The following is a 72,089-nucleotide window of genomic DNA, read 5'->3' as shown; positions in this document are numbered from 1 at the left end:
TATGGTCCTGGTCACAGGTGGGCACAGTTAAGCAAAAGTTAACTTCGTTAATCTTTAATTCGTTAAATAAAAATGTAACTTCGTTAATCGTTAAAGCCTTTATTAATAAAAATTTAACGCAAGTTAAAGTTAATTTTTGTTTATATTATAAGGGACAATCAGGCAAATGGCCATATGAATAATCTCCGAATCGCATGGACCGATTTTGTCGAGGCTATCAATAGAACCTAGGCTATATTTTTTCCGCGCTTACGAAATCACGGACGAACGCTAAACCTATCTATAGTTTAGTTATATTTTAAATTCAAATAAAACTTAGACGATTGGCCGATGTACTACTGCCTGTACAATACACATGACAGCGTGCACTAGTTACACACACTTGTATACTACACTGACAATGATGGACAAATGACCTTTTCAGTCATTTTTTTTATCGACATTCCGACGTCACGGAATTAGAGAGTTAACTAAATTTAGACAACACAAATTTTCTATTAAACTGTGAGACCTGGTAATATTCAAAAGAAAATAATCAAAACTTTTGTGCAGTATTTACATGTATCTGTTACTATTTGCACCCGTATATTCATTTGCTCATGCTCCCACAATTGAACATTTAATTTTACGTATAATTTGGTAATATATATATATTTTTTTTTGCTAAGGACCCACGAACAGACTTTAGTATTAACTACTTTTTTATTTATTAACATAGGTTTATCAATAAAACTTCTTAACATCAGAGGGAACTTATTGTAACATTGATAAATAAACAATATAACCAATCCAGTGATACATCTCAACGCATCAAACTATACAACTGAGATGCCATCGATAACTTCTAGCATCTAATGATATATCGTCGGATCTAATGTTATATGTTAAATAAAGTTAAATTGCTCTCAGTGTACAGAGTGTACGTCACATGACCACGACATAACGAAAACAACCGATTGCGGGTGATGTCTTCTATCTTTCTTATCACCTATAAAATCGTTATAGTCAATTAGTAAGAATATGTTTTGACTTATTTTCAACGACATTCGATTTATTTTAAAACAATCTTTCGATATACGCAAAAATCATAATTACACTAACACAATTATTCTATCTCTTTCTTCATTTTTTCTCGTTTTAGCGTATACTTTTTTTGTTGTAAACAAACAAATTATCTTCGCTATTGTAATAATGTACCTCTCTTTTTAGCAGTCGTTGCAATATCAGCTGCTTCCTACTGAAAATGTTCGATTTAAATCTAAAATACCTTCAATTTAATGAAAGTTCTTTTGTTTTTACTAATACTTCTTATTTAAAAGAAGTCCGAGACACATTAAATTTAATCTAATGAATTTCATTTTGTACAATGTAATAAAATAGTTTAGAATAACTCTAATTTAATAGAAACCCAAATTATAAATGTATACTTTTCAATACTCTGAAGGTACCTTATTAGGTTTACCTATTTACGCATTCATATATCCAATTTAATGGATATCCAAAATAGACGAAGATATATCTCCAATTTAATGAAAATCCAGAGCACTACATATCTGTATTATCTATATATATAAAAGAAAGTCGTATCAGTCACACTATTTATAACTCAAGAACGACTGAATCGATTTGACTGAAAATTGGTGGGCAGGCAGCTCAGAACCAGGAAACGGACATAGGATTATTCTTACCCCGTTTTCTATCTTTTTATTCCGCGCGGACAAAGTCGCGGGTAAAAGCTAGTTTTAGTTAAAATGATAGCCGATTTTCAAAATACGGCCTGTACCTGTCATTTTTACGTGTAATACTTAGTTGCAGTTAATAGATAATAGACCCATATTTCGTATGACACTGTCTAAGATCCTAGAACGGTTCGTTGAAGAAGATTCACAAATACCTTTGCCAGAAATATAATTATTTCTGAACAAAATAAATATGTCAGTTGATACTTATTGTAGCATTTGATGTGTCTCGTTACAGAGAATATTTCATGACCAAATAGTGAGTAGATTAATATAACAGATTTAAAACATCTTTACAAATAAATCAGGCCACCCGTTGACCCCGCCTTTTATTGACGTTCCTTACACTTATGAAGATTGATATTGTAAGTACTCGAAGGTATAATAATTTACAATAATTTCAATCGCTTTTTTTTACAATTAATTTTTTACAGGTAGCTGTAATAATTTGTAAATATTATTGACAATTAAAATTTTTGTGAACTAAACTTTAATAGACAAATATTCCTACTCATCATAATAAATAGATAACGACGGCGGAAGTGATATCGCATGCTTGCAATAAATCATCATTACTATTTTACACGTATACAACTTATAAAATCGTATAAGACTGTAAACTAATGTTCCCCGTATCATATTGTCATCTTTCTTCTATTATGAAATCTATAATAATTGTACCCTACTTTTAGGCATAAAATTAAATATCTTGATTGCAATGTTTTAATTTACACACAAGTATTTTATTACTTAGGGCGCAAAATACGGACATAGTTACCAATTTCCTATTTTGTGTGTTTTTTTATTTTTTTTCACCTCGTCGCCATTTGTAGGACCATAGGGTCCCTAAAGATGATTAAGGACAGACACTGGCTCACCACTACCACACTGGAGCGCAGGCGCACGTCCGCTTCGTACCGCGTTCGTCACTCAACTACCCAGAGACAGCCGTCCCTTCCAGTGTGGTACATGAGACAGTGAATTGTATCTATTCCATAGACACAAACACTACAGTGACAAAAACTTTTTCGGCGGTTACGTTTTGTGTTGTATTATTTGATTCTTTTCAAAAAAACGATTTGGCTTGTTTACGGACTCTGTGATTTCTTCTACAACGATTTTACCTGGCTTTGGAAATTGGATACTGTTTTCTGCAACGACATACCTGGCTTATCATCGGATTTGTTTTATGCTTTGGACAAAATGCCTAAGCAATCTAAATTGAAATGTTATTTTGGGTGCATTGTTGATGGTAAGACTTTTTTGTAATTTTTCAAACTGTAGAATAGAGATGGGCGTATGTAGAATGTTAAAAATTATACATTATTAAAGTTTATTTTTTTACTAAAATTTTTACATTTATTTATTTTTAGGTCTATTACATAGATTTCCAAAGTGGCAGTATTCTCATGAAGAGAGATTTAATTCTTGGAAAGCTGTTTTAAGTTCGGAGACTCAAGGAAATGGCAATGCATACATATATGAGCCGCTTATTTTGAAAGTGGCCTAACTCCATTTATCTTCAAATCGAGATATTGAAAGTTTTGCGTTTCAATGAATTTAAAAATATACGTATAAGATACTAAGGAGTCATACTGCTTAAGCGTATCTAAGGATGTTAAATTTAAAGTTCCTGTTAAAATAGTTGCAATTATTAAGTAAATAACGTACTGTTATAACGGAAACTATCTTCGGTTTTTTAAAAAAAAACTTTATTTGAATTCACTTAACATAACACAATGAAATTACAAACTTTAAGAAATAGGATTACGAAGAGGTGTTACACCTTTTGATTTTGGAATGAGACTGACTCGCGCGCCGCTTACAATTGTTAATATAAGGTTGAAAATGGCTTGCATAGCAACGCGAGTCAGCACTCCTTCTTACAGATAGGGGTATAACATCTCCCCCCATTAAAATAAAGTTTATTATTAAAAATATAATAAAGTTTATGTATCTTACTAATTATTGAGTTAAAACATAAAGTTATTGAGCTTAATGCTACAATAGAGACTGTTGAGTAATGTGACTCGTGATTCATAATATGAGGTTCGCGATGTTTAGGAAGAAAGCGGTAAGGTGTAAGTATTACAGATTTCTGCGAATACTTGGAGACGGGAGTTCTTCTGCATCGGGATGGCGTTTTAAGACCCTTAAAGGAACAGCTGGTTCGGGAGTTGGAGTTTGTTCTACGGGTAAATTTGCAGGGTCGCCGCGAGAGGATCTTGGCAAAAGGTAAGTCAGTCGGTTGCACGATTTAATATATAAAAACATTTTAAAAGTACAAAAGATTAAAGCTAAACATATGAAAATTATGAATGTAATCGAGTAATGAGTCTCGTATTTAATTAATGGATGTTGATTTAAAATTTTATCAGTTTTGTCAGTTATAGATCTTAATTTTGATTTGGTTTCTAAGGTATAAATATCTAAGTCAATATTTTGTAATTTCATGGGAGCCTCATTACTGATTACTTTGCTAAACTTATCTAGAGTACAACAAGATTGATTTATAATATTAAAATCGGGATGGACTACAGTAGCGTAAATTCTTACATTATTAAATTTCGGTATTAATTTTGTACTTTTACAGTGAGCGATACAATTATTTGGTACCGTAAGTATTCCTGTGCCAATAACACTTATTTCTAAGAGTTTTTGATTTGGACATTCAATATACAGTTTCATATTCCGTGATTGTACATAGATCCAATTATTACCATAAAGTGGTGTCCATAAGTCAATATTTCCGTGGACGAAATCGGTTTGACACTGCACTGGTATAGCTTTCATCACATTGGTCATTAACTCACTTTCACAACTCGGATTCGCACTAACGGGGAACACGGTCATGACGTCACAGATGTATTCGCGCGGGTTTATCACTATGCACTCCTTCAGTGAGTCAAGGTTACAGTATTCCGATCTGTCTTTGGTCATTGCTATATATCTATTGCTAGGTATAATATAACTAAAAGAATAAGGCTTTAGTTTATCATGAGGTGTAGGTAGCGCTATACTATGATACAAACTGAACTCTCTTGGAGAGACTAAAGGTATTCTTAATACAAAAACAATCTTATTGCTTGAACTATAACATACTATACTAGAGACATTTAACAATACATGAATATTATTTAGTGCTAAATCTACAGGTAATTTAAAATTTATAGGTAAGTATCGGTAGTTAGTGACAATTTCGTCATAAAGCTGTGTGGGAGATAATGCGGACGGGTGCAGAATGTTTTGATTACTAATCATGACAGCGTTTGTTATGTCTTCCAACCGGAACGATAATGTTAACAATGAAGCTTCTAAACTGTTCAGGATTGAATTAATATTTGCTTTAACAGTTAATTCATTAGAAATTAATGTAAGATTTTTGAGTTTTAAAGAGAAATTGTCGATAGCTTGGTTAAGGTTGGCCTCGTTAAGTTTTATGGTGTGTAATGTTTTATTAAATTGGGATAAAACTGAAGAGGTGACTAAAACATTTTCTTTAATTAACGATGCTAATCTTTTCTCGTTATTGTGTACATTCTGGATGGCGTTATCATACTTTATACTATCATCTTCGTCTAAGGTCCCGAATATAGTTTTGGCGAGAGAACCAATACCACCTATCCATGCCCCCCTCCTAAACCTTTTATCTACCAAGTGAGAAATAGCGGAGTATTCAGAAACTAAATCGTGATACCTAACTGTTAATGGTTCTAAAATATTATAACATTCCAGATTGTATTTGCTTTCTAATTGAATTTGAGTACATATGAGGCGTAGCGTACCTAAGATAGAATTTATATTTTTAATATGAGGTTCGATATATGATATATCGATAGGTGTTATCACGTCTAAATGGCTTACATGTATTTTGAGTTCACCGATTGGGTCAAAGTATATGCCGGAGCTGGTGTTGATTGTTTCGACATACTGTTGGTTACCCAGTGCTAGTACGCTGTAAGGAAAAGGAGACGACGGTGTTATTTAATATATCTATCTTATTACCTACTATAGGATTAATATTGATAAAAAGGGAAAATAGAAATAAAACTACTAAATGAAAAATAAAAATAAAATAAAAACAATATTCTAATTAACCTAATTTGTAGATTCTACAAGTTTAACTTCGTCATAATGATGTTTCACATGACGCCTGTTTATGAGTAATGATAGTGTATGATTACCATGTATTTTGACGACCTTGTATGGTCCTTTCCATGCAGGTGATAGAGCCTTTCGTAGCCTTAGATGGTTTTTCAGTAGGACATAATCACCTACTTTATACTCTACGGAACGAGTACGTGTATCATAATAATTTTTTGAATTTATTTTAGATCTCTGAATGTATTCTAAAGCTTTGTCCCGGGTGTATTTCATACGATGTTCCTCACTTCATACGATGTGCTCACTCAGCGAGCGACGGGCCGCGTCCGCGAAATAATACCAATCCCACTCACCCTGATGAAGAGCCCCCGAAGGGCTCGAAACTAGTCGGTGACGACACCGGATATATATACGTGAGTGTTTTAGCCGTTTCTATATAAGTTGGTGAGAAATGAGTTGTGGAGTGAATTGTAGTGTTATAGGCTAGCATTGCAGTGTAAACATATCGTGGCCAATTATCTTGATTCGTATTTACATACGGTCTTAAGTATTCTTTTAGGGTGGAATGTGACCTTTCTCCTTGGGTTTGTGGATGGTATGGACTGGACCATAAATTTTTGATTTTCAAAAATTCGCACGTCCTTTTGAATAATTCGGCTGTGAAATTAGTGCCTTGATCAGTGAGAATGTACTTTGGAATTCCAAATAATGAGATGAAGTGTAATAGACACTCACACGACTCTTCTGCTGTATTGCTTCGGATGGGATATGCTAGGGAGAACTTGGTAAGATCATCCTGCATAGTAAGGATAAATTTGAGTTTACCCGGTCCCGATTCGGGCAGGGGACCTACTATTTCAATGGATAATCTCTCAAATGGGGAAGTTGACGTGGAGGTGATTACCATCGGGGCTTTGTTAATTTTTCTCAACGCTTTATTTTCTTGACAGAGTTTACATGATTTTATGTAGTTTTCTATGTCGCTTTTCATCCCCTTCCAATAAAACTGTTCTTTTATTCTATTATACATCCTAGTGGATCCCAAATGCCCAGCAAGTGGAATGTTATGATTTTCAAAGAGTATCTTGGGTCTTTCATTTAAAGTTGGAAAAATTATTTTATTTAAATAGACGTGAATGTTTATATTTGTGTTATGAAATAGATATGTAAATATGTTATAGATTTTGGTGAATGAGTGTTGATCAAAAGGATTTCTGAAGTCGGAAGTAGCTATGTCTGTCGTATTTTCCATTATAAGGATTTCGTTTCTTACATTTTTTAAGGATTTAAAAATATCAGGATATGATGTTTCATCAAAGTGATGTACCTTGGTGAAGAGCAAATAGATTGTTTTATTCTCATATTTGATTTTCATAAAGGAATATAATTATTTCTCTGCGTTAATAATTTCTTCCTTATTTTCAACATTCATGAGGATTTCTGATATGTAAGGATTCGATTCGTCGAGATCTATGGAGGTGGGAATTAGTATAATTTGGTATTGAGATTTTAACAAATTTTCATTGTGTTCTTTTAATACCGCATTCGACATTGGGTTATTGTTTTTAATTGATTGTAAGAATTTGGGATAGTCGTCATTATTGGTTTGTGGAATGATAGGTGAAGGAGTGTTCATATTTTCAAGTTCAGGATTTAAATCGTTATCACGTGGACTGAGATCTAAGTCTGGACCTAAATCTATTAGATCAGGTAAATCAGTGACTGGATTTTGGATTGGTTCTAAGGCACTTGGATCCGTTAGATTTTCATTAAGAGAACCGCTTTCAGGTATAATGTCGTTGTTGTCATGTGTAAATGGAATAGGAGATGGTAGATTTGGTAAGACTTCCTCTATAGAATCGGGAGGTTCGTCGGACAATTGAGGGAACAGTGAGTCACCACTAAGCAACTCGTCATGTTCTACGGGGTGGACGGGATATCGGGATAGAGCGTCTGCATTGGTATTCATCTTTCCCTTTTTATATTTAATGTCATATTCGAATTCTTCTAGTTTTAAACGCCATCTTATTAGGCGTGAACCTGGGTCTTTGCATTTGAAGAGCCACTCCAATGGTTTGTGGTCGGTTATTACAGTGAAACGATGCCCATATAAGTACGGTCTAAATGTCTTAGTACCGAATATAACGGCTAAACATTCTTTTTCAGTTACGCTATAATTGCACTCAGCACTGTTGAGAGTACGTGAGGCAAATGCTATAGGACGATCCTTTCCTATCTGACCTTGTGACAAGATGGCAGATATGGCATAATTTGAAGCGTCACATGTTAGAAGGAAAGGTTGAGTGAAATCTGGGTATGCTAGGATAGGAGCAGAGGTGAGTTTTGATTTTAAATTTTCGAAAGCGAGTTGCTGTTCGTTTTGCCATGTGAATGGAATGTTCTTTTTGAGAAGCGTTGTTAAAGGTTTTGCTAGTTTTGAAAAGTAGGGAATAAACCGTCTGTAGTAACTAACCAACCCTAGGAATGATTTTATATCTTTAGGTGATTTTGGTACTGGGAATTCTTTTATAGCTTTTATTTTGTCTGGATTTGGTTTAACTCCATCATTACTAATTATATGTCCAAGGTATCCGACTTCCTTGCGTAGGAATTCACACTTTTCTGGTTGTAATTTAAGGTTATAGCTGCGCAGTCTGTTGAAGACAGTTGTTAAATTTTGCATGTGGCTTTTTAGATCATGGGAATAAACTACAATGTCATCAAGGTACACAAAACAACGTGTACCTTGTAGGCCTGATAAACAAGTATTCATTAATTTTTGGAATGTTGACGGAGCATTTTTTAGGCCAAAAGGCATTCTATTGAATTGGTAGTGCCCTTGAGGTACGGAAAATGCTGTTTTACTAGCGTCTTCAGGAGAAAGCGGAATTTGGTGAAACCCTGACGCTAAATCTAGTGTGGTGAAATATTGACTTTTGCCTAATTGGTCTAAGATTTCTGTTATTTGAGGGATAGGATAAACTTCTCCTATTGTAATGTCATTCAATTTACGGTAGTCAATTACAATTCGCCACTTCTTTTGTCCAGATGCATCTGGTTTTTTAGGAACTACCCATATTGGTGATGACCATGGGGAGGATGACGGTGTGATTATCTTTTGGTCTAGCATTTTGTTTATTTGAGTGGCTACCTCTTGTTTGTGGCATTCGGGGAAGCGATATGATTTAGTATGAATTGGAACATTCGTATTTGTTATTATTCTATGTGTCATGGCTGAAGTAGAAGTGAGTTGGTCGTCGGGCAGATGAAAGATATCAGAGTAGTCAGAGCAAACTGAGAAAAGAGCCTCGACTTCCTCTGAATTTAGGTGATCTGTTCTTAATTGATCTAATACTAATTGAGTTCGTTGACAAGTGTTTCTATTGGTTATGTTAGTAAAATGTATTAATTCGTTTTGTGAATTTATAAACTGATCAGCGGATTCAGAGGGGATTAGTGTTAAATTTAAGTCTGACTTGAGGGATATAGGAGATTCCGAAACATTAACTACAGTCAAGTTAATTCTGTTATTGTCTTTCACCCTGACGAGGCAATTTGCAATTAGTATGTCTTCAAATTTATTTTCATCAACGATTAGGCCTTCCTTGACCTCCGGATTTGTAACTGAACACTCTATAACAGTTTCTGCGCGAGGAGGGATATGGTAAACCGGTGTTGTGAATTTCATAGCGAATTCATTATTATCAATGGTTAGGACGTTTTGTGTATAATCAATTTTAGATTTTGATGTTGATAGTAAATCATTACCAATTATTCCGTCGTAATGGAAATTTATTTCGGGCATGACGTTGAACGGGTGACTGATGGATTTAAAAGCTACCAGAATTTGACCAAGTGAGTGTATGGGTTTGTCTGTAGATCCTATGCCATTAAAGGAAACAATGTGATTTGAGAGCTTAAGGGGATATTCTAAAGCATTTATTTTTAAGAGACTAATGGATGCTTCACTATCTACAAGTAATTTTAACGGTTTGTCAGAGACAGATGTTATTACTTCGATAAACGGTAAGTACTTTTTGTTCGGGTCTGTTGTAACATTGTACATGCCTAAGGTCGACTTATCTGTTTCGAATTTGTTAGAATTGGAGTGTTCGTTTTTTAATATGGTGGAATTGGTGGTAATTTTGTCAGGCTTGGTATTCTCATTCGAATATTCAATGTCTGGTGCATCGAGTTTAAAATCCGATTTAGTGTTTTTAGTATTTTCTTTAATTGATACAGGGGATTCAGCGACAGATACAGTGGATTTAGTATTCGATTTAGATTTAGTATTTTCTTTTATGGATACAGCGATAGATTTAGTAGGTTTGATATTGTTTTTAATTGATATAGTGGATTCAGCGACAGATACGGTGGGTTTAGTAACCTTAAGGGTCTTTGTACCGGCTTCGTGCAATATTTTCTCTGCGCGGTACTGTACAGGAAAATAATTTAGTTTAAATGATCGGGTTTGTCGATTTCATCGACCCCTTCTGAGTGTTCTGTATATTCCGCATAGTTACCAAGTTTGGAGCTTCTATATTGATTGTGGGAAGAATTTTTGTTTGGATAGGATGTCGGGTTATTGTAGGAATTGTTGAATCCTCGGGATCTGTTGTTATTAAATTCCCGTTTCCTACAGTTTTCAATGAGGTGTCCCGGGTTTTTACAATATCTGCATACTATAGGGGTCTTATTAAAATTCGTTTTTTGCTCAAAATGAGGCAGTTTATTATTAAAGGGGTGACGGTTTGGGTTTGATGGGTTAATATTTCTCCGATTGGTTATTGCGATAAATTTTTCTTCACTTATTGCGAAGTTTATAGCCTCGTTTAATGTTCTGGGGGACTTGCATCTAATTATTGTAGATATTTGGGGCAGAAGGCCCATTTGGAAATGGTGAAGGGCTAATTCTTCCATTGCGGCGGTTCTACCTACCATCTCTTTATTTTTGTGTCCGTGAATAATGGCGAGCTCTGTCAAAATCATTGACAGACATGTTTCTACGCGGAGAGCAAAGTGTCCTACAGTCTCGTTAACACCTTGTTTACATTCTTGAAGATCTATTAGTAGATGAGCGTAATGCTTCCTTTCACTGAATTGTGTCTTTAAAAATTCTTTTAATTGCTCCCAATTAGAGAATTCTTTTATGGAGCAGGCAATTTCGGCCTTACCACTTAATTGGCTTAAAATAAATTTGAATAAAATAGGTTTTTGTGTTTCAGACGCTAAGTCTAAAGCGTTGTCACAGTTAACTATAAAGGAGCTCAACAGTTCTCGACTTCCGTCGAAAGGTTTAATAAATTTGAATAGGGTATTTAAGTCAATTTCGGCCATTGTTAGGTTTGATGCGGCTTTGCGGGTTAAAGGTGGAGATAGGACGGGGAACTTGTCCATAAATTACACGAGGATTTCGGGAGGAATATAGTAACACAGAAAAATACAATTTAAAATACACGAACAGATACACAGAGAAATGTTAATAAATTAAATTAAATGTTCATTGACTCACTATACGAGTGCTAACATTAGCACGACGATTGGTTTCATTTCGTAGAACAGGGCCGACGCGTCGATGACGGTGACGTAGATAAGCGGGATTTGTAGTTAAACTCAAACAGGAACACGGCGAGACAATAACAGTGCACTGCACTTTGGACGAAGCACTCACTGTTTACTTTGTGTCACTTATAGAGTGATATATTTTGATAGACTGCCACTTTGTATTCGAGTTTGATATTTACTTATGTTCTTATTTTGCTTAAAACAGACAGTGGTTTTCCTTGTGTAATTGAGTTATGTCTATTACTCACAGTTATAAAAATGTGATAATTAGTAATGGAGAGTTTCCGTTATCAAAACGTATAGAACTCGTTGGAGCACTGTTCTGGGATTGAATTTGTTTCTTGATTCACAATTAACTTTTAGAATCACTGTAAACACAGATATTAAATGGTATGTGAGATCCGGTATGAAAAAATAAAGTCACTGGAAGTTTTCCGGATCCCACCGCTGCCACCAAAATGTTATAACGGAAACTATCTTCGGTTTTTTAAAAAAAAACTTTATTTGAATTCACTTAACATAACACAATGAAATTACAAACTTTAAGAAATAGGATTACGAAGAGGTGTTACACCTTTTGATTTTGGAATGAGACTGACTCGCGCGCCGCTTACAATTGTTAATATAAGGTTGAAAATGGCTTGCATAGCAACGCGAGTCAGCACTCCTTCTTACAGATAGGGGTACGTTTTCTTATCAAGAATGGAGTTGGGCCACTTTCAAAATTAACAGCCAGATTCATTATAAAATTTGAAGGTGCCCAAGTTCATTCAACATAATTTAAGATATTTCAAATTAAAAAAAAAGAAACACTTCGGAAACATAATTTATGCGATTCAAAACATTTTTTAATTACAGAACATAGAAAATTACAAACATAAATTTATTACAAAACAATTTACTAGACTACCCCGGCGTGGTAATAAATTCAGAACTTTAAAATTTTCATTTTCATTAATGGATGTCTCATAAAAAAGTTTATATGGTTCATTTCTGACAAAACGCATCCAACATATTCTTAACCAGTTTACTGATTCACCATCAGAATTTTTTACTCTTTTAAAAATTGCGTCTTCTAATAATTTTGTCGATACAAAATCTTCCTGTCTCATTTTATTTAGAATAAAATTATTACCCTTCCGAAACTTTTTAATAATCTTGTAATAATCGTGGGGAACGTACAGTAAATTATTTTTTAATGCTATTTCTACCACGGCAAAATCTCTATCAATTGGTAAAAACGAATGTCCTGATATTAAAAAATAGCCGACTTCAAAAAAAAAAAACAATCTCAAACAAAATGCACTCAAAAGTAACCTAAAAAAACGAATTTCAAACAAAATGCACTCAAAAGTAACATAAAAAAACAATTTCAAACAAAATGCAATCAAAAGTAACCTAAAAAAACCAATTTCAAACAAAATGCACTCAAAAGTAACATAAAAAAACAATTTCAAACAAAATGCACTAAAAATAAACAAAATGATGTCATGAAAACTCTCTAAACTCTAGTAGTTAGTAGTAGGGGCTCAGTTTTCCGCAACTCCACGACAAGCGCGTATTTTGCGTGTCTCTAAACTCTAAAGAAAGTTCTCTTCTTTCTTGTAACTTGTCTATATTGTATAATTATTGTTATTTCGCAGTCGGTGTCGGCCGAAGTAAATAGATGAAATTTTATATTTGAGATGTATTAGACATACTTACGTTTATGTCCCTACTTAGGCCACTTGGTCATGTTCACATAGGTCACTTGGTTTTGGGAACTTTAGCGCGCAATACGCTCGAGATGATCTTGACTAATAATTCTCTAAAAAAAATATATATATATGTATATTGTTTAATAGCAAAACTCAAAGTGATATAAAGTGTTCCTATGTGTTTAGACCTGTTTTGAAGGATGGCAGCGATGTACTTTCTCGTATGGACGACGGAAGAGAGTTCCACAGCGTGACAGCACGGACAGTAAAAAAGTTGGCAAAGCAAGAGGAAGTGTGTGAGGGATATTTTAAAAGAGAATTTTTTTTAGACCTGGATGGTTGGTTTTCAGGCACGAGAAAATTAAAACGATCACAAAGATAAGTAGGCGAGTAAGGGCAATACAGAATAGAGAATAAGGTAGAAAGGATGTGACAGTCTCTTCGTAACCTTATAGGTAGCCACTTAACTTGTTTGCGGTACTCCGAGACATGATCATACTTCCGCAGGCCATAAATAAAACGGATACACATATTTTGAAGTCTTTCTAACTTGTCCAGGAGTTCTTCATTTGCATCTAGAAAAACAACATCAGCATAGTCAAGCAGGGGGAGTAGAAGTGTCTGCGCTAAAATTATTTTGGTTTATATAATACTCTAGTTATATATATAGTTATAATACTCTAGTAAATAATAAAAAAAATCAGCTAGCTGTAAGTCAAGGGAAAAGTCGTCAGCTGATAAGTTTCAGTGGGTCATAGATGCTGTTGCGTTACACCTTTCAAGGTGCCAGCTGACAAACTTTCCACCAAGATACAGCAAGCTGACATTAATTTTCATTAATAGTAGCATATAAAAGATAACCAGGTAAATTTTTAGTTTAGAGGAAATCACTGAAAAAAAATTTTTTTTTTCATGTTAAGGAGCCAGCTGACGTATAATCCACCGTGTTACGGTCAGCTGACTATGTTTTTCTTTCAAAATACTACATAAACTATACTCTGATAAATTTTCAAATGAGAGGAAATGACTGAAAAGTTTTTTTTTCTCCATGTTTGGGAGGCTGCCACTGCCCACCCCACCCACGGAGTCGCAGCTGACGGTCGCGAGTATTCATAGTATAAGTCCTTTATGCATTTTACGAATTTTCGATTGGGAGGGAATTGGTCATGAAAATCTGTCGCTGGCTCCCGGAGCAAAAGAACCTTATCACTGACGATGTTAACCGACCTATTTTAAGAGCCCAATTTCAGCTTAACATTGGTAACAATGTACGACAACTAAAATTGTACACATATTCACGATGTTGACAAACGTCATTTAGGATTTTTTGTACCAAATATTTGAAAAAGTTTTGTAAAGTTTGTTCTTCAAGTGTTTCTAAGAGACTGTGGGAAGAATTGTGTAATTCACTCAATTCTATGGGTGGTTGTACAAAAACAATCCAGCAGTGGCAAAAAGTACCTTTATTTTTAATTAATTGTCAATAAAATCACTGTGTGCCAAATAAACAGTTACATAAAATATCTCATACTTTTCATGCATTCAAGTATCATAGACTTTCATCTGTCAATGTATAATAATTGGAAATTTGTTCTGCAGCCTCACAAGCTGCACGATCTAGAAGGAGACATTCGGCTACTGTCTCAGATGTCAGGAGGGGATTGTTTCAATTGGAAGAAGAGCGTGCAGGTCGAGAGACAGCTTTGAACACTGAGCTTGCTGGCATCAGGGTTGCCCTGGAAGAGCTGTGTGGACTGATGAGAAAATTTTTAGAAAAATAAAAGTGTATTGTAAATAATTTGGCAAATGAGTTTTATTCACTATTATATTTTATACACTATTTCACTTTTTTTTAATTCAGGAAATGCATTTACGCACCCCTACGCCGTGCTGTGCAATGGCGTAGGGAGTGTGGGACTCGCCGGCCGCAGAAGGCGACCGGAATACCCACTAAAACCTGACTGCCCTTTCGCACCATACACTATTTCACCTGTTCCTCTCCAACATTTGCACTAATACAGCCCTTGCCCTCTGACCTGCATGTAGTGCTTGAGCTGAAGAAGCAACTGGTGGAGCCCTGTCTATCTGTATATATAATATTGTATTTCTTTATGAATATCGGTGCCCACGATACAGGCTATGCCTAGTGTGGGCATCACAAGATTACCCTAAATACCATAAATGGTAACTTAATATCCAGATTAATTATGTGTAATTTTATGTTAGTACAAGGTTATTGTTTTTTGGTTTAATTTTTTTTGTGTTAATAAATAAACTTTCTTTTTTTTTATTTCTTCTTCTATCCTGTCTGCCCGCTGCCTAGTCATTTTTGTTTGGAGTTCAACTTCTGTCAACTCGGGAACATCAATACCATCCTTTATACATAAATTATGTAAAACACAGCAGGCTATTACAATACAATACAATACAAATATACTTTATTGTGCACTATCATGGAGTTACAAAAAAGAAAGTACAACAGGATTTTCACAAAAGGCGGTCTTATCGCTAAGCAGCGATCTCTGCCAGACAACCTTTGGGTAGATATTAAGCTAAGTAAACCAAATCGGTAGGGTGCACACGAACAGTGATAAGAAATAAAAATAAAAACAATAGAAATATTAATAAGAGAAAATAAAATAATACAATATTTCAGCAATATATATATAGCCAAATTAGAGCTGCAGATAGTGATCTTTGACATGTTTTTTAAACGATTCAATACTTTTACTGCATCTAATAGAGAGAGGTAAGGAGTTCCATAGTTTCCCAGCGTAAACCGTGAACGATTTTGAGTAGAAAGAAGAGGTGTGTGAAGGAGTAAGAAGAGAAAAGTTTGTACTAGAACGCAAGGTGTGGTCATGAGTGAGATATGTAAACTTAAAACGTTCTTTCAAATAATGTGGAGCAAGTGGATTGAACAGTATATTATATAAAGTAGAAAGAATGTGAGCATTCCGGCGAAGACGGATTGGGAGCCACTTGAGCTTTACACGATATTCGGATATGTGGTCATATTTGCGTACCCCAAATATAAACCGTATACCAACATTTTGAAGGCGGTCAAGTTTATTTAATTGCTCCTCTGTGAGATCAGGATAGCAAATGTCGGCATAGTCAAGTATAGGCAGAAGTAAGGACTGAACAAGCGCAACTTTGGTAGGAATCGGAAGAAAATTACACAAGCGTCGAAAAGAACCAAGGGCTCCGAACAATTTTCGACTCAATTCCCGTATCTGCGGTACCCAAGATAAATTACGGTCAATCAGCACGCCAAGATTTTTCACAGTGTCACTGTACGGGACTATTATGCCATCAAATATAATAGGTGGTAGTTGATGCCAGTCAATTTTACTAATAAGACGCGAGCTGCCAACAATGATAGCTTGCGTCTTAGCAGGATTGACTTGCAAACCATAAGATTTAGCCCAACGCGAAATACTGGCCAAATCCATGTTAGCTATATTTATAGCACTTGGTAAATCAGCTAAAGTAGACTGGTTATATATTTGGAGATCGTCTGCATATAGGTGGTAGAGAGGAGATATTTGAGAGCTTATAGAATTAATGAAAATTGCAAATAGAAGTGGGAACAACACGCCACCTTGCGGTACGCCGGCATTTATGCTACACCAAGAGGAATAATTATCTTGAACTCGCACACGTTGCCGACGCCCATACAAGTAACTATGAAACCAGTCAATAACAGCCGGAGATATGTTAAGAGAGCGCATAATTGCAAGTAAAATATCAAAATCCACAGTGCAGAAAGCATTGCTGAAATCCAATAATGTCAGCACCGTGAGCTTTTGATCATCCATTCCTAATCTTATGTCGTCAGTGATTTTCAAGAGTGCAGTAGCCGTACTATGGCCAGGACGGAAGCCAGATTGATATGGATTTAAAAGATTGTTGCAGGAGAGGAAGGAGTTAAGTTGTTGATGGACAAGGCGCTCTAGAACTTTGGACAAAAACGGAAGTATGGATATTGGTCGATAGTCCGACGGAGAGGATGGTTTGGACTTTTTGGGTAGAGGAATTATTTGTGCCTCTTTCCATAGATTGGGAAATGAACTGGAGGTAATTGAATAATTTAGGACGCGTTTAATGATGGGAATAAGAATATCAAGTAAAGGAATGACCATCTTACGGCTAATGCAGTCACCGCCAACAGAGTCAGAGGAAATGGATAGAATACTCTTCTCGACATCACGATCCGTAAATTGACTAAAATTGAAAGAGCAGTTACTGGAGTTGGGTATACTAGAAATATATTTTAAGGTGTTCGATTTATCTATGTTACTTATGAACGATGAAGAGGAAAAATGGAGATTGAGACCATTTAAGTCAGTATGATCTGTTGGAGAGTTCTGTTGCTTACCAACTCCAAGTTTTCTAAGAAATTTCCAGACCTTGACAGGATCTTCATCTTGAACAGATTTATGGATATGGCGTCGTTGTGAATCTCTACACGCCATATTGCAGCGATTTCGAGCTTGTCGAAGCTTTTCACGATTTACATCACTGGGATTGGCCTTGTATTTAGCCTTGGCTTTGTTTTTTTTGTTTATTAGATTTCTAATATCTTCAGTTAGCCAAGGTGCAGGTGCGTGGCGAATTCTCACGGGACGAATAGGAGCATGGATATCGAATAAGTTGACTAATATTGAATTAAATGTGTCCACCTGTTCATCAACTGTCTTGGCACTGAAAATTACGTTCCAGTCGGTGTTCAGGGCATCCTTTCTCAATTTATCAAGATTCATATTCGCAAAGTTGCGCTGAAGTAGAAATTTTGACTTTGCCTTAGGAGGTCGGATTTTATATGACATATAAATAAGGTCATGATATGAAAAAGCATCGGCAGCACATTGACCATGCTTAGCAACATGATCAGGAGAAGAGACAATTATTAGGTCTAGAAGTGATGGGACGCAATTCGGAAAGAAATGTGTGGCTGAAAGAGGAAGAATGTGCATATTGGCTGCCTCAATAATATTATTTAATCTTGCAGATCTTACGTCTTGTTTTAAAAGACACGTATTAAAGTCTCCCATAATAATGATATGATCGTATATGGATACGAATTCTTCCAGGAGGTGTTCAAATGCCGAAAAGTAGTCAACTGTTGAAGAAGGACTGTATAAGACTCCTAGAAGTAGTTTTGTATGGCAAAAGAGTATTTCGATAAATAAGTATTCTGCTGCGTTCACGTCTTGATTTTGATCTGAATTATTAATAATTGAAAACGGAATGTGAGAACGAAGATATATAGCAACGCCGCCACCTCCCCGTTGTGTGCGGTCGTTGCGAATGAGAGTAAACCCTGGTAGAGAGTAAGAAGTCGAGGCCAGGCAGGGTTTAAGCCAGGATTCTGATACAAGAATGGCATGTATGTTTTTGCTATCAAAGGTGGCTAAAAAGTCGGGGTAATGTGCCGGTATACTCTGCGCATTTATATGGACAATATTAAAGTTTTTCGAGACATCTGTAAAATGAGAGTTTAGGGCCACATCATTTGGAGGAATACTTTCATAACTACTATTCAATCCACTAGACGCTGATTTATATAATGAAGAAACAGTAACATTGTCACTATCACTATCGTTCATTTAATTTTGAAATATAATATAAAATATATATAAAAAACAATAAATAAGGGATAATTAAATAATAATATAAACAAAAATTATAAAATGTAAACCTAATTGCAAAAGTGCTTCGATGTGGTGCTGTTGCTACCCGCCAGCTTCTGTCAAGTTCGAACAATTTATAACAGAAAATTAAAAATAAAGATAATAATAAAAATGAAACATTAATTAAAACATTATTATAACATAGCACAGGTGTCAACTGTTGTAAAGTAAATCGTATAGTACTGTAATATGTACTGACACTCTTGTCGATATGTCACACAAACTATTCATATGAAAAAACTAAATGAAAAAAGAAAAAAAGAAAAATATAAAGTGTACTCGTATACTATTATAATTACTAAATGTACCTAAAAACCATAAAGTTCAAACAAGAACCTCTATAGAAACAAATTATTTCTAAATGACATCTATGGTAGTTTAATTATAATCTGTGGCGTTGCACGTCACAGTGCATTTGAAGTTTGACATGATTGACAAGTATGCGTCAATGAGTACAATCATAAAATGCAGCGTGACAGCTGTCATTCCTAGAAGTGTTTGTTTACCAACACGGATTTGTACAAACAATATCTATAAATTAGGACGACAGAAAGGTGTAAAATTACAGTTACATAAGTAAACCACAGTACACAATTCTAAAATCCCTTATCCAAGTGTGTGGCTAAACATTTAAGAAACTATGTACTAGAATACAGGAAATAATAAAATAGAAAGAGAAAAAAAAAAAAAGAGATGCACTATTTTCTTGTGGTTCGCTTTGTGCGAAACTGATTAGCAAACGATTTCACAGAGGGCTTGCCATCTGTGGCAGTTGACTGCGCAGATGAAGCAGGGCTGGCTTCAATCGGGACAGCATCAAGTTCTGACAAGCTCTCAACTTGGTGGATTGAGCCATCCGATGCCAGCACATGAATTATGCCGTCTTTTGTCCAACAGTTCGTAATGCCATGTCGCTTCCGAGCCTCCAAGAATATATTGTGGCGATTTCTAGTCAGAAACTCTGATTGCGTTATACCTGAGCCCTTTAGTTTGGTTTTGGAAAACCAAGTTTTATCACGCATGGAGACCTCACGGAATTTTACTATGATTGGCCTTGGTTTTTTACCTGCAGTACGTCCTAGCCTATGACAACGACTGATGCAAGAAGTTGAGTGTAATATATGGTGTAAATTAAACGGCGGTTTGCTGGGGACTGATTTATTATACGAAACCAGTAGGGTAGGTTAATATAACCTACCCACATTTACAATAATACATTACAACATCCCTCTCCAGATAAAATATAATGCAAAGCAATAACAATAGAACAAACTTAAGTAACTGGTCAACAAAAGAAAAACTTAATTAATATAAACGTAAATTGGTTGCCACAACAGTGTAAAAGTAACAAAGTTATTATCATACACACCGTTCTTAAAATGTTGTTCGTTCGAATTAGTGAAACAAATTATGTAGAATTTGGAATAATTACAAAAAAAAAAACTTACATTTAATCGTTGACGTTAACATCTACACACCAATTTTGTTATAGTAAAAAAAATCTTAATGCTAACGGTTAACACATATAAATGTTTATTTTATATTTATGAATTATAATGTAGTAGGAAAATTAAATACAAAAAAATAAACAATACAGTTCAGACAAGAGAAATAACATTAATGTATTAAAGGTAATGAGAATACTTGTACACAGTACTGTGTGCATTTTATTTAAAGTCTTATTATTTTATTTTTCGTGGCCTTAAATTATAACGCTTTTGCTCTGGTGTTGGAGTGGAGATTGAAAGCTCCGGCGAGAGATTAGTTTCGAACGAAGATGTACACGGAATTTCATGGGTTCTCGCGGCGATATTCGGATTTTCGATTTCGCGCGCCCCTGGTACTCCCGTTTCAGCAATGTCGTCCACTTGTACGTGCGAACACTCACTATCTTCATTCGTTTCATTTTGAATAGGAACATGCCCAGAGTGACGCGAATTTTTCTTAGGAATTATTTGATCAATATGGCGGGTATTTATCTTATCACCTGTATTAACTGCATAGGTAACCTTGCCCGTGCGTTCTGTCACTATGCCCTCCATCCATTTATCTCCTCTCCCGTAATTCCTAACGAGTACGGCGTCGCCGACAGCGAGGACGCGCGCGCTTCCCCCCGCGTGCTGCCTCTGCTTGCATCGCGCGCGCGCCACGGCCTCGCCGGTGGCGGCAGCAGGCCGCAGCAGATCCAGACGCGTGCGCAGCCTCCGTCCGATCATGGCCACAGCAGGTTCGCGTTGCGTGCTGCAATGTGTACTGTTGCGATACTGCATTAAAAATTTGCTTAACGCGCGGTCGATATTTTCGCCCTCTAATTGGGCTTTCTTGATGACCTTTTTCACGGTCTTCACTGCATTTTCTGCCGCCCCATTGCTTGACGGATGGTACGGTGCCGTCACGATATGGTCTACACAATTTTTCTTCAAAAACTCCTCAAATTCACGAGAAGTGAAAGGTGGCCCTCCATCCGTAACCATTTGTCTAGGAAGACCAAATCTAGCGAATAATTCTCTGAATTTATTTTCCACAATAGACGCAGATGTCCCGCCACTCATATGGAATATCTCGATCCACTTAGAATGAGCGTCGATGACGAGTAAGTAATGTCGACCACCATGTTGTAGGAAGTCCGCGTGCAAACGGGTCCACGGTTCCGAGGGCCATGCATAGGGCACGGGCGCGGCGCGTGGCGGCGCGTCTCTCTGATCGCGGCACACGGCGCACGTGCGTGCGCGTTCCTCCAGCTCCGCGTCGAGTCGCGGCCACCACACGTAGCCGCGAGCAATTTGCTTCATTCTCATCATGCCCACGTGGCCTGCGTGGACCTCCTCCACTATTTGTTTGCGCAAAGTACCCGGTATGACTACCCGGTACCCCCAAACAATACATCCATGATCGACGTGTAACTCCTCTTTACGATGAAAATATGGCTTCTCGCCTTCGATTTCGGTCTGGTGTGGCCAACCGCTCACGATATATCCATATATCTTTCTTAATATGACATCTTTCGCCGTATCCTTTGCCACGTCCCTGTGGCTAAGAGGGAAACTGTCTTCTACGAAATGTAAGTAAGTCGCGGCGTCGTCCTCCTCCCTCGACTTACTGGACGCTGGCTGAGGTAGACGGGACAAGCCATCGGCATTGCCATTTTTATCTGTCGATACAAAGACGATGTCGAAGTCGTATGCCGCCAGACGAACAGCATACCTCTGCAGTCGACTAGCCGCCGTTTGTGGTATGCCGTGTTTCGGTCCGAAGATGTATGTGAGTGCCTTGTGATCGCTCCGAAGAGTAAATTTACGCCCAAACAAATATTGATGGTGTCTGCTTACCCCGTAAACTATCGCCAGTGCTTCTTTGTCGATCTGGCTGTAGCGCCGCTCCGCATCAGTGAGTGTGCGCGAAGCGCAGCTAACAATTCGCTCGCTGCCGTCGGGCATGCGATGCGCCAGCACGGCGCCCAGACCGTATGCGCTGCTGTCTACGGCGAGTACCAGCGGTAACGTAGGCGAGTAGTGCGCGAGCGCGGGCCCGCTAACCAGCTTCTCTTTAACCGCTTCAAATGCCCGCTCGCAATCCCTATTCCAACACCATTTGCTACCGGTGGCGAAAGCCAATAACTTATACAGTGGATTTAACAATGTGCTCATGTTCGGAATGAAGCGCGAATAATAATTAATTAAGCCTAAAGCTGCTCGAAGTTGTGATACATTTTTCGGCACAGGTAAATTTACAATGGCGGATACCTTATTTTTATCTGTATGTACTCCATTTTTATCAATTCTATATCCTAAATATGAAATTTCATCCATAAAAAACTCACATTTTTCAAATTTAATACGTAAACCCGCTTCCTCTAACCGAGACAATACCTCCTTAACATTTTGTAAATGATGCTCTCTGTTGCGCCCGGTGATACATATATCGTCAATAAATGCTACAACACAATCTAATCCGCTTAGAGTTTCCTCAATTAATTTTTGGAACATCTCCGGCAGACATTTTAAACCAAACGGGGCCCTTCGATACACAAAAATACCCATATGTGTTGTTATAGCCGTTAGTGGTTGCGAAGCTTCATCTAACACTACTTGCAAATACGCATTCTTTAAATCCAATTTAGTAAACTGTTCGCCACCACTTAAAGCTGCAAACAACTCTTCTGTGCGCGGTAAAGGATAGAGAAAATCTTTTAATAAAGGATTTACTGTAACTTTATAATCTCCACAAATCCTAATTGTTCCATCGCGCTTAATTATAGGTACAATGGGCGTTCCGTAGTCGGACCTATCCACTTTATAAATAATTCCCTCCGCTTGTAAGCGTTCTAACTCGCGCTCGACGGGTGAGCGCAATGCTAACGGCAGTGGACGGGCCTTGCAAAATATCGGCGTTGTATCTTTCAAATGTAATGTAATTTTTGTTTTGAATGTGCCTACCCCGTTACCGAATACGTCAGGAAATTCATTTCGTAAATTTATAAGTAGCGAATCAGCCGGCAGACCTATTTTATTTATATTAATGGCATCTAAATTAAGTTTTCGTAGCCACACACGGCCTAACAGCGGCGGACCGCCGCGCGCGATAACAAACAAAGGTCGTCCCGCTCCCACTCGTTACTCGCACTGTGACGTAACCGAGCGGAACGATCGCCTCGCCCGTGTACGACTGCAATTTAATATTATGTTTTTTAATAGGTAAATTATAAAAATATTTGTCATAAAAATCTTTTGACACCGCCGAGATTCTGCTGCCCGTATCTATTTCGAAAACCATGTTTATATTTTCTACACGCAATGTACAATGGTAAGGTCCATCCGTAACATTATTACTAACGGATATAATATGATGTAAACAATCACTCGCATCGCTCGCCGAGTCACAACTATCAATATAATTATGAAGTTTCGATCTTCCGCCGTCAGCCCTATAAGCATTTTTTTTACACATTTTGGCCAAGTGACCTATATTGTAACACTTATGACATTTATACGACTTATAGCTACACTTATCTGCCGTGTGGTCGTCCTTGCCGCAGCGCCAACAAGCGGGGCGCCGCGACGGTGTGGCCCCCGTGGCCACGCGATGCAGGCCGCCTGCCTGCTCGAGTCCCGAAGCTCCCGGCGCCGACGCCTGGCCGTCGCCGCCGGCCGCTTCCGCATGCCTCTCAGCTGCTTCCAGCGCAAGCGCCAACTCCACCGCCTTTTTGTAATCCAATGTGGGTTCCGCGAACAGACGAGACCGCATCACTTCATTTCGAAGTCCAGAGACGAATTGATCTCTAATATTTTCTTCAAGCGTAGCTCCAAAATTGCAATGCTTCGCTAGGTGTTTTAAATTTTGCAGAAACATGCTTATCGGTTCGTTCTCGGTCTGTCGCCTTTGTCTAAACAGGTGCCTTTCGGCTATCTCCGATCTTTTTGGTTCGAGATGATTTCCGACAAGTTCGACCAGAGCTTGGAAAGACTTGGTCTCCGGATACATGGGCGCACACAGGTCACACATCAGCTCGTACGTGGCCGCTCCGACATGCGTGAGTAGTGTTGCGACGTGTAGATCTTCTCTGATGTCGTTAAGTAAAATGAATTGCTTAACGAGACGAACGTACGCACTCCAGTTGTTACGATCGTTAATATCGTATTCGTGCAACTTTCCGAAAGGCATATTTAACACTATAAACCCGAAATACAAACAAAAAAAAATACTCGTCGCCAGTTGTAATATATGGTGTAAATTAAACGGCGGTTTGCTGGGGACTGATTTATTATACGAAACCAGTAGGGTAGGTTAATATAACCTACCCACATTTACAATAATACATTACATTGAGAAACCAGGAACTTTCAATTTGTTGGATATCAATTTTGACACAACTTCAGCAGTATCCTCCGTCTTGTCTTCAGAGATGCCATGAAGTAATATTATCTTACGCCTTCGCTGTAATTCCATTCGGTCAATGTCTCTGCTCAAAAATTCTATTTGTTTTTGCATTGTTTCCAGCACCGATGCAATGAATTTCTTGAAAGAAGAAAATTCTTCAGCAAGTGATGAGGCTGTAACTGGGACAGGACTAGACTTCTGCAGTTCACGTTGAAATTCTGACATTCGGGCGTTAAACATCTCAGAAATAGTAGCAAAAGATTCTTTCAGTGCTTCCATAACTGTGATTGGATAGTGTGACTTTTGTGGCAATGTTTGTGTTAAATTAGAAAGGAAATAGATAGCCAGTGGGTAACTAACACTCACATGTAAGTACTGAACATAGACACTACTTAATTATATTTTTAAATTATATTTGTAATTGGGAGCTGATAAAAACTGTTTAACTTATTTCGCACCTACCCTCAAACTGTTAAAAGCTATTATAATTTTACCAGCTGTTTCAGGACAGTTATGCAGTTCTCGCGCCGCAAGAAGACATCTCCATCGACCTTTCAATATACCAAATGTGCGTTCAATGGTGGAGCGTGCATTTTTTTGAACAGAGTTGTATCTCCCCTCAGGAGAGTGTTCAACAGCGTTATCTATAGGTGTCATCATATACTCCCTTTGAGCATAACCTGAATCACCTAAAATAAAATATATCTATGTAAATAAAACATGTTTGTAAGTTTATAAAATATAAAATAATATTTATAATTTAACACATCATCATCCGCTTGCCCTCATCCCATAGCTTTTTGTCCTTCCTCTACCCTAGCATCCCTCCACATTCAGTTTCAAGCCTTTTTTACCACAGGGTCTTCATTGCTTTGCATTACATGCCCATACTAAGACAATAAAATATTAACACATATACCTAGTAAATAAACGGTTTCATTGTGGATACTCTCCATGTGGGTTCTTATGTCACACTCTCTCCAAATGTAGGCATCATGTGTTGCTCCACCATATGAAGCATCCACATTTGTAATATAGCAGTCGCTGTCACAAATCTAGAAAAATTAATGTTACTATGTCAACACTTAAAAAAAAAACATACAAGACTAAGTAAAAAATGAGAATCAAGCGTATGTATATAATGAATGTTATCTTTTAATTGATTATTCTACTCTTCATGTAATTTAATCTTTTCACACATTAGGTATGTACTTAATTATAGATATTAAAATAATAATTTATATTTTACTCTTATACTCACAACTTGTGTGTTAATCGAATGAAAATGTTTTCGATTAAAATATTGTTCCTCATTCTCTGATGGTCTGACAATAGCTATATGGGTGCAATCAATGCACCCAATCACTCCAGGAATACCATATTTCTCATAAAACCTGGCACATCATAAAAACCCATTAACTCAAAATAAATTTAGCAAATATAGATAAAAATTAAAACTTTGATACATGTTAGCTACTCACCGCCGCTTAATAAAATTCCTTTCATTACTATTTTGTGGAAATTTAATATATTTTTTTAAAATATGTGGTGCTTTAAGAGCAGTTGTGACCTCCTGCAGACAACGAGAAACTGTCTGTTGTGCCATTGGCCCATCCAAATTTTGCCCTACAGACCCTTGGTAACTACACCAAGCATAAAAATTCAAGGCCGTAAGGATCTAAAAAAAAATATTATCAACAAAAAAATGCTAACAATTGTTTTTTTTTTTTTTTAAATTTATTGTACAAAAACAATTAGAAACAATACAATTTATAATAGACAGCAGTACAAAAACCCACAGGGTTTAAGTGTACTCACTGGTCGCTTAGTTTATTACAATCAACAAATTAACAATATTACAGACGTCCTTTACTTCATTTCAATAATTTTATTGAGAATGATTAAACTGTTTTCAGATCATAAAAACCGTTTGATTGACAATTGTATGATAAATATAAATTATTGAGTTAGAAGTGCCGATTTCAAGGTACTTTTACATTTTGTTGGCTTTTTAACGATTTGGTCAAGCACATCGCTTTCTAGTTCGTTGAGCAGCTGCGGCAAGAGATATTGCCAATTGCGCATACCATATGCATTATTGTAAGTAGGTAATTTATATTTAGGTACATTAGGTAAATTTCGTAACTGATTAGGCCTTTGATTTAGTTTTAATTGGGGTAAGTTATCTATTTCATCACAAATAGTATACAATTTAATTTTTTTATGGTTTTTTTTTTTTTTTTTATAAGAGAAGGGGGCAAACGAGCAGCGGGAACACCAAGGTGTTCATCGACGCCCATGGACATCTGCAATACCAGAGGAATCGCAAATGCGTTGCCGGCCTTTAAGATGGTGATACGCTCGCTTCTTGAAGGACCCTAAGTCGTACTGGTTTGGAAATACCGCCGAGGACAGACCATTCCACAACGCGGCCGTGCGCGGCAAGAAATTTCGCGAGAACCGCACTGTTGTGGAATGCCAGCCGTCCAGATGGTATGGATGGTACCTGGCGGTCTGTCGGGTCGTCCGATGACGGAACTCGGCGGCAGGAATCGTTCCAAACAGTTCTTCGGAACACTCCCCGTGGTATAAATGATAAAAAATGCAGAGGGAACTGACGTCCCTCCGCAAGGCCAGAGTATCAAGCCGATCGGTAAGAGCTCGGTCGTTGACGATTCGAGTCGCTCTCCGTTGTATGCGGTCAAATGGAAGAAGCTGGTATTGGGGTGCTCCCGCCCAGAGGTGCGAGCAGTATTCCATGTGGGGCCGAACTTGCGCCTTGTACAGTTGTAGGCGGTGGCCCGGCTGGAAATACTGCTTCGCCCTACTGAGCACACCCAGCTTTTTGGAGGCCAGCTTGGCCTTGTCTTCCAAGTGACCGCGAAACTGAACATCACTCGATATGTCAACGCCGAGAATACCGATACTGGCTGAGGCAACCAGGGGAGTGCCCTCAAAACGAAGATTTACGACAAAGGGTTGTTTTTTAGAGGTAATGGCGCACACTTGTGTCTTTTTGGGATTGAATTCAACGAGATTTCGTCGACCCCAATCCGAAACTTCACCCAGTAGGGTCTCCAGTTCAGACACAAGTTTGGTCCGGTTCTTATCGGCAGTAGCCCGAGAAACATTGGCACGGGCCGTATACAGTGCGTCACACGTGCTATCGTCTGCATAACAATGAATGTTGCTGAATTGCAGCATGTCATTGATATGCAGAAGAAACAAGGTGGGCGACAGTACACAGCCTTGTGCGACACCAGCGTTGATTGGTTTCGGGTCAGAGCACGCACCGTCAACAACGACCTTGATGCTCCGACCCTCCAAGAAGCTAGAAATCCAGGCGCATAGTTTCTCGGGCAGCCCGTAGGAAGGCAACTTCGCAAGAAGTGATTTGTGCCACACCCGATCGAAAGCTTTGGCCACGTCCAAACTAACCGCCAGGGCCTCCCCCTTGCCCTCTATTGCCTCCGACCATCGATGCGTGAGGTACGCAAGAAGATCACCAGCTGAGCGACGTTGTCGGAAACCGTACTGACGATCGCTAATCAGCTGATGCTCCTCTAGGTACCTCATAAGTTGGCAATTGATGGTCGTTTCCATGTGGTCGTTTCCATGTGTTTCCTTTCAAGGTGGTAATGGCGATCGGCCTGTAGTTGGTAGGATCTGAGCCATCGCCTTTTTTTGGGATCGGGTGGATTATGGCAGTCTTCCATGATTTCGGGACAACGCCTAAGGAGTAGGAGAACCGGAACAGGCGCGTTAAAACCGGTGCCAACTCAGGAGCGAAAGTCTTAAGCACGATGGGGGGGTATCCCGTCAGGCCCACTCGACTTATGAATATCCAGAGATTGCAGCGATTTCCGCACTGATCTCTGGATAAACTGGATTTCGGACATAGAGGTCTCGCCGCATGGGATTTTCGGCGGCGAGTTACCTTTGTCATCCAGAGTCGAGTTGGCCGCAAAAAGAGAGCCCAGAAGATCGGCTTTCTCTTTTGCGGTGTGGGCCAACGAGTCATCCCCCCTGCGCAGAGATGGTAAGGACGGCATACAGAAATTCCCCTGCACAGCCTTGGCAAGAGACCAGAACGCGCGAGTTCCCGAAGGAAGGTGCACTAGCCTCCTGCCAATGCTGGCCACGTGTTCGGACTTTGCCTTGGCAATCACTCTTTTGAAGGACCTGGAGGCAGAGTTATACTTCTTTTTTAACTGGCTGGTCTTTACATCCCTAGCTGCTGACGCCTCAGCCCAGGCTCGATAACAATCCTGCTTGTAGCCCGAGGCTAATTTGCAGGATTTACCAAACCAGGGTCGAGAACTGCCTCCGATGGGCACAACTGAAGATGGAATAAAAAGATCCATCCCCTGAAGCACCACATCAGCGACAGAATCAGCAACAGCGTCGGGATCATCCAGCCTGAAGCAAACTTTCTCCCATGGGTAGGATGCAAAAAAGGACCGCATCTCATCCCAGTCTGCTGACCTATAGTGCCATACTCGGCGAAAGCCATTCGGTTTAAACCGTGGGCGACGCGAGATGGGCACTGTGGTCCGGATCAGGCAGTGGTCCGACGAGCCTAAAGGGGCTTCGACGGAAACCTTATAGCTGTCCGGATGTGAGGTCAGCAGAAGGTCCAACAGGGAAGGTGTATGATCTTCGACATCTGGGATTCGCGTGGGCGATGTGACCAGCTGCGTCAGATCATAAGACAAGGCAAAGTCGTGGACAGATCTCCCCGCATGATCGGTGGTACGAGAGCCAAGCCAATCGGCATGGTGGGCGTTGAAGTCGCCTAGTACCACGATTTCAGCGGGGGGATATGTGCCAGAACGGAATCTGTAGCCGTTTGGACTTGCTCCATGAGTCGGTCTGTTTCGGCATTACCGCTATGGGACCTATAAAGGCACGCATAGACCCGCGGATGGTCATCGCCATCTACGCGCAGCCACAAAAGAGATAGGTCCCTACCTTCAAGAAGGCTGAGGCGACGAGAACAGATATCCTCTCTGACGTACACGCATACCCCAGCCCGGGGCAAAAAGGACTGTTCTAATTTGTATCCGGGGCAGGACAGATAGGAGGTGTCCGCCGGAGAGGATATCTGCGTCTCGGTTAGAAAAAGCAAGGCCGGCTTGGCCGTCCGGAGATGGTAGTGGACGGCCTCCAAGTTGGAATGGAGCCCCCTGATATTGCAGAGGTCCACGGCGTAGATGTCAGGGGGAGCTGAAATTGCCTTGCTTCGTCTGCCCCGACCTTTACAAGCGAGCGGAATAGTGCCCCCCCCAGAATACGCGGGGCGGCCCGCGCGCTTACCCCCAGACTCCGAGCGGGAGTTCAAGCGTAAGCGCGCGGAGGGGGATTCTCCAATACCAGGGGTATTGGTACCCCCCTGGGCTATTCTCTCTTTCGATCCCACTGCCATGCTGTATTAATATACAGGGGGGGGGTGTTAGGCCTCCGGCACCACACTCATCAGACGAAACGCAGAATTGCTTCCACTTCACGCCTGTCTTCTGTGTGGTCGTGGTATTTCACCGGGCGAGCTGGCCAATACGTGCGACTGATGTTGTTGTTGCTGGCGTCTACCACTGTAAAGATATCTAAAATGTTACAGTAACGGAAAATATTCTGCTCATTGCATGTTTTTTTTAACTGCTTTGGTATGATTATTTTAAGTATTTTAAGTTGCAACAAATATATATTGTTTATATAGCTACTGTATGTTCTGCCGTAACTGCTCAACCCATAGCCTATGACAGCGTCGGCCAGAGCGTTGTACAACATTCTCAAAATCTTATACGGTAATTTCTGTCTGAGCAGGGACAGCCTAGAAAGAACTGATCTTAGCTTTTTACAAACGTAATCTATATGTGGCTTCCAGTTAAGCTTACTATCTACAATAAGTCCTAAGTATTTATGTTCCTTGACAATTTCAATTAAGGTACAACCTTTGTTGCAAACGGGTATTTGTCGGTGTAGGCATTGGTGGGAATGTGCTGTTATGGAAGGTTTGATTAATGATTTAATATGAGAGGAATGTATGTGCATGAGCTTAGTTTTTTCGTGGTTTATGACCAAGCCTACATAGTGAGCCCATTTGCATAACAAATCAAAAAAAGGATTTTTAAAAAGGATGATAAAATATAAAAACTATACACTAGGTACCTTAACAGTAGGCTCGATTCCATGACTCCTTGTCCTTCGAGGTAATAAAGGCACTATTTCTTGGCACAACTTCTCAAATAATTGCCGACTCAGTCTATAATTTCCGACAAACTCTATGTCGGGAATTACATTAATATTTAGCTGGTTGCGCAGGCGGCGTCGATTTCTTCTACGCTCTAAACGCTCTTCTCGTAAAGCACTCTCAATTAAAAAAATTCCTCGCAGCCATTTCAAACGAATTAATTAGAAAATCAACACAAACGAAAATCAAAAGGTAACACTTTTGATTTCGTCAATTTCGAGGTTAAACTTCCGAAGAATTATCTGTCAAAATCAAATTTTCGTTCCGAACGTTGTGAATTAGAGTAGGTTTAGAGAACTTAAACGTCAAATTGTTTCGTTCGGACGAAGATGCGGAATGAATGGAATTGTAGTAGCAAACACACGAAGTTTAGGATGAAACTGAAGGGCGAGCGCTAATCCTACCTATAAATTAGTTATATAATATACTCAAATAAAATGTTGACGATAGGGGTGATGTGCTACTGCCTGTACGATATTAATGACATAGCATGCACTAGTTACACACACCTATATACTTCACTGACTGTAGAGGATGGCGGCGATGAGGAGAGAAATAAAACACGAAGTTTTCAATATGGTGCGCACAGTTCGCTGTCGGAAGGCTGGGTTGTGACTGTACTGTGTGTCGACTACCTTGCAATTCCTTTATTTTTATAAATTCAAATATACAAACATTTTCTCTAACTACCTTGGTAACATTCAGTATTTCACAGATAATAAAACGGTACGTTATGGTATTAATACAGAGTACAAATTCATATCAAATATACAAAGAAGCATAGTTAAAGGGTACAAAATCAATACAGTTAAAATACAAATAGAATTAATGTAGAATATCATGAAAGGCTTTGATTCCATCGTCAACACCGCCCCCTAGTGCTGACTCCTCAGCACTACATCAATGTGCTATCGACCTATCGTCCAGACAGACAACCTGAGCGACCAGGTGCCAGACCTAATCCGACTAGTGCCGCACTCACTGCGCCATGTCTTAAGACGATCAGAAAATCTATCCTACTGTTATTGCTTTATTTAATACAAAAACAATAAAATTCAAAAAAGTTTAACAGTGATCAGGTTAGTTAGTTCACAAACTTACCTCGGTCAGACGTAGGTGCGCAGCGCAGACCCTGGGCGCCATGCTGTGCTGACATCGGTCAGCGTCGGGAGTGCGCTCGCCACAAATGCAGCTATCAGTGCTGCTGATGTTCCGACCGGAGTGGTAATCAAACATAATACCTTACCATCAACACGTTGGAACGCCATGACAGAACAGCTACGTATGCTTCTAACAAAGCATCGCAAAAGTGCGTTTATGTGTTGATGAAGCTGTCAAGACCACCTGTTTTAAGTGGAATTAGAATTCTTTTTACACTGGTCTGCAAAACTCTTTTTCTCACTCCTTTAAGTTTTGATGCCAAATCATTTTATATTAGGTGCTCCAACACCGAAATATAACACGGAAACAAAACAAAAGCAAGTATATTTTAACAATTATCTGTATAGTTTTTACCAATCTTATTAGACTTGAGCAATATATTTCGGATCCTGATAATGGTAAATATACGGAATTTTTAATAAACTTAAAGAACGAGATAATATGCTCTTTCTGTGTGTCTCCTTCTCCATTCATTAAAAGTAGGCAACGCATCTGCAATTGTGTATTTCTATGGTCGTATGCACGTTTGCCATCTTTTGATATATAAAAGTATTACGATTAAGAAATACACGAAAAGATAACTCGAATGATTCGGTAGAACAAATTAACAGTTTGTTATCTATGTTCATGTTACATTTTTGAGAATACCAAACTGCAAAAAGATCTGTGCAAGTAATTATGAATTTCTTTCAAATTCACTGGTACTTTACTTTCCCTACTACTTGCTAAAACCTATTTATACTTGTACAGGCTATTTTATAATGATTGGGAATAAACTTCTATTTCAAAAATCCGAAAATATTAAATTTTTTAAACATTAAAATTCTAGAAGTACTAAAAAATTCTGGTAAAGGAAGAATCTGGTTGCAGACCAGGTAATCATTGACCTGTGTCATATTGATTCATGACAGATATTCAAAATTATTACAAAACAAATTTGTTCAAAAAATATTAAGCCTCAAAGTAATACACCAACTAAAATAATGTATTATCATCACAACAAAATGTGTACCAAATTTTAGATATATCTATCTATCGGAACTAGGTCTTATTTGAATTACTTAATATTGACCTAATTAAACAAGTTTAAATAAAACTGTATTAACAACCACAACAATTTAATCATTTGACTGAAATTGTTTAGTTAGTTTAAAACAATTCACTGTTGTCGACAATTTCAGTTATTGTGATCAAGTGGAAATAACCACAAATTTTACTAATAAATTAATTAAAGCAGGTAAACATGAAAAACAAAGTAAATCACTACCTAATCATTTGTGCGTAAGATATATTATTAATATCTCACGGCATTTGAATCTAATGTAACTGTGGTTTAACTAATAATCTATTATAACTACAGTCAGCAATAATATTAATTGCAAGAAATATTAACGGCAAAATATTAAATTTAAAAATATTCATCACTGTAGTTAAGTAAATCGTTACAAGAAAAACAAATGTAAATACTTTCTTTATGAAACAATTCTTCAATATGTTACGGTCTCCGGGTGTGCATTCTTATGCATTAGTAACTTTAAGTAGCAGAATGCTAATGCTATGCTATAAAATAAACATTATGAAAAAACTAAACAGTACGTTGACATGGCTTATGTCGCCATAAAATATAATTAATCAAAGAAGTGAAGTGTCCAAAACAAATAGTTAATAAGTCACTTTTAAGATAAAAATCTTTACGCAATCTTTACGGCTTTAGGGTAAGCAAACTATTTAATTTTCAAGATTTTAAGATTCAAAGTTAACGGAAAATAAAAAATATATTATGTAATCACAGGTGGGCACAGTTAATCGAAAATTTAACTTCGTTAATCGTTAATTCGTTAACTAAAAAATTAACTTCGTTAATCGTTAAAGCGTTAAATTCTCGAAAATTTAACGCAAGTTAAAGTTAATCGTTAACAGTTAACCATACTAAAATTATACATACTAATTTCACACTTATGTGGCGACACTTGTTTAAAATAGTAATTTGACTATACATTTATAGAATGTACAATCGCGGAACTTCCCGGTGTTCCACCTCTAGGGCTATAGTCGTTTAAACGTTTCGTACGCATTGAGACTACGACGCGGAAACAATAACCAATAGGGTGCAGCCTTTAACTCTAATGTTCGAACACGGACTGTGAATGGTCAGCGTTGTAACAATAGACACAATAAAAATATTATTTTCTTTGTTGTCGTTCGAAACGAAAGCAGCGTTACTTCAGACTCCATTAATTCATTTTAAAATTATTCTGTTTTAAAATAAACAACGTAAATCATCGGAAGTTTTAATTTTTTTCTACCAATATTTTACTTAGTCATATGATATTTTTAAAATTAAAAAAATAAAATATGTTTTAGAATTATAAATAACAATAAATATTTATCATTTTAGCAACATAATATTGTATTATTTACCTTGTGTTATCTTTCTTGGAAACATAATTATGATTTAAAATTTAACCTGATTTAATAAGTTTATTTGAGTTCAATTAAATTATATTATTTTAAGTGACATAACATGTGTCATGTCGAATGAAACGACGAGCTTAAAACATTAAATAGACGCTATAAAATAAACTTGAATATGTTTGATTTTGTTAAGGAATGATAGTATTCGAGTATATAATAAAAAATCATACTTAGACTCTTGTGTTCTGTGTGGTTGTGGTATTTCACTGATCGAGCCGTCTCACTCGTTGATGTTGTCACGCTAACAATTAATACCAAAATCATAATAAGCGCTCTCGCAGCAGCTTTATAATTTAAATTTATAATTTCACGACTTGATAATCGCCCATGATTAGCGCATGTCTATCAAAAGGTGATATTTTCAAAATGTCTTAAGTCATTAATAAAATATGTTTAATGATTATTTTATCAAAGATATGTAGACCATACTATAACATTGAAAAATATATGATATGATATAAGAGAAACCTTTTTTGATTCTCCGTTCCGCGTAGAAAGTCCCATTTACTTTGTTCTAACATTGCACTTATGTTGCAATTTAGATATAACGACAGTTACCCTTTATCTTAAAACCCGCCTATTGTGTCTGATCAGCCGAATCCGCTGAATGATAATAAAATCTTTTACAAAGAAACATTTCTCCTTGGTATCAGATGCAACAAATTATGTTTTATACGGCTGTGTGATCATTAGAATACGGATCGGATTATGATGTTTTTGTTACGGGATAGACTACAAAAAATATTATAGGTGTTCGAAGAAAAATATTTTGCTATTTGCAGTTTATGACAGTCTAAATTACTATTTAGAAAAATATTTGCAAAATTTTCGAAGAATGCCGCAGCAATAACAAAAGATTACTATCTTGTTATTGCTGCGGCATGCTTGTATCATTGTTTACTGTAGAAGCATTTACTACTTGCACCTGTTGAGGCGGCTTTTTACCAAAGTGCAACCGATTCAAGGAATAAAATAAAATAGACGTGCCGGGTTGCCAATGTATGGATATTGCATGCCAAGTAAACATTGAATAGTTAATATAAATATATTTCAGTACTAAAAAAATCATTATAGTGAGATTTTACTGTAACTATAAATGCAAGCGTTTATAAATTTTCAGTGAGTAAACTATGGTATTGACTCCTGGTTAAGTAAAAAATATAATTATTTTTCAAATCATTTATTTCTACTTTAATATTAACATTTTAAAGAGGAAAGAAAGGTTGTTTTTGAAGAATGATACATAAAATGTGAGTAAAGCCGCGTTCACATTTGCCTGACGTGTTGTGTCGTGATGCGTCAGAAAGGTATCGGTCTCATACAATTAATATGGTTGCGTGCACACTTCTCTGACGCAGTGTGTCGTGATGGCTTGTGTCGTGTCGCGTCAGTAGCGATCCCGGTCCGCGTCAGTTGGGTGAGGTGCGGGGGACGGCGCAGCGACACGACACAGCGGGTCGGACTAGTGTGCACGCGCACGTGTCGTGTTGTGACGCGTCAGAAGGTATGGACGACGAGCTGATCGAGTACGTACGACAATATAAAGCGATTTATGATACAAAATGTAAACAATATAAGGATCAATCTATTAAAACTAAACTATCTTTTTGTATTTACTGGATGTATCCAATATCTTCTTCTCTTTTTTTGTTTTATTAGAAGTGTTGCCAGTGCCAATAACTGCATATCTTCTTCATAATCTGAATCCGAATCGGATGATTCATGAAAAAACATTGCGAATGTGTAAACTCTCCGAGAGCTATAACGGAACTGATTAAAAATGCGTCATAACGCGTCACATAGATGTGAACAGTAGCCATCACGACACGACACGTCAGGCAAATGTGAATGCGGCTTAACATAGATTCAGCGTCTTCAGCACATTATCAAAATCTTTGAATATTTGCAAACTATAGCCATAATAGGTGTTTCATACATGTGCTGCGAAAACTGGAAATATAAAAAAAGATAAACAATATTTAAGACCATGTCAATATCTGTAAAAAGTATAAACTGTAGTTGTTTGTCAACTTGTTATGATTCTGAATAAAATTAAAAGTATACAAGAAGTTGTAATAGATTTTTATTTTTTGTGCGGTTGTGTTGTCCTAACTGCTATCGTAAAACAATAAACAATTTTAAAATGAAGCACCCGTAATGCCGCTCAAGTGCGCTAAGCCTAAACAATAAGAATAATAATTGTAATTACCATCTGTCCGGGGGATTTTAGAATTCACAAAAAATGTTCCAACTAGTTTAGTTGTAAAAAAATGACCACTTACGCTAAGAGATGTGCGCGCAAATTACAATATTAATATTGATATACTGTGATTCGCATCATCGAGTTTATACTTTAATTTATTAAATACATATTTTTAAATATAAAAATAAAATAAAAATAATTAATTCTTTAATCTCACTAATTAAATAAAATAATTCAATTAAAAAAGTTTTGGGACGGATGGATGGATATTTACAAAAGATATCTTAAAGAAACTCGATTAAATTCCGCCTAGATGTAGAATTTAATAACAAGCTTTTTTTCTCAATTCCCTGCGGACAAAATTTCGGACCAAAGTTAAAGATGAACTTAAGCTAAAGATCGAGCAAAGAGTCAAAGTATAAAAGGTTGACATATGATTAAGCTTAACTGTTACTACATACTAAGTTTGTTAGTAATGGTAATGGTAAGGCCTTTAAGGTTTTCTTTATTTAGATTTAAATAAAAAGCTTATTCGTATTTCATTCATTTTATTATATAATAAATATGGTTAATAATTATAAGGTGTATTATTGGGTTGACATCGTTTTTACAAAATGTTTAGGTTCTTAACATTAACATTTAAATAAATTATAACATGAATCTATATAAATAAAATTGAAATAAAAAATATTTTATACTAATATACGAGTACTTTTTATATAAATATTAGAAACATACGACTCCTATGTTATACGTATGTTGCTAATTTTGTCGGTCCACCATTCGCAGCTATGACGGCATCGCACCTATCTCGCATAGAGAGGACTATGTTTTGACATAAGTCTGATCCTCTAAATGATTCCCAAATTTTTTCACAGTGGGCTACTAGCTCTTCTTTGCAGCGCTCATTTCTACTGTCCCACTTTTGGACCATGAGCGCCCACAAATTTTCAATCGGGTTGAGATCCGGCGACTTTGATGGCCACGAAATCGTTTGAACTTCGCTATGAGACTCAAACCAGTCCCTGACCACGCGCGCACGGTGTATCGGACAATTATCTTGTATGAAGTTAATTCCAGGAAAATCTTCGACGGGATACACCGTGCGCACTGTTGGTAACATTACATCCTGTAAAATCTCTCGGTATACGTGGCCATTTGATCGCCCGGGTATAAAAACTAGCTCCCCGGGTCCCGCGGAACTCATCCAACCCCACATATTTACTGTTATTCTGCCCGACTGGGTATTTGAAATTACATTTTGAGGAGCATACCTTGTATTATTTGTTCGCCATAAATTCTGAAGTCCACATTGATTGGACTTAAAACATTTTTCGTCAGAAAATATGGCGTTTGAAAAATCGAAATCTCTAAACTCTCCAGCGAAACGTAGTCTTGCGGTGCGATGCTCTTCTGTTAATGCAATTTTTTTAGCTGGTGTCCTATTATGGACACCGTTTCTGTGTAGATAATTGCGAATGGTTTTTACCGAGCACTCAAATTTTTGAGCAAAAACTTTTGTAGCAGTGAAGGGCTGCTCTGAGTAGTGTTGCAACATCTGATTTATTTGGGGCTGCTGCGCTACACGCAACGGCATGATTCGTACTCGATCTAACAGCGAGCCTTCGTTCTCGTAGCGTTCCACCCACCGGCGTACTGTAGCTCTCTGTAAAATAACTTTTATATTAAACGAAAGACAGAAAAATTAAAATTAAAACATATGTAACGTAATATATCTGTAATTCCAACTGTTGCATCTGATTTTTATTTTAGATAATATGTTTATAAATTGATTTAATAAGTTAACTAAATAAACAGATATTTGTATATTTATCCATTATAAGACAATAGAGAAAGGTCTTGTTATTAAGTCTAGGCTAAAAAATAGTTTTAGATAAGAAGTGTTTAGTATATAAAAAATCAATGTGGTTTGTGATATTTTTTTCTTTTAAGATTTTTTAATTTACCTTGCGTTGTCGGTTGTAATTTACCTTGGGTTAAGCTAAACCTAAGGTTATAAATAAATTGGAATACACATATAAATTTGAAATATTTACGCTGTGTAATCTTTACATTACGAACTTACGGAATTGCTGATATTATGGCTTTTAATTAAAAATCGATATTATCAATCTATTATTACATTATTTCCAAAAACATATAGTATATAGTCTAATATGGCATATTCAAAAACATGTAGTTTTTAGTTTTTGAACGACAACTTATAACAATCAGAGAACACTAAGTGGCAAGCAGATATAAACGCGTTCAAAGTAATAACGCAAATCAAAAAAAAAAAAACCTACAATGAATCAAAGTAATAAATACAGTTCTTATTTATTCAAAACTCTTGAGTTACATATTTATAACTAATCAATTACGTTTCATTGTCTATAAAACATGTTACTTACTGCAACATTAAGTTCATCCGCTATTTGAGAGATGTTGAAACCTTCCCGATGCAAAACGATGATTTGTTCTCTTTCTTCAGCAAGAAGATTACGCGGCATTATGTTAAATGATTACAAATTAAGTCCAGGGTTCTACCACAGGTAAACGTAAGGCGATCTATCAGTCCGGAAAACAAGCACAGGTCACTAATAGGCACAAATCACAAAAGTCCCAAAAACAAGCAGAGGTCGTAAAACTTAAAACGCATAACAAAGACAGCGGCAGTAACAACACGCAGGGATGCAGAGCAGTACGCAACTGATTGTTTTTACTATTATCCAGTCGCTTGCGCAACTCATTGCTAACTCATTGGCTATCCGTAAAAAGGGGGCGGAGTTTGTTTCGTTGCACAGTGCAAGGCATATTTTCGTTAAGTGGAACACCGGGAATTTCCGCGATTGTACACACATTAGTATTAGAGACAAGTATGAATGCATTATAGTATATTTCATTACGAGTGTGGAAAGCCTGTCATTGCAAAGAGTTCCGACAAATGTCTACCCAAACCGAGGCGCAGCCGAAGGTGAGGGTTGACAGTGGGAACAAGTTGTAATGACAGTTTCGCACCTGTACTAAACAACTATTTTTGATACAGTTGCGAAAAAATTAAGCAATTTAATAGAATAGTAAAAACACAACAAACTCGAACTAACTAAAATTTTTGGAAAATGGCGCCAACCGTAAAAGAATACAGATTTTTTTTTTTGTTTTCTTCACCCATTCTGGGTAGGCAAAGGGAACTATGCCCAAACAGCCAAGTCTTCAGTAGATTATTTTTATTGATATGAAATGAAAATGAAATTTAATGAGATGAAATAAAATGAAACCTACCGAATTCATTGAATCAAATCATTAAATCTGATATTGTAACAAATTAGGAGCTTCTTTTTTAGAAATATTTGCATGAATCTTAAAAACTTCCATGATTGTTTTTTTGTTAAAACTTCGTGGTTGGTTTTTCTTTTTAACAGACATTATTTTGACAGTTGGGAAAGAGAACGCACGAGTTTGGAAAAGCTAAAGAAAAAGCACGAATATAAGTGTTTTAATACAGTTGCTCAAAAAGTGGCTTATTGCAGGGACGAAGAGCGTTCGGAATGTGGGCTATTACATACTCGTGCTTTTATATACTCGTAATGAAATATACTATTTCGAACCTTCTTTTGATTTTGTCCTGTTGGTCACGTCTTTCCCGGACGCTCTGATGCATCACACTTGCACGCGAACTTCACATACATATCAATTATCAACTCGTTCGTTCACCATTCGAGTCGCCGACAGTCGCGAAACAGAGTTACACTTACGAGCGTGGCGTTGCACGTAATTTAAACAAAATGACAGCACGTCTCCAAGTTTCTAATTTAACGATTAACGGACTTTTATTAACGGAAGTTGAGTTTAACGGAAGTTAACAAAAGCGTTAACACTTTTTGAAGTTAACTTAAAAGTTAATCCGTTAAGCAAAATGTTAACTTCGTTAATTAACGATTAACGGATTAACGAGTTAATGCCCAGCTCTGTATGTAATAAACATAAACATTGCTTAGACATGTCACTCATGTCGCAATGAGTACATGCGTGCAAGTACATCACCACTGCATCACGTTAAATAGAAAAAACAAAGAAAATAAAAATAATTGAATCATGATGAAAATCAAAACAAAAAATAATTTAGTGCAACACTGACCTTAATTATCTGCTGCGTTGCTTTTTGTTTCTCTGCTATACCTCTCTGCATAATCACAACTATATTTCCTAAAGTAATTGTTAGATAAAATTTAAGTAAACAAAGCATCATCAATACATTCAGTCAAAATGTTACCTTTACACATTACGAAAAGAATAATCTACAGTATCGTACTCACAATAATGAGCTTTACTTTCAATGTGATAAGGATGACATTTCAATAGCTTTTTAACAATAAGAATTTTTTCATAACTTGTTTACATGATGTTGCATATTCGTTGTGCTCGCCATTACAGTGAACGATAAATGAATGATTTGGTGAGTGAGTGCGACCGCAGTATTAATTAACATTAACCATTATTAAAAGACACATAAGGTTCATTTTGTTAGCAAAATAATTTGTATAATGCAATGCGCTTTGTAAAAATGCAATATTCGCCTATTAAATAGATGTTTACATTCATGAAATTTATAACTATTTAACAAAAATCATGCATTAAAAATCAACAAACTTAACAACGGTAAATAAAATTCAGAAAATAAGGTGTTACAACTAAAATTAAAAAATTAGACTGAACACATACAAATTCTCTTAACGCATCTTGACTTTGTTCGCTTTATACATTTTAATAATAATAACTGACGAAACGCGTAATGACACTTCTATTACTTTTAGCCACAATAAATAATACATTGTTATATATATAACTTCAAACTTTATGTTAATTGTTTTATGTTGCTTACGCGCTGCCATGTGGTCCATTGTGACCTGCGTGGATGATGACGACTGTGCTCGTCGGCGGGAACCACGGCGGCGCGGTCGGCTGGGGCCGGGTGTCTTGGTACGCGGCGGCTGGCATGCGCGCTGCTTTGTTGCACACACCACGTTCTGCATAATTCTCGGAGACGTCGTGCGACAAAATATTTTAATAACGGACATTTTTGCATCACCTTTATTAAACTTCAATTTTTCAAATGGTTCTTTGTATTCAATTTTAAAATGTGGCCGTTTATTATAACGGCCGCTGTTATTCTGTAGACTGCCAGGGGTGATCGCCTGGCAGGTTAGGTTACTGACCTCTCGTGCTGTGCAAAGCTGACATGTCATATCCTTCTGTACATGCTTTACATCTTCATCCTGTGACGTGTCATCTTGGGGTAACGGTTCGCTGCTAATGACTGTTGGAAGGTTCCGAGCCCGAGGCTCGAAGGCTGCCGAAGTCTGGACTTGGCTATTCTCCAACCACTCACTAGCGCTGTTCCTCTCGCGTTCGCTGCCTTCGAACTGGTTATGTGCTGGGGCGTCGTCGGCTTTGTCCTTTGCCATCAAGCGTGCCAATTCCGCTTCCAGCTTGGCGAGGTGCATCTTGATTGCAGCCTTCGCCTGTGCAGCTGCCAGCTCCAGCTGCATCCGTCGCGCAATATACGCTGACGAATATTTCTTTGTGCGCGGTGTCTCCTCCATCGCCATATTAGGTGAACCCTCCAGTGTATCCATGGTATCCTCGCGAAAAAATATACAGTACGCTCCACGAGAATGTTGCCACTGATTAAGGATTCGGCTCGAAGTGACCAATTTTGTAGAGGATGGCGGCGATGAGGAGAGAAATAAAACACGAAGTTTTCAATATGGTGCGCACAGTTCGCTGTCCGAAGGCTGGGTTGTGACTGTACTGTGTGTCGACTACCTTGCAATTCCTTTATTTTTATAAATTCAAATATACAAACATTTTCTCTAACTACCTTGGTAACATTCAGTATTTCACAGATAATAAAACGGTACGTTATGGTATTAATACAGAGTACAAATTCATATGAAATATACAAAGAAGCATAGTTAAAGGGTACAAAATCAATACAGTTAAAATACAAATAGAATTAATGTAGAATATCATGAAAGGCTTTGATTCCATCGTCAACACTGACTATGATGGACAATTGACCTTTTCGGTCAATTTTTTTTTCGACCATCCAACGTCACAGAATTAGAGAGCTAACTAAATTTAGACAACACAAATTTTCTACTAAACTGTGAGACATATTATGGTAATATTCAAAAGAAAACAATCAAAACTTTTGTGTAGTATTTTCAATTATCTCTTACTATTTGCACTCGGATATTCATTTACTCATGCTCCAACAATTGAACATTTAATTTTATGTATAATTTGGTAATGTTTTTATTTTATTTTAGCTAAGGACCCACGAACAGACTTATCATTTTTTACTTACTTTTTATTTATTAATATAGATTTATTAATAAAACTTATAATATCAGAGGGAACATATTATAACATTGATAAATAAACTATATAAGCAATCCAGTGATACATCTCAACGCATCAAACTATACAACTGAGATGCCTTCGATAACTTCTAGCATTAAATGATCTATCGTCCGATCTATTGTTTTTTTTTAAATAACTAGAAGACTAGTAGAATTCGAATTTAGCTTCAAAATTTGTTGCGAAAATTAGGGACATTTTTGCTTTCAACGCTTACGTAGGCTAAACTATACGACCTACATATGCCATCAAGAACTTTTATTTAGCAAATTTAAGGATATATAATTACTCCATACATCATTTTTATGTACATATATCGTTTATGGTTTTCTCACAATAACCATGTTATTGTGAACAAACGTCGATTAAAATGCACACGAAAAACAGCGTCGTAAGCTTACGGCGCTATTATATTATATTCGATATGAATCCTTATTCAAATAAATATGTTTTAAGGCTAGAGTATTAAATGCAGATTGCATTAGCCTTTCAAACTATATAATTTTGAGATGTTTGGAAGATATCAAATGATTAAAAACTACGCGCATTCGAAAAATGCTAATGCGGCAATTTGTATACCGATTTTAATAATTATTTATTTGTTTAAAGGATATGATAATAGGAGGTAATCTGCTGCATGGTAATTAGTTTTTGAATTGAAGTACATACATATTAAATAGGAAAGTCCCTTTCTTTATTTGTCTTATTTCCGTCCTCATACGTATTAAGGAAATTTGTAATCGAACTTCAAATTCACTTAAATAACGGGAAATAAAAAAAAAATAAGAAATAAAATAGCCGACTTCATAAAAAAACAATCTCAAACAAAATGAAGTAAGAAGGGACATAAACGTAAGTATGTCTAATACATCTCAATTATAAAATGTCATCTATTCACTTCGGCCGACACCGACTGCGAAATAACAATAATTATACAATATAGACATGTTACAAGAAAGAAGAGAACTTTCTTTAGAGTTTAGAGGGTTTTCACTAAGATGTTTTTAAAGTCATTGGGTTTTCATGACATTATTTTGTTACTTTTTAGTGCATTTTGTTTGAGATTGTTTTTTATGTTATTGTAAATGTTCACTTGTGTCGACATTTCATATAATATTTTAAGTATAACACAATTTAACATTATTTCACCAATATAATTATTTTATCTTTTTCCTCATTCTTTCTCGTTTTGTCGTATACTTTTTTTTGTAAACAAACAAATTATCTTCGCTATTGTCTTTGTGCAGCGCACGTGCATCCCCGACCATTAGAAGGGTTCGGGCCATAAATCTATCGAGTTCGTTATCGCATTCTCTGTGCGGCTGTCCATTTGATCCTTTGTTCATATTTTTGTTGTTGTTAAAATTATGCGTGCACATTTCGTCTTTCGTATTTTTAAATTTATTTTTCATTGTTTGTTTCTTATCTACGCAATGCCAAAAAAATCCTTTTTGTACGCTTTTTCAAATGAACCATAAACGATTTTTTTTAATATTTTTTGTTGTCTTTAAACTTCAATATTAAAATAAACATTTTCGTCGCCAACAAAATTTAGTTGTGATTTAGTTACGACGTTGAAGAGTAATGCACACTTGATTATTTTGATTGCAATTCAACGCAGTGTTTATCTTTTTTATGCGTTTCACGTATAAGACAAAGTGTATAATTATTGTATTTAGAATTAAGTGCTTTCGAACCTTATGTTGATTTTATTACAAAATCTTGTTCTAAAAAAAAGTGATGTTAAATAAATGAAAACCAATTTTAATGTGAATAAAATGTAATATATATTTTTCGAGATATTTGTGTAAATGTGAAATAATGAATAAACTTTGAAGGTGTGAAGCGCCTAAACTTCGCAATATTTGATAGAGGTAAGTTTGGTTAAATCGTCACTATTTTCTAACAATAATTCTGTTGTACTCTTATGATCACGTTTTTTCCCGGCCGCTCGGTGTATTGTATAACCTGCATAATACTCGCACTCGCTTGTTCTCGGTCACCATTCGACTCGCCGACGGTCCCCGAACATAGCCGAACTTACGAATGTAGCCTGATGCATAATTTAAATAAAATGACTACACGTCAAAAAGTGTCTATTGTAACAATTAACGGACTAAATTAACGGAAGTAGAATTTAACGGAAGTTAACAAGAGCGTTAACACTTTTTGAATTTAACTTAAAAGTTAATCCGTTAAGGAAAATGTTAACTTCGTTAATTAACGATTAACGGATTAACGAGTTAATGCCCACCTTTGTCAACAGTATATCTAAATATTCTACACAAAACTTTTATCTTTTAACCAAATTATAATCTTAATATTAAATTGTATGATTCATATCATTTTACACACCACTTTTGTGTCTCAACATAAATCATACCTTGTTTTAAAATGAAAGGCACTTTTATTTAAATATTTTACACATAACTTTTGTGTTGACAAACCATAAAACAAAAATTTTAAATCAAACATTAAAATAGAAATAAACACAACAAATCTTGATTTTGTGTTTTCAAGCCAATGGTCTTTTCATGGTCTGTTAATAAAACAATTTTCGTAATATGACTTTATGATCGTATGATTACAGACTTTAGGAAAATATTTTCAAGTCTTTTAGAAACCACCAAATTAAGAAATCAGTAAATACTTTGGTACAGATAATTAGAAACAAGGAACAATCTCACCTAATATGAAGATTTTCACGCTGGTGTGCGATTTAAGTTTACCATTTACTCGAAGTTCTCAATATCCTTACAAATTTTAAAAATCTTACTCTCCGGTAAACAATACGATTCTTTTATGCAACAAAATCACTTTGTGAGTTTGGGTAATATCCCTCTTCTGAACTTTTAGAGAATTATTAGTCAAGATTGCGCGCTAAAGTTACCAAAAATCAAGTGTCAGATAGCTGTAGTGAGGCGACGTAAGCGTTGATATTTGACATGTCTAGTGCTGCGCCGATACACCGGCACAGTGTTGATTTTTGTCTCTAACAATATGAGAGGGAAGGTTGTTTGGATCAAAAAATTTATACTATACTAAAACTGACACATAAAAGAATCAAGACCAGTTCAATGGCAGTAAAGACATTAATCATTTTCCTACGAATCTGCCCATAACATATGATATGGTGTTAGAGCGTATTATGGGCATATTCGTATGAAAATATTACTAAAATATATGAAATATATAAGTAGTGATGCAACGGATGTCTGTTTCCGTTTCCGCAAGTGCGGAAGTTCCGCGTGCTTTTCAACATCCGTTTCTGCTTCTGTTTCCGCAACTTTTATAACGGAGATAAAACGGAACTTTACGACGCCTGAGAGATCCAAATGCGCGGCGCGAGACGCGCAGTCCGTGCGCGGCCTTTCGGCACTTGTCGCATTTGTTTGTTTACGTACTTTTTCGTGAATTTAAGCGCGTAATATTTTCTGCTGCTGTTTGAAACAATCAGTTTCTCTTGCTGGAGTAAACTGTCTAGTTGTTATCCATATAAAATTTGACAACTGGCAAAATGTGACTATTTCATACTTACGAGTTATTAAATGTACTTTTGAATTAGTGATAACTATGTAATATATCATCATCGTTGTAGTGTTTGTGTCTATGGAATAGATACAATTCACTGTCTCATGTACCACACTGGAAGGCACAGCTGTCTCTGGGTAGTTGAGTGACGAACGCGGTACGAAGCGGACGTGCGCCTGCGCTCCAGTGTGGTAGTGGTGAGCCAGTGTCTGTCCTTAATCATCTTTAGGGACCCTGTGGTCCTACAAATGGCGACGAGGTGAAAAAAAAAATAGAAAATTGGTAACTATGTCCGTATTTTGCGCCCTAAGTAATAAAATACTTGTGTGTAAATTAAAACATTGCAATCAAGATATTTAATTTTATGCCTAAAAGTAGAGTACAATTATTATAGATTTCATAATAGAAGAAAGATGACAATATGATACGGGGAACATTAGTTTACAGTATTATCCGATTTTATAAGTTGTATACGTGTAAAATAGTAATGATGATTTATTGCAAGCATGCGATATCACTTCCGCCGTCGTTATCTATTTATTATGATGAGTAGGAATATTTGTCTATTAAAGTTTAGTTCACAAAAATTTTAATTGTCAATAATATTTACAAATTATTACAGCTAACTGTAAAAAAATTAATTGTAAAAAAAAAGCGATTGAAATTATTGTAAATTATTATACCTTCAAGTACTTACAATATCAATCTTCATAAGTGTAAGGAACGTCAATAAAAGGCGGGGTCAACGGGTGGCCTGATTTATTTGTAAAGATGTTTTAAATCTGTTATATTAATCTACTCACTATTTGGTCATCAAATATTCTCTGTAACGAGACACATCAAATGCTACAATAAGTATCAACTGACATATTTATTTTGTTCAGAAATAATTATATTTCTGGCAAAGGTATTTGTGAATCTTCTTCAACGAACCGTTCTAGGATCTAAGACAGTGTCATACGAAATATGGGTCTATTATCTATTAACTGCAACTAAGTATTTCACGTAAAATGACAGGTACAGGCCGTATTTTGAAAATCGGCTATCATTTTAACTAAAACTAGCTTTTACCCGCGACTTTGTCCGCGCGGAATGAAGGGATAGAGAACGGGGTAAAAATAATCCTATGTCCGTTTCCTGGTTCTGAGCTGCCTGCCCACCAATTTTCAGTCAAATCGATTCAGCCGTTCTTGAGTTATAAATGGTGTAACTGATGCGACTTTCTTTTATACATATAGATAATACAGATATGTAGTGCTCTGGATTTCCAATAAATTGGAGATATATCTTCGTCTATTTTGGATATCCATTAAATTGGATATATGAATGCGTAAATAGGTAAACCTAATAAGGTACCTTCGGAGTATTGAAAAGTATACATTTATAATTTGGGTTTCTATTAAATTAGAGATATTCTAAACTATTTTATTACATTGTACAAAATGAAATTCATTAGGTTGAATTTAATGTGTCTCGGACTTCTTTTAAATAAGAAGTATTAGTAAAAACAAAAGAACTTTCATTAAATTGAAGGTATTTTAGATTTTAGATTTAAATCGAACATTTTCAGTAGGATGCAGCTGATATTGCAACGACTGCTAAAAAGAGAGGTACATTATTACAATAGCGAAGATAATTTGTTTGTTTACAACAAAAAAAGTATACGCTAAAACGAGAAAAAATGAAGAAAGAGATAGAATAATTGTGTTAGTGTAATTATGATTTTTGCGTATATTGAAAGATTGTTTTAAAATAAATCGAATGTCGTTGAAAATAAGTCAAAACATATTCTTACTAATTGACTATAACGATTTTATAGGTGATAAGAAAGATAGAAGACATCACCCGCAATCGGTTGTTTTCGTTATGTCGTGGTCATGTGACGTACACTCTGTACACTGAGAGCAATTTAACTTTATTTAACATATAACATTAGATCCGACGATATATCATTAGATGCTAGAAGTTATCGATGGCATCTCAGTTGTATAGTTTGATGCGTTGAGATGTATCACTGGATTGGTTATATAGTTTATTTATCAATGTTACAATAAGTTCCCTCTGATGTTAAGAAGTTTTATTGATAAACCTATGTTAATAAATAAAAAAGTAGTTAATACTAAAGTCTGTTCGTGGGTCCTTAGCAAAAAAAATATATATATATATATTACCAAATTATACGTAAAATTAAATGTTCAATTGTGGGAGCATGAGCAAATGAATATACGGGTGCAAATAGTAACAGATACATGTAAATACTGCACAAAAGTTTTGATTATTTTCTTTTGAATATTACCAGGTCTCACAGTTTAATAGAAAATTTGTGTTGTCTAAATTTAGTTAACTCTAATTCCGTGACGTCGGAATGTCGATAAAAAAAAAAATGACTGAAAAGGTAATTTGTCCATCATTGTCAGTGTAGTATACAAGTGTGTGTAACTAGTGCACGCTGTCATGTGTATTGTACAGGCAGTAGTACATCGGCCCAATCGTCTAAGTTTTATTTGAATTTAAAATATAACTAAACTATAGATAGGTTTAGCGTTCGTCCGTGATTTCGTAAGCGCGGAAAAAATATAGCCTAGGTTCTATTGATAGTCTCGACAAAATCGGTCCATGCGATTCGGAGATTATTCATATGGCCATTTGCCTGATTGTCCCTTATAATATAAAAAAAAAAAATTAACTTTAACTGTCAACTTTAATTTACGTTAAATTTTTATTAATTAACGGCTTTAACGATTAACGAAGTTACATTTTTATTTAACGAATTAAAGATTAACGAAGTTAACTTTTGCTTAACTGTGCCCAGCTGTGACCAGGACCATAACAGGTTCACAAATTATTAACATCCTGAAGGAACTCTTTAGTCGACTGGGTTATCCACATTCAATCACTGCAGATTGTAAATGAGCCAGCAGTTTGTAAATGAAGAGTTTAAAACTTTTTGTGAAGATTGCAACATTAAACTTTTAGTACTGTTCCATATTGGCCGCAAATGAATGGGGAAGTCGAGCTTCAAAATAGGGATATCTTAAAGTACCTTAGAATAAGTGTAAGCGAAAAAAGAGACACGAATATAAGAGAAACATTATATTAGTATTTTATGATGTATAACTCTACTCCTCACTCAGTAACAGGAAAGACCCCTTCAGAACTTTTCTTTAAACGAAAGAATAGGGATAAGATTCGATGCTACATGATATTATTATTATTATTATTCGGGTTAGTTTCGACATACAACATTTTTCAATTATTTAATTCAATACTTAATTTTGACATTAAGCTTGAGTGTTGTTGATACGCCGGCTTGATAATACATCATGGCGTCGGTCGGAACGCTGAGTGATTAGTGAATTGATACATACATAAACCAATGATCTTATGACTTATGATAACATTGATACTTAGTAAAGCAACAACTGCAATTAAAAAAAAAAAAAAAAAGAAAAGGAAATGGATTAGCTAAGTGTACATTTGATTAACACATAATTATCGTGATTAAGTAGTAAATACTTTATTGGCATGGCCGTTTGGTTTATATGAAATTTATGCATAATAATGCATATTATTATGCAAAAGAATAATAAAAAAAAAAAAAATTATTATATTTCATCTTAATTTAAGGTTAATCTATATACTTTTCTTCGTACTATTCATGGCGATCATAGTATATCTCCGAGGGGGAGTTCATTGCAGCCACTGATAGTGATAATGTTGTTTCACACTTTTGTTGTTTTGTTTTGTATTACAAAATATATCTAAATTATACGTAAAATGTTTGTTAGAAACAAGACCTACCGTTCTCCTATATCAGTTGTTAATTACACGACTCTACAAAAAAATTTTCGTTCTTTGTCCTAAAGTTTATACTATTATTTTCCAGTTAGTTATGCACAAAAACGAAAAGAAAATACCTTTTTTCGGTATAAAGTTTGCTTTTGTGATAGTTATAATAAATTTTTTCCGAAGTTATCGGAAGCAAAGGTTAAAGCTGGGGTTTTTGTTGGTCCGCAAATAAGACAGATTTTCGCTGATGAAAAATTTCTAACGTTGCTGAATCGTACTCAAAAAGCAAGTTGGAACAGTTTTAAAGCAGTAGTTTCTGGATTTTTAGGAAATAATAAAGCTGAAAACTACGAAAAGTTGGTTGAGGATATGCTTACAAATTTTAAGGCCATTGGCTGCAGGATGTCATTAAAAGTACATATGCTGCATGCTCATTTGGATAAATTTAAAAACAATATGAGAGCCTATTCCAAAGAGCAAGGAGAACGTTTCCATCAGGACATCATGAATTTTGAACAACGCTATAAAGGCCAATACAATGAAAACATAATGGGCGACTGTATTTGGGGTTTATTCAGAGAAAGTAGCTATGAACATAAAAGAAAAAGTAAAAGTGTGCACTTTTAAGTTATTTTCCACTTTTCTGTAAGCTTATTTGATAGTAAAACTTAATAAAAATAATAAACATTTTTATTTCAATAGTTTTATTTTCAATCGAAAATTAAAATCCGAGATTTTTTAAAATTTCGTTCAATCAGTCTTCTAAGCACAAAAGCAAAGTTTTTCATGCCATATATTTTTTTTCCGTCTAATTACGACCTAAACTACCGAAATTTAATGCTTTGCAATCAAAGTCAAATTTCATGTTGACCCGTGTTATTGCAGATATCCATTAAATTGGTTGTACAGTCACATGCACGGAAATGTAAACATTGTTCTTGTTATGACGACATGACTTCTGATGGCGTTGTTCGATGAGTACATCATTTAATCATCACTACCATTAGGTTTAGGTTAAAGATGTTTATTTCTCATTTGAAAAAAAAAAACAAACACAATGCTTCACTTACAATGAAAAAAAAAAAGAGGAGTAGATATGTTCGGAACCGTACCGCCGTGCGTAAACAACTTCTGTAAATCCGTGCTCGTAATTTTATTTTAAAAAATAGTTATGAGTAATTGCACTTATTTAAAGTAATAGTTATAGTTTTTCTGTGCGTTGTAAGGAAGGTGTAAGTTTAAAGCGTTTGCTATAAACAAATGTTTTGTGAAGTTTTAAATGTTATTAAACTATGCTGAACAATTATTGATATACCCGAAAAATAAATATGTATATCATACAGGCTTGCGGGTTTAATTCGTAATATAGATACAGAATACAGGATCAATATAAAGCAAAATAAACCTTAACACAACTATAGAAGAGAATCTAACTTGACAGAAATGACAAAGTTATATATGTAGATAACATTGAGAGATTATTACAGTTCAGCGATGATATATGATTTAAGTTTATTTTTGAAAGCATTAATACTGTTACAATTCTTTATCTCGTCTGACAGTTGTTAAACATTTGAACGCCTTCGAACGAAATAGTTTTATTCCATAGATAGTTCGCGGAGTAATAAATTTTAATTTGTGTTTGTTACGTCAGTTATGTTGTTCTCTTTTTTCGAGTTTAATGTTAGACTTAATATTTTTATTTGTTATGTTCATTATGAGAGTACAAGTCTTAAATTTAAACATTTTAGTGACATTAAGTAATTTTGTTTGTTATAAAGTTCATTAGTTGGAGTTCGGTAATCAAAAAATTAAATTGGTGGTAATGATTTTCAGTAGATGTGAATACATTAAATTGGATTAATACAGTGTCAATGAACACAGAGAATTCCATTCAATTGGAATTGAGGTTACCATTAAATTGGAAACACTTAGGTTACCGTTAAATTGGAAACACTTAGGTTACCATTAAATTGGAAACACTTAGGTTACCATTAAATTGGAAACACTTAGGTTACCATTAAATTGGAAACACTTAGGTTACCATTAAATTGGAAACAGTTAGGTTACCATTAAATTGGAAACACTTAGGTTACCATTAAATTGGAAACAGTTAGGTTACCATTAAATTGGAAACACTTAGGTTACCATTAAATTGGAAACACTTAGGTTACCATTAAATTGGAAACACTTAGATTACCATTAAATTGGAAACACTTAGGTTACCATTAAATTGGAAACAGTTAGATTACCATTTAATTGGAAACAGTTAGATTACCATTTAATTGGAAACACTTAGATTACCATTAAATTGGAAACAGTTAGGTTACCATTAAATTGGAAACACTTAGGTTACCATTAAATTGGAAACACTTAGATTACCATTAAATTGGAAACAGTTAAATTACCATTTAATTGGAAACAGTTAGATTACCATTTAATTGGAAACAGTTAGATTACCATATTTAATTGGAAACACTCAGGTTACCATTAAATTGGAAACACTTCGGTTACCATTAAATTTGAAAAACTTCTATTGCTGACTACAGAGAATTCCATTCAATTGGAATTGAGGTTGCCCCAAAGGACTCGAAATTTATGTTAAAGAATAAGATAGGACAAACAAACTTGCAAGTACATTTATCTCTACGCCTCATGTAGTCGGAACTACATGTCACGGTAAGGAATGAAGAAACTGGACAAATACTAAGAATGCACGTTACACATCTAAAAAGAGTGGAAGGGGAATGGAAATGTAATGAAAATTTAAATGAAGATACATCAAACATTAATGAATGAAACAATCTGGTTGGAAATTATTAATTTATAATTACAGTAAAAAATATATATAAGATGTTGATTGAGTTGTAAATAATAATAAAATAAAACTTGTTAACAAGGAAGGGATGTAGTGTTTGTGTCTATGGAATAGATACAATTCACTGTCTCATGTACCACACTGGAAGGCACAGCTGTCTCTGGGTAGTTGAGTGACGAACGCGGTACGAAGCGGACGTGCGCCTGCGCTCCAGTGTGGTAGTGGTGAGCCAGTGTCTGTCCTTAATCATCTTTAGGGACCCTGTGGTCCTACAATCGTTATTATCATCAGCTCACTATACATCCCCACTGAGGGGCTCGGAGCCTACCCCAAATTAGAGGTGACTAGGCCATAGTCAACCACGCTGGCCCAGAGCGGGTTGACTTCACACATATCATTAAATTTTTTCTCAGATATGTGCAGGCAGCATCACTATGTTTTCTTTCACCGTAGGAACGTCGGATAAATGTACATATCTAAATCGAAAAACACATTGGTACATAGCGGGATTCGAACCCAGGCCCTGCAGATTGCAAGTCAAGTGCCTAATAATTATATATTTTTCTAATCTAGATTTGGTGTTTTTGATACTTAACACATTCACTGTTTACAAAATAAAAAAGGCAACAGCCGGGAGCCAAAACATTTTAAGGTGAATTTTTATTTAGTTTATCTGGGAGTGTTAAATTAATAATGTTTTTTGTATTTGAGCGCTAGGGATTATCATTTTGAGCGCTAGGGATCATCATTTTGAGCACTAGGGATGGCAATGGTTTAGTTCACTAATAATCGTATGTAGATATTTGTTCCCCGATTGAATTTCTGTGTACTAATATGTTACAAGATTTTGTAAAAGTCAAGTTTTTCATCACATTCCAGAATATTGAGTAAAACATGTAAGGATACTAATCAAAACCAGCTTTTATCTTCTCGGTTCAAGATCTTGTAACATTTCATACACACCCACACATACACACACGTATACACACACACACACACACATAAACATAAACGCATACACACACACGTACACACACATACAGGACATACATATATTTAAAAAATATACATACAAACATAAAGTTCAGCCTTAGCTTCATGTGATACAAGATATTTGTATGTTTGCCTCCGTACGAACGTGGTACTAATCACTACAACATTGTAAGAATGAAACTAATACTCTTTTTCGTTAGTTGACTATATTGCCAGAGTGGCCACACAAAGCAACATGGACTTGTTTCAAACGCCGGCGGCTTACTGGCTACTACAAAGTGAACGGGCCCCTCGCTCGGATCCAAGGGGGAGGCGCCGCTACTAATAGCTCTGCCCACTCGGATCCGAGTGGTCATCAGTGAATGTATTAGAAAAGAAATATATTTGTTGTTTATCACCACGAGTGGTTTGGCGAACATTAATTTGTAAATAGTGTAATTTTGTTTCCTGAAAATAAATAAAAAAAACGTATTTTAACTTATTGTAGCACAGTAAAAATACATATATTGAAGGCTAAAGGACACCGATATCCAATGCCTTAATAAATTAAAAACGAATACAAACTGTTCTTACCAAAAAAAAAACTTTGTAAATATGTTTTTTAATATTTACACTTCTGTTTCCGCTTCCGTTTCTGTTTCCGTTTCTGCTAAAATTTATTTTTGACATCTGTTTCCGTTTCTGGTTCCGGTAAGACACTTCCGTTGCATCACTACTTGCAGGTGGGTCCCATTTTTTTTTTTTTTAAATAACTAGAAGACTAGTAGATTTTGAATATAGCTTCAAAATTTGTTGCGAAAATGAGGGTCATTTTTGCTTTCAGCGCTTACGTAGGCTAAACTAGGACCTACATAAAAATGATGTATGGCGAATTGTAGCTCTTTAAATGTGCTAAATAAAGTTTATAGTTTTCTCACAATAACCATTTTTTTCTTCAGAAACATCAATTAAATTCATGCCCTATTTCCGACGCTATTGGAGTGTGAGACTCGCCTAAAGACGTTCGGCCATACCCACTAAAACCCCTCAGGCCCTCCACGTCGCCTTGCGGCTGGGACACGGGAACACTCGCGCAATCTTCCGCGACCCAGCCGGCGACCGTCCGCTACCGCAGACTCACAACCTCACGGGGGCAGGGAGTACCCCCCACAACGCGCGTCATCAGGCGCACCCATAACGCTGGGAGCGCCTAGCACCTAAAAAGGTATGCGGCGGACGATGGGGCAATGGGCCGTCCATCGCCCGGAGCTCTCCGCTATGGAGGTAGACGGCGGGTGTGCGCCTGCCGCCTGCGTCCATCGCGACGTCGGCGAAGAGGGTCCGCGGCTGCGTCCTCCTCTCGCCGTCGTTCTGCCGCCTCCTTCAGCGCCATCACCTCCTCGCAAAAGGAGGCGACAGCGTTCCAGGAACTCTCGCTACGCACCATCGCGTTGACGACAGCGGGTAGCGAGAGGTCCCTCCCTATTTCTGCCGCGAGTGCGGCGCGCTGGTCCTACCAGTGCCCACAGAACTCCAGCGTGTGCTGGGCCGTGTCCTCAGCATGGCCACACTCGTGGCACCTCGCACTGGGCTCTCGCCGCGCAATCCGGCACAGATACGCCCCGAAACAACCGTGCCCCGAGAGTACCTGCACCAGACGGAACGTGAGAGCGCCGTGCTTCCGACCCATCCAGAGCTCGAGGACGGGCCGGATCGCCTCAATCGTGCGTTGGCCTGCGGACGCCGTGAGCAGCCGCTCCCGCCAGACAGCGATGAGCTGCGCCTCCGCCGCCCGCCGCCACGCACCCTCCTCGACCGCGGGAGGAGGCTCCCCCCGGGACGGGCTTCCGCCCTCCGCCAGTAGGCGCCGGAGAGCACCTCCGCGACGAGGTCCCATGGCGGCGTCCCCGCCAGCACACAGGCCGCGTCGCACGACACTGTGCGATATCCACGGGTCACTCTAACCGCCATGACCCTTTGCGGCTTGCGCAGCAGGGCCCGAGTCCGGGCGGTCAGAGTGTCTGCCCAGATGGGCGCACCGTACAGCGCCATGGATCGCACGACGCCTGTGTACAGGCGACGACACCGCGAGCCCGGGCCGCCAAGGTTCGGCAGGAGCCGGCTAAGGCCCCCGGCCGCCCCCAGGAGCTTCGGTACCAGTCGCCGGAAGTGCTCTTCAAATTTCCATCGGCTGTCAAGGACGAGTCCAAGGTACTTCATCGTACCTCCGACGCCGATGAAAGTCCCGCCCACCACAATCGCGGACTGGGTTGGAGGTGCTCGTCGAGGCCCGTAAAAATACATGGCCTCAGACTTGTGCAATGCAACCTCCAAACCCAGACGGTGGATTCTGGCCACCATAATGGCCAAGCCAGCCGTAGCCCTGCATCGGGCCTCCCTGTGAGTGCTGCCCCGCGCCGTCACCAAGGTGTCGTCTGCGTAACACACGACTTCAACGCCACCCGGGAGGGGCTGGCGCAGCACCCAGTCGTACCCGATGTTCCATAGGAGCGAGAACCAACCCCTGCGGAACACCACACGACGTTGCCCGCTGGGACCAGCCGACGCTGGTTGGGTACGCGACCGAGCGTTCGGAGAGGTAGGCCGCGACGATCCTCCGAAGGTACGGCGGGAAACCGTGGTATCCCAGCGCCTCCCTGGTTTCCCAGGGCAAGGTGTTGAAGGCGTTGGAGATGTCCAAAGACACCACCAACAGCACTTCGCCCCGGGACTCCGCATCTTCCGCAAGGTCCCTCACCCGCGCTATGGCGTCCAGGGTGGACCTGCCAGTGCGGAAGCCGAACTGGTTGGCGCTGAGATTCGGCCCCACCCTCTCCAGGTGCTGGACGAGACGAGCGGCAATCACCCGCTCAAAGAGCTTGCTGATCTCGTCCAGCAGAACTATCGGTCGGTACGCCGACGGCTCGAGGGCCGGACGGCCGTCCTTTTTGAGAAGGACCAGTTTCCCCCTCTTCCACTCACTCGGGAACTGGCCGCGCTCCAAACAGGCCTGGAATAATGCCCGTATCCACGGTCCGAGCGGCTCCAGCGCTAGGACCCAGGCGCGGCCGGGCACACCGTCGGGGCCGGGAGCAGTGTTTTTGGCGCGCATGCTCAACACCGCCGCCCTCAGCTCATCCTTCGTTACCGGCGGTGCTCCTGGATCTCCTCCCTCCCCAGTGAATTCAGCCATATCAGGCGCCTTGAAACCGGCAGCTGCCGGCGGGAACAGGCCCGAGACCACCGCGTCGACGTCATGTGGCTGAAGACTCTGGGTGATGGGAGGGCCCCTAGACCGGAGCTTTCGCCGCACGGCCTTGTAGGGCCTCCCGAATGGATCACTATCCAGAGCCCTCAGCATCTCATCGTCCGCCTGGTCCTTCGCCGCGCCGATAGCCACCCGAAGGGCCTTGACCGCACTCCTGTAGAGGGAGTAGAGCCGCTCTTCCTCCATAGCGTCCCGGCGCCTCCGCCGACGGCAGCGGGTATACCGGCGTCTCGCCGCCACGCAAGTACTGCGCAGCAGCGTGAGCTCGGCTATCCACTAGTACACCGGCCGTCTGGAGGGGACGGATCGGACCCTGGGCATAGCCCCGTCACAAACCCGCGCCATGGCCGCACCCAATCGCGCCGCCTCTTCACCGACCTCGTCGACACGCTCCCGGGGCGCAGAAAACCACGCCTCGACGAGAGCGGCCTCGACCAAAAAGTCCCGGTCCATCCGTGACAAAGACCACCGTGGACCCTCCCCGCTCAGGGGCCGATCTGGGCCACTCAGGTTGGACGGGGACGCGGATATGCCGAACCTCACGTAACGGTGGTCCGAAAGCGTCTCCACGTCCTCGACCACGTGCCAGGCACAAACACGGCGTGCCAGGACGGCATCGGCGAAGGCGACATCAACAATGGAGCCGCCTTGACGCCGCACGCACGTGTTGACCGACCCCCGGTTGAGGACCATGAGTCCGGTCTCCGTCGCCCAATCTTCCAACTCCCGGCCCCGCGGATCCGTCGTCGGGCATCCCCAAGCCGAGGATTTGGCGTTGAGGTCCCCCGCGACGAGCACTCGGGTGGATCGACTTCTGCCTATCAGGACGCCGATCTCAGAGATAAATGCCTCGAAGTCGGCGAGACTCCGATTCGGCGAGAAGTACACCCCGACCACCAAGATGTCGCCGATGAGGGCCGCCACGTATCCCTGACCTCGGACTACGTCCGCGAAGGCCGGAGAGCCTGTGACGGACCGGGACGTTAAGGCCACCAGCCCGTCTGTGTCCCCCACCCAATCATCCCCAGACGGGACCCGGTAGGGCTCGGCTACCACCGCCACATGTATCCTCCACTCCGCCATGCTCTAGAACAGAAGGTCCTGAGCTCTGGCGGAGTGATTGATATTGGCCTGGAGGAGGTTGAGGGCCATTATTCGACGACCATAGCTACCTCCTCAGCCCCCGGCGCCGCTGCCTGTTGGGATGAGTCCGAGGACTGACCGGCCGTCGGGCTCGGACCTTCCTCTCCTCCCTTCTTTTTCCTCCTCCCATTGGATGGGGGGATGCACGCCTTGCTCCCGACATGGTGCTCTGCAGGGGCGCCAGCCGCGGCGCAGACGACGCAGTGAAGCGCGGCCGTGCATCCGCGGGCCTTGTGACCTGGTTGACCGCACCGGAAACAGAGCCCGGAGCGGTCTACTCCCTCTTGGCACTAGCAAGATATGTGCCCTGGAGCCAGGCACCTGAAGCACCTGATGGGGCGGGCATCTAGCAACCTGGCCTGGGCGGACACCCAACCCACCAGTAGGCGGCCGACGGTCGCAATCTTCTTTGCAGCCGCGACGGGACACTGGACCACGACTGATCCCAGTCCTTCGCGGCCGGTCGACATTGCGCCGGCCCGTAGCTGCTCGGCGGGGCACCCTCCCGCTGCAGCAATGGCGGCAACCACCTCGGCACTGGTGGTGGCGTCGTCCAAGCCTGCCACCCGTAGGGCCACGGACTTAATAGGCCGGGAGACGGGGACGACACCACCATCCAGGACCTCCCGGAGCCTTTGGGCCAGGGAGTCCGCTAGAGGCGCCCGGGAACTCGAAGACACGTCCCCCATTGGCAGCCTTCCGAAGGCGAACGCCCTGGGCTCCGAACTCGGCTGGGTTTATTTTCTCCTTCGCCGAGGCGATGACGCTGGCGTAGGTGGCACCCTGCTCCGCAGCGCCCGGCTGCAGCGTAATGACAACTGCCGACGACCGAGGCACATGCAGCTTTGCAGCACCACTCTTCACCTGATGCCGCCTTTTAGGGCCCACCTTTGTCCACTCGCCAACCGCGGGCTGCGACGGCTGCTGCCCGGGTGGTGGGTCTTTCTTCTTCTTCTTCTTCTTCCTTTTTCTCCTCCTCTGTCTTTTCTCTTTTTCCCCGCTAGCGGGTAAGGAGGTCTGGGCAGGACCAGACGGGCTCTGGTGTGGCGCCGATGGGGCTTTCCTTTGAGTGCCACTGGGGCCGGGTTGAGCCGCCACTTTGGGTGCCGTCTGTTGCCGCGCAAGTTTGTCGGCGTACGTGCTCCCGTCCTTCCTCGTATCGGCCGCGAGAGGCGGCCGCAGGTTCTTCTCCGGGAGAAGTCTGTCTTCCAGCGAGGCCAGGCGGGCGTTCATCATCCCCCCGACCTGAACCATCACTGCACGACAGATCTCCTCCACGGAGGGCGTCTCGCTCGGTGTTTGTGTTTGTGGGGGCCGTGATGCGGGGGCGGCCTCCAATGTCACATCAGGGTCGGAATGGCCAGCGGAACCCCGTGTCCGCAGGTCCTCCTTGATGGCAGCAAGCTCCTTACGGAGTGCGTCCATCTCGGCGCGCAGGCGGGCATTGTCTGCCTGCAGCTGCTGTGTATCTTCCGTTTGTGTGCGAGCCCCGAGGACTTCCACAGCTTCCTTGATGGATGCCGCAGCGTCCTTCAAGGCTCGCACAAAGGTACCCTTTAGGTTGGACGACTTGGTCGCCACCTTCATTATAATCTTTTTTTTTTTTTTTTTTTTATAAGAGAAGGAGGCAAACGAGCGGCGCGAACATCGAAGTGATCATCGACGCCCATGGACATCCGCAACACTACGAGAATTACAGATGCGTTGCCGGCCTTTAAGAAAGAGATATGCTCGCTTCTTGAAGGACCCTAAGTCGTAGTGGTTTGGAAATACCGCCGAGGACAGACCATTCCACAACACGGCCGTGCGCGGCAAGAAATTTCGCGAGAACCGCACTGTTGTGGAATGCCAGCCATCCAGATGGTATGGATGGTACCTGGCGGTCTGTCGGGTCGTCCGATGACGAAACTCGGCGGCAGGAATCGTTCCAAACAGTTCTTCGGAACACTCCCCGTGGTATAAACGATAAAAAATGCAGAGGGAACTAACGTCCCTCCGCAAGGCCAGAGTATCAAGCCGATCGGTAAGAGCTCGGTCGTTGACGATTCGAGTCGCTCTCCGTTGTATGCGGTCAAATGGAAGAAGCTGGTATTGGGGTGCTCCCGCCCAGAGGTGCGAGCAGTATTCCATGTGGGGCCGAACTTGCGCCTTGTACAGTTGTAGGCGGTGGCCCGGCTGGAAATACTGCTTCGCCCTACTGAGCACACCCAGCTTTTTGGAGGCCAGCTTGGCCTTGTCTTCCAAGTGACCGCGAAACTGAACGTCACTCGATATGTCAACGCCGAGAATACCGATACTGGCTGAGGCAACCAGGGGAGTGCCCTTAAAACGAAGATCTACGACAAAGGGTTGTTTTTTAGCGGTAATGGCGCATACTTGTGTCTTTTTGGGATTGAATTCAACGAGATTTCGTCGACCCCAATCCGAAACTTCACCCAGTAGGGTCTCCAGTTCAGACACAAGTTTGGTCCGGTTCTCATCGGCAGTAGCCCGAGAAACATTGGCACGGGCCGTGTACAGTGCGTCACACGTGCTATCGTCTGCATAACAATGAATGTTGCTGAATTGCAGCATGTCATTGATATGCAGAAGAAACAATGTGGGCGACAGTACACAGCCCTGTGGGACACCAGCGTTGATTGGTTTCGGGTCAGAGCACGCACCGTCAACAACGACCTTGATGCTCCGACCCTCCAAGAAGCTAGAAATCCAGTCGCATAGTTTCTCGGGCAGCCCGTAGGAAGGCAACTTCGCAAGAAGTGCTTTGTGCCACACCCGATCAAAGGCTTTGGCCACGTCCAAACTAACCGCCAGGGCCTCCCCCTTGCCCTCGATAGCCTCCGACCATCGATGCGTGAGGTACGCGAGAAGATCACCAGCTGAGCGACGCTGACGGAACCCATACTGCCGATCGCTAATCAGCTGATGCTCCTCAAGGTACCTCATAAGCTGGCAATTGACGGTCGTTTCCATGACTTTTGAGAACAAAGGGGTAATGGCAATCGGCCTGTAGTTGGACGGATCCGAGCTATCGCCTTTCTTTGGGATCGGGTGGATTATGGCAGTCTTCCATGAATTCGGGACGATGCCTAAGGAGTAGAGGAACCGGAACAGGCGCGTTAAAACCGGTGCCAACTCAGGAGCGCAAGTCTTAAGCACGATGGGAGGAATTCCGTCAGGCCCACTCGACTTGTGGACGTCCAGAGAATGCAGCACTTTACGTACTGATCTCTGGCGAAACTGGATTTCGGACATGAAGGTGTCACCGCACGGGATATTCGGCGGTGAGCTACCTTTATCCTCCAGAGTCGAGTTCGACGCAAAAAGAGAGCCTAGAAGATCGGCCTTCTCTTTTGCGGTGTGGGCCAACGAGTCATCCCCCCTGCGCAAAGGTGGTAAAGATGGCTTACAAAAATTCCCCTGGACAGCCTTGGCGAGAGACCAGAACGCACGAGTTCCCGAAGGAAGTTTCACCAGTCTCTCACCAATGCTAGCCACGTGTTCCGACTTTGCCTTGGCAATAACTCTTTTGAAGGACCTGGAGGCGGAGTTGTACTTCTTTTTGAGCAAGCTGGTATTTACATCCCTAGCCGCTGACGCTTCAGCCCAGGCTCGGTAACAATCCTGCTTGTAGCGCGCTGCTAATTTGCAGGATCGACCATACCAGGGCCGAGAGCTGCCCCCGATAGGCACGACAGATGACGGAATAAATAGTTCCATCCCCTGAAGCACGACATCGGTGACAGAGTCGGCAACGGCATCGGGATCGTCCAGCTTGAAGCAAACTTGCTCCCATGGGTAGGATGCAAAAAAGGACCGCATCTCATCCCAGTCTGCTGACCTGTAGTGCCACACTCGGCGGAGGCCATTTGGCTTGAGCCGTGGGCGACGCGAGATAGGCACTGTTGTCCGGATCAGGCAGTGGTCCGACGACCCCAAGGGGGCGTCGACGGAAACCGAGTAGCTGTCTGGATGTGAGGTCAGCAGAAGGTCCAGCAGGGAAGGTGTATGATCTTCCACATCTGGTATTCGCGTTGGCGATGTAACCAGCTGCGTCAGATCATAGGACAAGGCAAAGTCATGGACAGATCTCCCCGCGTGATCGGTGGTTCGAGAGCCAAGCCATTCGGCATGGTGGGCATTAAAAATTTAAATTAAAAATTTATTTATTTAAAAATTTATTTAATTTATTTAATTAAAAATCTCCAGGTCCTCCTGCACCTGCTCATGAAGCTGAGCGGTGCATCTCTCTCCCGTTCCTTCCGCAGGTCGAGAAAACAGCGCAGACCTTGTCTCGCGCCGGAAACGAGCGATCTTAGCTTCCTTCTCGAGGTCTTCCTCCTTATTCTTGGCCCGAGCTTTGGTCGCAGCCCTCTTTTCTTGCTGGCGCCACCTTGCCAACGCTAGGGACACCGCCCGGTCTTCGTCCTCGGATCCCTCGCTGAGGCGGGGCCGCTTCGCGCCGAACATCGCTGCGGCCGCTTCCGAAATCTGGGACCTCTCGGAAACGACGATGTGACTGCAGTCGGAATCCGACGCTGCCCTACCATCGCACTCCATGTTGTCATCATTGGTATGACCTGGGGCCGCCTCACGGCACTCTGCAGGTCTCCCGTTCCCAACACCAACCTCTTTTTCCTTCCTTAAAACCAAATCGCATGCTTCAGAATCCAAATTTCTCGCCAAGGCCGTAGCCACAGGGAGGGATTCTCCCTCAGCCGAACTGAGGGTACCCTCCTGGGGTAGTTTCTTTTTTCGAGATGCCATTACATACATAGTTGTCCAGTGTTATAGGACACCGGAAACCGCCTTTCGATACAGGGTGAGGTCCCTGACCACGATGCGCGGCCTAGAAGGCCACCATCCCACGACCGAAGTCCTCTGCAGTTAAATGTGCTGCCGCACACCGACGTATTTGCCCGACAGGGTGGCCGAGTTGACCATGCCTGCCGCGCCGAAGGCCTTGAAGGCCCCCCATCCTACGACCCCTAAGGATCCACTGGTGTTTTCCGCGGGCCTGTCCGGTATGGGAGGCCCTGTCCGGCATAGCCCCGCGGAAAAACACCCCAACACGCCGCACGGCAGCACCTCGGTGCTCGCCGTACCCAGCACCGCCCAATGAGCGTGCTTGAGCCCCATCCTTCATCCTGTGATGATCACATTAAAAAGACAACATTAAAATTTTTTCGCGTTAAAAAGTAGGCTTTGTCCTTCCTCAGGCTCTAGACTAAATATTGGTAAGGGTAACATCAAAACATATTAAACAAAACATTCACCAAAACCTTACATATTACCTAACAAAATTTCATCCCTTATTGTTATTTAGCACTCTTGGGGGCAAAATTTTAACAAAAATTTAATTTCCTATTTATTTATATAGAATTAGCAACCTCAAAAATAAGTTTCAGGCTTCTAACTGTAAAAATGACGATACTTTCATACAAATTTCCACCCTTACTTTCAATCCCTTACAAACCCTTTTTCGCGTTGTAAAGTAGTCTTTATCCTTTCTCGGGCTCTAAACTAAATATTTGTAAAGGTAACAGCAAAACATATTGAACAAAACATTCAACAAAATCTAAAATATTCCCAAACAAAATTTCATCCCTAATTGTTATTTAGCACCCATAAGAGTAAACTTTTTTCAAATATTGAATATTAATTTCTTTATATCAAATTAGCAGCCACAAAAATAAGTTTCAAGCTTCTAACCGTAAAAAAAGACGATACTTCCATACAATTTTCCACCCCCTCTTTCAACCCCTTACAACCCCCTTTTCGCGTTAAAATGTAGCCTACGTCTTTCCTGAGGCTCTAGACCAAATATTGGCAAGGATAACAACAAAACATTCACCAAAACCGACCATATTGACAATCAAAATTTCATCCCCTATTGTTATTTAGCACCCTTGGGGGTAAATTTTTTACAAAAATTTAATTTCATATTTATTTATATAGAATTAGCAACCTCAACATAAGTTTCAAGCTTCCAACAGTTAAAATGACGATAATTGCATACAAACTTTCACCCCCACGTTCAACCCCTTGCAAACCCTTTTTCGCGTTAAAAAGTGCCCTATGTCCTTCCTCAGGCTCTAGACTAAATATTGGTAAGGGTAATAGCAAAACATATTAAAGAAAACATTCAACAAAACTTCACATATTGCCAAACAAAATTTCATCCCCTATTGTTATTTAGCACCCTTGGGGGTAAAATTTTACAAAAATTTAATTTCATATTTATCTTTATCAAATTAGCAGCCTTGAAAATAAGTTACAACCTTCTACCTGTAAAAATGACGATAATTGCATACAAACTTTCACCCCCACGTTCAACCCCTTGCAAACCCTTTTTCGCGTTAAAATGTGCCCTATGTCCTTCCTCAGGCTCTAGACTAAATATTGGTAAGGGTAATAGCAAAACATATTAAAGAAAACATTCAACAAAACTTCACATATTGCCAAACAAAATTTCATCCCCTATTGTTATTTAGCACCCTTGGGGGTAAAATTTTACAAAAATTTAATTTCTTATTTATCTTTATCAAATTAGCAGCCTTGAAAATAAGTTACAACCTTCTACCTGTAAAAATGACGATAATTCCATACAAACTTTCACCCCCACTTTCAACCCCTTACAACCCCTTTTTCGCGTTAAAATGTATGTCCTATGTCCATCCTCAGGCTCTAGACTATCTGTGTACAAAATTTCATTTAAATAGGTTCAGTAGTTTTTGCGTGAAAGCGAGACAGACAGACAGACAGACAGAGTTACTTTCACATTTATAATATTAAGTAAGGATTTGAAAAAAGTTTACTCTTAAGGGTGCTAAATAACAATTAGGGATGAAATTTTGTTTGGGAATATTTTAGATTTTGTTGAATGTTTTGTTCAATATGCTTTGCTGTTACCTTTACAAATATTTAGTTTAGAGCCCGAGAAAGGATAAAGACTACTTTACAACGCGAAAAAGGGTTTGTAAGGGATTGAAAGTAAGGGTGGAAATTTATATGGAAGTATCGTCATTTTTACAGTTAGAAGCCTGAAACTTATTTTTTAGGCTGCTGATTTGATATAAATAAATATGACATTTGAAATTTGTAAAAGTTTTACCCTCAAGGTTGCAATGTAACAAAACGGAATAGGGGATTAAAGTTGGTATGGGAAGATGTTTATGTGAATATTTTGTAAGTTTAATATTTTTTGGCATTTTTTATAAGTTTAAGTAAAAACCACAACAACAACATAATTCACGACCCGTAATCCAGAGGGGTAGGCAGAGACCCAGGACCTACATTTGGCGCGGTCCGGGCACACCTCTTTCTATGTTCTACATACATCAAAGCATAGCACGTTGGTTAAATAAAATAATTAGCCCAAAAAAAATGCTACCCAAAATAGTATTTCACGCGGACGAAGTCGCGGGCACAGCTAGTGTCTTTATATGTATTAAGGAAATTTGTAATTGAACTTCAAATTCACTAAAAATTGTGAAATAAAACAAAAATTTTAAGAAAAAAAAAATAGCCGACTTCAAAAAAAAAAAACAATCTCAAACAAAATGCACTCAAAAGTAACCTTAAAAAACCAATTTCAAACAAAATGCACTCAAAAGTAACCTAAAAAAACCAATTTCAAACAAAATGCACTCAAAAGTAACATAAAAAAAAATTTCAAACAAAATGCACTAAAAAGAAACAAAATAATGTCATGAAAACTCTCAAAACTCTAGTAGTTAGTAGTAGGGGCTCAGTTTTCCGCAACTCCACGACAAGCGCGTATTTTGCGTGTCTCTAAACTCTAAAGAAAGTTCTCTTCTTTCTTGTAACATGTCTATATTGTATTGTTAGGACTGTTGAGGGTAGCCACACAAAAAAAAGGTTTTATAAGGAAGCGTGCGCTGCTGCTCGAGGCAGTCTCTTTCCATCATTGCGGAACGTCTGACATTTTTGTTTACTTACGTTCGGTTAAAGTTTTAACTACAGCGAGGATTATTATGAAGTAGAGTTAAATTCACTGTTTCGCTGTTAGTTTGATTCTTTTAAAATACTTTTGCATCAAATATCTTACATCAGAAGTGGGATAGGATCCGCGTGATTCTATCCACTTTGCTCACTCTGTGTTTGTGTTTGCATTTTCGTAAAAAATAAATGCAAAGAGAAAAATGTCAGATCGTTACCGTGATAATTGTTATAGTCGTAGCAAGTTGAGTCGATATCAAAGTCGTACCAGTGTTCGCGAAACAAGGGTAGCGTGGACCAAGCCGTGTATTCTGCATGGGAATATGTGGGCAGTGAGGCTCACGCGCTGTCTGTGTATTTCACAGCAGACAGGATTGTGGATGCGATCTATTCAATTTGTACTGCGGTAAGATCGAACCAATATTTTTATATTTCAAGTTTTGATGCCAAATAAGACAACAGTAGTCTTTTCAATTAATTTAAAGATGTGTTCTATACTTCAATCTTAAATTGAATACCTCGATCAGTTTATTATTGAGGGTCAGGTAAAGCCGAGTCGTGGCAAGATTTAACGCGTTACATGCCAACATGATTTTTTCATTTTAAAGTAAACTTGTAAGGCTAGTCGGTTGCGCTGACTGTGTTAAGCCATTACCTGAGTCAGACGTATGTCATTATGTCGTAATAGTCATTGATGCCCTTTATTAGTTCAGTTTGTTTTGTCCATGTATTGTCGAGATGCTCTGCGTTGCGTAGACTGCGGGATACCCAACTGCAGAAGTGAGATTGTGAACGAACTGTGAGACGTTTTGTATCAGGAAATGATGCTTCTAGGGTTTCTTCAGAACTGACAAACTGCGGGTTGCCATCAATATCATGTAGAGGACGGACTGCGGGACGCTCCTATCGGCAACGGACTGCGGGACGCTTGCCCTACATGGTCTTGTGAAGTAAGGTATTGAACGGACTGCGGGACGTTCAGCATCTGGCATACTGCGGGCTGCCATTAATATCATGTAGAGGACGGACTGCGGGACGCTCCTATCGGCAACGGACTGCGGGACGCTTGCCCTACATGGTCTTGTGAATTAAGGCATTGAACGGACTGCGGGACGTTCAGTATCTGGCATACTGCGGGCTGCCATTAATATCATGTAGAGGACGGACTGCGGGACGCTCCTATCGGCAACGGACTGCGGGACGCTTGCCCTACATGGTCTTGTGAATTAAGGCATTGAACGGACTGCGGGACGTTCAGTATCTGGCATACTGCGGGCTGCCAATGATGTCATGGCTCGCATGGTCATGTGTCGAATGTTTTGAAACCATAAAGAGTTATGATCAAATAACCGAGGACACCATTATTGATATAGATGCAGATTTGGTCGGGTCTTACTATGTAGCTGTGTTGTGCACCGCGCCCGCCTACAAGCAGCGCGCCACAGCCGCGCCCGCCTACAAGCAGCGCGCCACAGCCGCGCCCGCCTACAAGCAGCGCGCCACAGCCGCGCCCGCCTACAAGCAGCACGCCACAGCCGCGCCTGCCTACAATCAGCGCGCCACAGCCGCGCCTGCCTACAAGCAGCGCGCCACAGCCGCGCCTGCCTACAAGCAGCGCGCCACAGCCGCGCCTGCCTACAATCAGCGCGCCTGAGCGGTGCCTGTCTACAATCAGCGCGCCTGAGCGGTGCCTGTCTACAATCAGCGCGCCTGAGCGGTGCCTGTCTACAATCAGCGCGCCTGAGCGGTGCCTGTCTACAATCAGCGCGCCTGAGCGGTGCCTGTCTACAATCAGTCGCGAGCAGCACGCCAGTGCAGCACCAGTCGCGAGCAGCACGCCAGTGCAGCACCTGTCGCGAGCAGCGCGCCAGTGCAGCACCTGTCGCGAGCAGCGCGCCAATGCAGCACCTGTTGCCGAGCAGCGCGCCAGTGCAGCGCCTGACGACGAGCAGCGCGCCAGCATCGCGCCTGCCAACGAGCTGGTATCGAAAGACTCTAGGCCATTGTTACAGATGAATTCCAGTGTTGAAGATGCTGGAAGAACGAGCCCGAGGACGGTCTCATGTCAGGAGAAGCCGTGTTAGGACTGTTGAGGGTAGCCACACAAAAAAAAGGTTTTATAAGGAAGCGTGCGCTGCTGCTCGAGGCAGTCTCTTTCCATCATTGCGGAACGTCTGACATTTTTGTTTACTTACGTTCGGTTAAAGTTTTAACTACAGCGAGGATTATTATGAAGTAGAGTTAAATTCACTGTTTCGCTGTTAGTTTGATTCTTTTAAAATACTTTTGCATCAAATATCTTACAGTATAATTATTGTTATTTTGGAGTCGGTTTCGGCCTAAGTAGGGACATAAACGTAAGTATGTCTAATACATCTCAAATATAAATTGTCACCTATTTACTTTACACGACTCCATTATTGTAACTTCCTTTATTGTGATTGCATCGTGCAAATTATTAAACTAATATGAAACCTAAAAAGTGAATTTATTTCATATTTCAATCGTGCGCTGAATTAAATTAGTCCGGCCCAACCCTTTGCGTTCAAACGAGACATCGCGAAAACTCTCGACCATAGATTCCGCCGACTCTCTTTAGCCTTCTGTCAAATCACGAAAAGATTTAACAACTGTCACCGGGCTGTTTAAATTTGCACTGTTCAACAAAAAATCAGGCGGCGTTTCTATGTATGAAATGTTTTTAAATATTTCCGGCATCAAATTAAAGGCTTTCCAAAAATCTACTCCTAATATAATGTTAGAAACTATAGAAGGAATCACATAAAATTTAATAACCTTGGTAACTCCGTTAAATGTAATAGGTAATGTCATACAGCCCATTGTATTACATTCAGAACCATCAGCTACGGTCACCTTAGAATTTTCAAAAGATTCTATGGAATAACCAGCTTTGAGCAATCACTGGTGTGCACCGTTACCAATAATTGAAACCTGAATCTAGGAGTCCACATAACGTTAAATCCATTAAATTTATAAGCATGCATAGAGGACGATAAGACTTTGAGTCTTCCGGGTTTTTATTGCCCTTGGGTAAAAGTACTAATCACTGTCTCTTCCAGATTTTGGAGAAAGTATCTTCTTGGAGGCACTTGTTAAATACCTCCTGAAACCCATTTTGCTCTCCCTTCATTGCCGCCTTCAGAGCTACGTTAGGGATGGGATCCATACCCGGCGCCTTCTTATTCTTTATTGCGTTGTATGAGCCTACGAATTCCTCGTTCGTGATTGCAGGGACTTCGGCGGCGTTTGCGGGTATTTCGTAGTCCAGCTCTTCTTGTTGTGGGAATAATGTGGTGACAATGCTTCTTAGTAGTTTTGTTTCACGGGGTTGTTGTGTGGTCCTTAGTTTCTTCATGACAACCATGTACGGTCTACCCCAGGGGTCATTATTAACTTCTTCCAGTAGTTCAGCCCAAGTTTCTCCTTTTCTCGGCTCGGGTTTGGTGAAATTTTTTTTTATATCAAATAGAAACATTTGAGAGGGTATCGGTTAAAAAAAAATTTTTTTTGAATCACCCTAATGTATATATATTGTAAGATATTTGATGCAAAAGAATTTTAAAAGAATTAAACTAAAAGCGAAATAATGAATTTAACTCTACTTCATAATAATCCTCGCTGTAGTATAAACTCAAACCGAACGTAAATAAACAAAAATGTCAGACGTTCCGCAATGACGGATGGAAAGAGACTGCCTTGAGCAGCAGCGCATACTTCCTTATAAAACCTTTTGTGAGACTACCCTCAACACTCCTAACACGGCCTCTCCTGACTGGAGGACGTCCTCGTCCTCCTGTACTTCTTTGCAACTTTGTGAACCATAGGCACGACGTTTGCATAGTTCATTTACAACAACATAGTGAACCATAGGCACGACGTTTGCATAGTTCGTTTACAACAATATAGTGAACCATAGGCACGACGTTTGCATAGTTCGTTTACAACAACATGTTGAACCATAGGCACGACGTTTGCATAGTTCGTTTACAACAACATAGTGAACCATAGGCACGACGTTTGCATAGCATGTGTCATCTACATGTGCATAACATAGGCACGACGTTCGCTTATTACACACATGTCAGATACATAACTACTCGTATAACATAGGCACGACGTTCGCTTATTATACGCAAGTAGTATCACACAATCGTTCGTATAACATAGGCACGACGTTTGCGTGTCATACGAACATAAGATGTCTCACCGTTAAAAAAAAAGCAGAGCATGTCTCGGGAGTCCACTCCCCTCACCGTGGCACCATGTAGGGCAAGCGTCCCGCAGTCCGTCCTCTATATGATATTAATGGCAACCCGCAGTTTGTCAGTCCTGAAAATACCCTAGAAGCATCTCCTGATACAGAACGTCTCACATTCCGTTCACAATCTCACTTCTGCAGTTGGGTATCCCGCAGTCTACACAACGCAGAGCATCTCGGCAATACATGGACAAAGCAAACTGAACTAATAAAGGGCATCAATGACTATTATGACATAATGACATACGTCTGACTCAGGTAATGGCTTAACACGCTCAGCGCAACCGACTAGCCTTACAAGTTTACTTTAAAATGAAAAAATCATATTGGCATGTAACGTGTTAAATCTTGCCACGACTCGGCCTTACCTGACCCTCACTAATAAACTGATCGAGGTATTCAATTTCAGTCTTTAGTAAAGAACACATCTTTAAATTAAATGAAAAGTCTGATGTTGACTTATTTGGCATCAAAACTTGAAATATAAAAATATTGGTTCAATCTTACCGCAGTACAAATTGAATAGATCGCGTCGACAATCCTGTCTGCTGTGAAATACACAGACAGCGCGTGAGCCTCACTACTCACATATTCCCATGCAGAATAAACGGCTTGGTCCACGCTACCCTTGTTTCGCAAAAACTGGTACGACTTTGATATCGACTCAACTTGCTACGACTACAACAATTATCACGGTAACGATCTGACATTTTTCTCTTTGCATTTATTTTCACGAAAATGCAAACACAAACACAGAGTGAGCAAAGTGGATAGAATCACGTGGATCCTATCCCACTTCTGATGTAAGATATTTGATGCAAAAGAATTTTAAAAGAATTAAACTAACAGCGAAATAATGAATTTAACTCTACTTCATAATAATCCTCGCTGTAGTATAAACTCAAACCGAACGTAAATAAACAAAAATGTCAGACGTTCCGCAATGACGGATGGAAAGAGACTGCCTTGAGCAGCAGCGCATACTTCCTTATAAAACCTTTTGTGAGACTACCCTCAACACTCCTAACAATATATATACACATGAAGTCTTTCGACTATCATCAGGGTTATCTGACATCTTCGAACGGGCGTGGACTTGCGGGTATTCCAATAAAATAACTGTTGTAATAATTATCA

At 39.5% G+C, this 72,089-nt stretch overlaps 3 protein-coding genes across 3 annotated transcripts; all 3 read right to left on the bottom strand.

Moving 5' to 3' along the window:
* Positions 1 to 19,499: 19,499 nt before the first annotated feature.
* LOC123722881 (protein unc-13 homolog C-like) lies at positions 19,500 to 24,957 on the bottom strand. The gene is made up of 3 exons (XM_045685447.1): positions 24,633 to 24,957; positions 23,322 to 23,326; positions 19,500 to 19,913 (listed from the first exon to the last, which is right to left on the bottom strand). The coding sequence occupies exons 1-3, from the start codon at positions 24,955 to 24,957 to the stop codon at positions 19,500 to 19,502; spliced, it is 744 nt and encodes a 247-aa protein (XP_045541403.1).
* Positions 24,958 to 57,844: 32,887 nt separating this feature from the next.
* LOC123722879 lies at positions 57,845 to 58,651 on the bottom strand. Its single transcript, XM_045685446.1, has one exon. It carries the CDS (start codon positions 58,649 to 58,651, stop codon positions 57,845 to 57,847), a length of 807 nt encoding a protein of 268 aa, XP_045541402.1.
* Positions 58,652 to 60,367: 1,716 nt separating this feature from the next.
* On the bottom strand, positions 60,368 to 61,081 carry LOC123723169 (the record flags this gene model as incomplete). Its single annotated transcript, XM_045685732.1, has 1 exon — positions 60,368 to 61,081. A coding segment is annotated over one exon (714 nt), but the record flags the coding sequence as incomplete, so codon positions are not given.
* Between the last annotated feature and the right edge of the window lie 11,008 nt (positions 61,082 to 72,089).

Source organism: Papilio machaon, chromosome W (assembly GCF_912999745.1).
Source record: "Papilio machaon chromosome W, ilPapMach1.1, whole genome shotgun sequence".
Taxonomy (NCBI): Eukaryota; Metazoa; Arthropoda; class Insecta; order Lepidoptera; family Papilionidae; genus Papilio; species Papilio machaon.
This window is presented reverse-complemented; position numbering and strand designations above follow the sequence as displayed.

Coding starts and splice junctions, on each gene's coding strand:
- LOC123722879 (XM_045685446.1), bottom strand. CDS start 58,651: ATGGCGGAGTGGAGGATACATGTGGCGGTGGTAGCCGAGCCCTACCGG.
- LOC123722881 (XM_045685447.1), bottom strand. CDS start 24,957: ATGGAAGCACTGAAAGAATCTTTTGCTACTATTTCTGAGATGTTTAAC.